This window comes from Aulonocara stuartgranti (assembly GCF_965226115.1).
Source record: "Aulonocara stuartgranti genome assembly, chromosome: 2".
Taxonomy (NCBI): Eukaryota; Metazoa; Chordata; class Actinopteri; order Cichliformes; family Cichlidae; genus Aulonocara; species Aulonocara stuartgranti.
In genome coordinates, this window is record NC_138940.1 from 18,918,517 (window position 1) to 18,990,605 (window position 72,089).

The 72,089-nt window shown below is 39.6% G+C and overlaps 1 long non-coding RNA gene across 3 annotated transcripts; it reads right to left on the reverse strand.

Moving 5' to 3' along the window:
- Nucleotides 1-12,212: 12,212 nt before the first annotated feature.
- LOC309688198 lies at nt 12,213-49,654 on the reverse strand. 3 transcript variants are annotated; one of them, XR_014270984.1, is made up of 5 exons: nt 49,314-49,654; nt 47,680-47,761; nt 19,141-19,425; nt 13,643-13,688; nt 12,213-13,052 (listed from the first exon to the last, which is right to left on the reverse strand). It is a non-coding gene; the product is annotated as an uncharacterized lncRNA (long non-coding RNA). The 3 variants fall into 3 exon arrangements; XR_014270985.1 differs by lacking the exon at nt 49,314-49,654 and adding an exon at nt 48,758-49,018; XR_014270983.1 differs by lacking the exon at nt 47,680-47,761.
- Nucleotides 49,655-72,089: the final 22,435 nt, after the last annotated feature.

The window sequence follows — 72,089 nt, forward strand, 5'->3', positions numbered from 1 at the left end:
GGACACGTCTCCGTTAAAGTTTCGGTATGCCGTCCGGACCTGGAGCTGCTAGCTGTTAGCTTGCGGCCATATTATCTACCTCGGGAGTTCAGTCATGTGATCTGTGTGTGTGTTTACATCCCTCCGAGGGCCGACGCAACAGCTGCCTGTGAGAAAATACACACAGTCACAGCAAGACTTCAGACACAAAAGCCCGAGGCTTTCATTATTATATCTGGAGACTTTAACCATGCCACACTGGACTCTACTCTGGCTGCTTTTCACCAGTTTGTGAATTGTCCCACAAGGAGCAACAGGACAATTGACCTACTGTATGCTAATGTGAGAGATGCATACAGAGCCACCCCCCTCCCCCCACTAGGGAAGTCAGACCACAACCTGGTTTACCTACAGCCACAATACACACCCCTCGTCCAAAGGCAGCCGGTCACAACGCGCTCCATCCGGAGATGGACCCCAGAAAAGGAGGATGCTCTGAGGGACTGTTATGACAACACAGACTGGGATGTGCTCCTGAGCCCACATGGTGAGGACATAGAGGGGGCGACACACTGTCTTACAGACTACCTCAACTTTTGTGTGGACACGGTCGCCCCTGCTAAGACGGTACGGTGTTATCCTAATAACAAACCGTGGGTAACACAGGAAGTCAAAGCTGTCCTCAACATGAAGAAGAAGGCTTTCAGGAGCAAAGTGAAGGAGGAGATGAAGGCAGCACAGCGGGAGGTGAAACGCTGCCTGAGGGAAGCAAAGGACACCTACAGGAGGAAGGTGGAGCAGAAGTTGGAGAGGAACAATATGAGGGAGGTCTGGAATGGTGTGAAAACCATCACAGGCCACAACACCAAGAAAAGCACAGTGGGGGGGACTGTGGAGAAGGCAAACGAACTTAACAACTTCTTCAACAGGTTTGACCAGCCCACAACCCCCCCACCCTCACCTTCACTACAGAGTCCAATCCCCACTCTCCTACCTCCCTCGCTTCCCCCCCCTGCCTGACACCATGACACCCCCCTCCTCCAATCCCTCTCTCAGCAGCAAGACATCTCCCCCACAGGGAACTGTGCTGTCCCCCCTCTTCTCTTCACCCTGTACACCTCTGACTTCTGCTACAACTCTGAATTATGCCACATTCAGAAGTTTGCAGACGACACAGCCATCATGGGGTGTATCTGGGATGATCAGGAAGAGGAGTACAGAAGTCTGGTGAGGAACTTTGTCGCATGGAGTCACACAAACCACCTGCAACTCAACACCTCAAAGACTAAGGAACTGGTTGTGGACTTCGGGAGGTCTAGAGCAGGTCCACTGCCGGTTCAGATAGAGGGGGAGGAGGTGGAGGTGGTCAACAAGTACAAGTACCTCGGGCTGTGGGTGGACAATAAACTGGACTGGTCATGCAACACAGAGCACCTGTATAAAAAAGCCCAAAGCCGACTGTACTTCCTCAGGAGGCTGAGGTCTTTTAACATCTGCAGGAAGCTCCTGAGGATGTTTTACCAGTCGGTGGTTGCTGGAGTACTTTTCTATGCTGTGGTGTGCTGGGGGAGCAGCACAGCAAAGAAGGACTCATCCAGGCTGGAGAAACTGATCAGGAGGGCTAGCTCTGTGGTCGGCATGAAGCTGGACACTCTGGTGACAGTGGCAGAGAAAAGGACATTAAAGAAACTGATGGACATTATGGACAATGCCAGACATCCTCTGCACACGGCCATTAACAACCAGAAGAGTCTGTTCAGTGACAGGTTGCTTCTCCCAAAGACAAGAACTAACAGACTTAAAAACTCCTTTGTCCCACACGCCATCAGACTGTTTAACTCCTCCCTGGAGGGGAGAGGGAGGGGAAACAGGAGGACAAAGGAGGGGGGAACAACTAAGCTGTAGTGCCTCTTCACCTCACTGTGCAATACCTTTTGTGCAATACTTTTGTAAATAGTCAACGGTGCAATAGACTCAATACTTGAAATGTGCAATTCACTTGTATTTTTATTTTTATTCCTATTTATTCTATTTATCCCCTTCGTATATTTTATTGTGTGGATGCCCTCAATGGGCATCCACACTATTGAGTTCCTGTTTCTCTTTATTCTTTATTATTCCGGGTGTTTCCGTACACTTTTCGCCGTGGATCTACTTCCACAATTTTTGTGCTATTTTCACCGTTCAAACTCTAAACTGTTCTGCTCTTTCTGCTAATGCCGGCTATGACTTTTGGTGTTTATTACTATTATACTTTTTAAAATATTACACTTTTTTCCTTTAATTTGTCCCATTGAAATGAATGGGAAACTTCTACAATTCTGCTAAAACTTTCTTGTCTTTGAAACTTAACTACTGCCTCATACTTTCACCTAGAAACTCCATTCAAACTTTAAAATGTTCTCAAATGATTTGGCTATTCCTGTATGATTCAGCTTTTTCAGATCTTCTACCGTTTTAATCTTATCCCTGTTTGAGTTTTCAGTTGCAAAATTGTGATTTTTCAGAAAATACATGCGTTGCTATGGTTGCTATGCAATTAACTCAGAGGGGACAGTGAAACTGTTTGAATTTTCTCTTCATGTCCAAACACCTTCTTGCTACTCGCTCAATTTCCACTCAAGCCCCACAAATTATACATCAAAACGTAGGTATTTTTGCTGGCTTTCAGAAAATGTCCCTATCATTGTTGTGGGACTTTGCAAATCTCCTCAGAGTAACACAAAGTCAGAAAACTCTCCATATAAACTCAATGGAGAGTTTGTTCAAAATCACCGCTGGATTTCTCTAATGAGAGGCATTTTCAAATTGTCATATCTCCTTAACGAAGCAAAGTTAAGACATGAGGCTTGTCCCCGTATATGTTCAGACACTCCTGACGCTCACAATTCAAGAATTTCTTTCTCACCTATTACCGTTCTGAAATGAGTTGGACTTGTTTGAGGGTAGGAAATTTGTCCCTCGCTCAGATTTCATCAGATTTCAAACACTGGAAATGAGGCACTTTTTTCTCTCGTCATATCTTTTTGATGGATTTCCACAGAGCCCTGAAAATTTCCATAACTGTTCACCAAAGCCTGCTGTTTCTTATGGTGAAAGAATGATTTTGATGCTCCATATAGATTTAGAGTTACCAAAGGTTGTTTGAGCGCAAGTCAAGGCAGTTTTTGCTTCACCTCTACTCAGTTACAGTGTATTACAAGTCATATATCTTTAATAATTTATGTTTTATCTCTGAATTATGAAGACCTGAAGATTCCCCCATCTCTTCTGAATAAAACGATGCCTGAATGACCGTTCTAGCCTCTACGGTTAGGAAATTATGGCCATTTGTTCGAGTGGAATCCTGAATGTCAGAAATACACTGAAGAAAACACACCTCTCTCTGTGTCTGTGTCTGTGTGTGTAAGGGCTGACTACAGCAGGTGCAGCTAATTTAACTGACCTACATATACCAAGCCCAGACTCTCCACAGCTCCTCTTCCCTTTACTGTCTGTGTATGTGTGTCTGTGTATCAATATTTCTCCTATGTTTAAGTATTACTCCTCAATCATAGTATTTCTGCTAAAACAAAGTACTTCTGCTACATCTCAGTACTTCTGCTAAATCATAGTATTTTTGCTAAATCATAGTATATTTGCAGAATCATGGTATTTGTGCAAAATCATGGTTTTGAGGCCAAATCATAATATTTCTGTTATTTTATAATATATGTGCTGAATATATTATATGTGCCAAATCATAGTATTTATCCCAAATTATAGTATTTATGCCAAATTACAGTATTTCTGCTAAAAAGCAGAAATAGTCCTTTTTAGCAGGAATTTCTGCCAAAAGACAGTATTTATGTTAAAACATAGTATTTCTGCTAAATCAGAGTATTCCTGCCAAATCATAGTATTTGTACTGAAACATAGTACTTCTGCCCAATCATAGTATTTGTACTGAATGATAGTACTTGTGCCAAATCATAGTATTTGTTCCAAAGCATTGTATTTGTATGGAGTCATAGTATTCCTTCTAAATCATAGTATTTCAATTAAATCTCAGTAGTTTTGTTAAAATGCAGTATTATTGCCAAATCATAGTATTTGTACCCAATCATAGTATTTTTGCCAAATCGTGGTATTTGTGCCCAATTAATAATTCTGTTATGTTATAGTATTACTACTAAGTCGTAGAATATCTGTTATGTTATAGTGTATCTGCGAAATATAGTATGTGTGCCAAATCATAGTATTTATACCAAATTACAGTATCTGTGCTAAAACATAGTATTTCTGCCATATTGTGGTATTTGTGCAAGAACATTGAACTGTTATGTTATAGTATTACTACTAAGTCATAGTATTTCTGCGTTGTTATAGTATTTGTGCTAAAACGTAGTATCTCTGCCAAGTCATAGAATTACTGCAATTTCATAGTTTTTTTAGGAAATCTGTTATGTTATAGTATTACTACTAAGTCATAGTATTTCTGCCAAATCATAGTATTTGTGCCAAAGCATCGTATTTGTATGGAGTCATAGTATTTCAATCAAATCTCAGTAGTTGTTGTTAAAACGCAGTATTATTGCCAAATCATAGTATTTGTACCCAATCTTAGTATTTCTGCTAAATCATAGCATTTGTTCCAAATCATGGTATTTGTGCAAAAACATAGTATGTCTGCAAAACCATAGTATATCTCTTATGTTATAGTATTACTACTAAGGCATAGTATTTCTGCCAAATCATAGTATTTGTACTAAATCATAGTACTTGTGCCCAATCATAGTATTTGTTGCACATCATAGTATTGGAACCAAAACATAGTATTTCTCCCAAAGCATCGTATTTGTATGGAGTAATAGTATTTCTTCTAAATCATAGTATTTCAATCAAATCTCAGTAGTTGTGTTAAAATGCAGTATTATTGCCAAATCATAGTATTTGTACCCAATCATAGTATTTTTGCCAAATCGTGGTATTTGTGCCCAATTAATAATTCTGTTATGTTATAGTATTACTACTAAGTCGTAGAATATCTGTTATGTTATAGTGTATCTGCGGAATATAGTATGTGTGCCAAATCATAGTATTTGTGCTAAAACATAGTATTTCTGCCATATTGTGGTATTTGTGCAAGAACATTGAACTGTTATGTTATAGTATTACTACTAAGTCATAGTATTTCTGCGTTGTTATAGTATTTGTGCTAAAACGTAGTATCTCTGCCAAGTCATAGAATTACTGCAATTTCATAGTTTTTTTTAGGAAATCTGTTATGTTATAGTATTACTACTAAGTCATAGTATTTCTGCCAAATCATAGTATTTGTGCCAAAGCATCGTATTTGTATGGAGTCATAGTATTTCTTCTAAATCATAGTATTTCAATCAAATCTCAGTAGTTGTTGTTAAAACGCAGTATTATTGCCAAATCATAGTATTTGAACCCAATCATAGTATTTCTGCTAAATCACAGCATTTGTGCCAAATCATGGTATTTGTGCAAAAACATAGTATGTCTGCAAAACCATAGTATATCTCTTATGTTATAGTATTACTACTAAGGCATAGTATTTATGCCAAATCATAGTATTTATGCCAAATTACAGTATTTCTGCTAAAACGCAGAAATACTACCTTTTAGCAGGAATTTCTACCAAAAGATAGTACGTCTGCTAAATCAGAGTATTTCTGCCAAATCATAGTATTTGTACTAAATCATAGTACTTGTGCCAAATCATAGTATTTGTACCCAATCATAGTATTTTTGCCATGTCATCATATTTGTGCTGAATCATGGCATTTTTGCCAAATCGTGGTATTTGTGCCCAAATAATAATTCTGTTATGTTATAGTATTACTACTAAGTTTTAGAATATCTGTTATGTTATAGTGTATCTGCGGAATATAGTATGTGTGCCAAATCATAGTATTTATACCAAATCACAGTATTTGTGCTAAAACATAGTATTTCTGCCATATTGTGGTATTTGTGCAAGAACATTGAACTGTTATGTTATAGTATTACTACTAAGTCATAGTATTTCTGCGTTGTTATAGTATTTGTGCTAAAACGTAGTATCTCTGCCAAGTCATAGAATTACTGCAATTTCATAGTTTTTTTAGGAAATCTGTTATGTTATAGTATTACTACTCAGTCATAGTATTTCTGCCAAATCATAGTATTTGTGTGAATTTGAATACTGTATTATCACTGTATTATGTAGTGGCTAAGTAGGGGCTGTTTACTAAGTGCATCAGTGTAAATAGGTCATCTCTTGTGTTGGAGTGCCCTCTTGTGGCGCCTTTTGGGTAGTGCCTTAGTAAACGGGAACCCTGTAAAAAGTGGTATCAGACTGATTTGTAGTGGAGGAATTTGTTGCCAGTTTTCTTAATCTTTAATCTGTATGCATGTTGTAATGCATACCCTGTTCTTAATCATAGAAACCACACCATATCACCTCTCCACATCCTCCTACTGTATGCCATACCTCCCTGTACCATCCATCTGACCGCAATAAACTCCACCTGTGGTAATCTAATCCCTGGATGTCAGCCTCTCCTTCTGACCGAGGATAGTTACTATTGCAGCACCACCCAGCATTAAACTGACGTACACCATTCTGTACAATAGTATTTGTGCTAAAAAGTAGTATTTCTGCCAAATCATAGTATTACTGCTATTTCATACTATTTAAGCGAAATTACAGTGTTTCTGCAAAAACACTGCATTTCTGCTAAATCATAGTATTTCTGTAAACTTATAGTACTTGTACTCAATTATAGTATTTGTGACAAAGTGTAGTATTTGTTCCAAAACATAGTATTACTGGTAAATCATAGTATTTGAGCCAAATCATAGTATTTGTGTCAAAGCATAGTATTTCTTCCAAATCATAGTATAACTGCACAATAAAGGTTCTTGAGCCACATCAGTGTTTGTGCCAAATCTTAGTATTTCTTCTAAATCCTAGTAATTCTGCTCAATGATAGAATTTCTGCTATGCTGTAGTACTTTTTTCCTAGATTGTAGTACTTCTGCTAAGTCAAAGTATTTCATGTAAATCATAGTATTTCTACCAAGTCCCAGTGTTTCTACTAAATCATAAATAATGTTTTAGCACAAATTGTAGGATTTGGCAGAATATTCTGTGTTCCAGCACAAATGCTATGATTTGGCAGGAAAAAAAATATTATTTAGTTTAAATGCTAAGTTTTAGCAGAAATACTATGTTTAAACTTTAAAATATTCTGCTATTTCTGCTGATGTTTGTTATGACTTTTGACCATTGAAATGAATGGAACACATTATCAATGGCCTCACTGATTTTGCATGCTGGACTGAGTTGTGTTTTAGCTCAGTGAGATAAGCGTCCGTTCTCAGACTGGGAGGCCTGGGTTCAAATCCCGCTTATGGCAACATTTCTTTCAGTCAACAGTTAAACTTTGTTAACTCTTTTCAACACAAATTTAAGCTTTTTCACCCCTTTTCAACACAATTTTCGTTTTTTTCACCACTTTTCAGCACAAATACCAGCTTTTTCAGCTGTTTTCAGCAAAAACCTCTTTTCAGCACAAATTCTGCTCATTCAACTCTTTTCAGCAAAATTTTCAGTTTTTTCTGCTGTTTTCAGAAAAAAACTCTTTTCAGCAAAATTCTTCTGATTGAACTCTTTTCAGAAGAAATTCTGCTGATTGAACTCTTTTCAGCAAAATTTTCAGAGTTTTCACCTCTTTTCTGCCCAAATTCTGCTTATTCACCTCTTCTGAAACATTTTCAGCCTTTCCACCTCTTATCAGCACAATTCTCAGCAGCTTCTGCTCATTTCAGCACAATTGTCAATCTCTCCACCTCTTCTTTGTGAGAATGACTTTGGCTCAGTGAGCTAAATAGCTGCCCTTAGACCAGGAGGGCCAGGTTTGAATCCTGCTCAGGGCAACCTTTTTTTTCAACTTTTTCAGCTTTTTTCTGCAGACATCTTCAGCGTTAAGGCATCCACACAGCATTTTCGCAGGAAATGCAAATTTTTCTAGTTTATATTGTCTCTGTATTTATATATATATATGTGTGTGTGTGTGTGTATTATATATATATATATATATATATATATATATATATATATATATAATATTCTGTAACTCTGTAACTTCTGTCGGTGCTGTGCTTTTTTGGAAATCGAATTTCCCAGAGGAACCCACCCGAGGGATTAATAAAGTTCTATCTAATCTAATCTAATCTAATCTAATGTGCGGGTGTCTCACAGCAGTCCTTTGGTCAGTTGTTAACAGCACACACCAGCTTGTTGTTGCACTATTGCCTCTGGAAATAAATGACACGCTGAACCAGTAACAGTTTTGTTAGAGGTTATGTATTGGCATTTCAGGAGCAGGACCACGCCTCCAAACACGCTCCTTCCGGCTGTCATCTATAAAGGTTCATCCGGTTCTGCAAGCTTCTCGTTTATGTGCTCCTCCCTCCCTCCTTCTTCTCCATTCTTCAACTTCTTCACTTCTATTTAGTACACGGGGATCAGCCAGGGAGCCGTCGCCAGTCCCCTTCGAGGCCTTCTACAATTGAGTTAACGATAAAAACCCTGAAAACCATCAATTTCACACCTGAGCCACAACTCTCGCGGCCCACTACCAAACGACTCACGGACCGGTCCGTGAGCCAGGGGTTGGGGACCACTGTTGTAGGGTGTTAGGCAGTAGGGATTAGAGTTAGGTACTTACCCTAACTACCTAGTGGACAAACTATCTAAGGTAAATATAATCTCTGAATATAAGTGATTGTGAGCTGTCTACCCTCCTTTTTGTCACTTTCGATCTCTGAACAGACCCAACAGAAAGCGCTGCCAGTCTCTTTGTATTTCTGCTCTTCTACAGTCTTTGTAAAGCACGTTTGTTTCCTCTCCTCAGAGTTCTGTTCATTTTCATTTCCTCACCTAACTTGTCCTTTTCGCTTCCTTGTCAGTGACTCTTTGATTTCCCTGTGTGGCACAGCCTTCGTCTCCTATCTGACAAAATGATTGACAAAACTGTGTTTTCCTGTGTTCTTGCTTCTTGTCATGTTTTGATCCCTGATCTTGCATCATATAGGCTACGTGCCTGGATGTTTATGTTTACGTACCATAATGTTTGAGCGTGATCTCGACCTCGCTGCGTTAGGTTAAAAAGACTTCAAAGCTTTGTCAGTTAACAAGATGCGAGTTCAGGGTGGGGGAAGTATGTTGAAAGACATTTTCCCACCTCATTACAGACACATTTGCTCCATACCTCCCCTCAAACTCTCTCTCTCACACACACAGAGAAGCCCATGCACCGAGATCATGAACGTCATTCCTTTGCACACATATATAAGACACATAAAGAGAAACTGAAAAAGGCTTGATTGAAGTATTAAAGCTTTGGAAAGGAGTGAACCCTGCACAGTGAACCCATGAGGGACTCACTCTATTAAAAATGCAGTTACAGGTTCATAACAAACCTCCCATATCCCTGAACTATAATGAATGATGAGGGTGGCACAGTCCAGTATCAGAATGATTGTGTATAAGCAGAAAGTATGTCAGTAGAGCAAATAATTATTTAATCCCTGGCTAAATTTGTAAATTTGCTCACTTAAAAAGAAATGAACACTCCCTAATTATTTATCATGGCTTCATTTTAATGGAGAGAGACAGAATATCAACCAACAATCCTGAAAATAAAAAAACATGTTACATAGATTTTTTTTATACCCACCAACCCAGTTTTTCCATGTAGGACACAGATTACAATCAATCAGCCCATTATTCAGTTAATTACAGATACTCCTGATCACGGTTCATTATGTGTATAAAGCACATGCGTCCACAGATTTCCTCCATGTCAACCTCTCCACCAAGACCAAGACCAGAGCTGTCCAAGGACGTCAGGGGCACGATGGTAGATCGGCACAAGGCTGGAATCATCTACAGGACAACAAGTAAGATGTTTGGTGAGAAGGTGAAAACTGTTGGTGTGATTTTTGAGGAATGAAATAAATGAATCAAAGTGACCATCAATCATCATGCTCTGAAGATCCAAGGATGATCTTACCTCGTGGAGTAGGGATGATCGTGACATAAATTCTACACAGGAGCTTGTTATTGGTCTGGAGGGACTTCAGTCACTAAGAACACAACCTTTAACAGAATACACCTAAGGTCCCCTGCTGAAGAAGGCACTTGTTGAGGAGGCCACATACTGGACAAGAACCCCCTCAGACAGCAAACTGAGATGTGTCACGGATGGATGTTCCAGCATGATAATGACCCAACATGTGCCTCCAACTGAGGCGGGAGCTGAAGCTTTGCCAAGCAGCAGCCATGAAACCTACTGGGTAGAGAGAGGTGTGCCAGAGTCTCTGAGGTGTGTAAACAGGAGACCAACTACAAGAAACATCTTACTGCTGTATTCCCAACACAGGTTTTTCTAGCAAGTGCAAAATCGTGTGGGTTTTTTTTTTCAGGGTTTTTAGCTGATATTCTGTTTCTCTACATTAAAATTAATCCATTATAAAAAAAATAATAATGACTCTTCATTTATTTTTAAGTGAGCAAACTTAGCAATTCAGATGGGGATCAAATTATTTCCTCCACTTTAGTTCTTTGAGCTTCTGCATTAAACTTTGCATATTTAGTGTGCATTTTACCAGTGAAGTCTTATATTTATTAGATGAATTAATATTTGTTATTCATATACATTTATACACAAATGAGGAGCATATAGACACAGAGCATGTCTCCTCATCTCTGCTGTGTATGTGGAATATCAGGGCAGTAAATATGAGTTTATTTTCCTGAATCACTGCAGCGCAACACAACAGATAACACGGCTAATGGTGGAAGATGACAACCTGTGTGAAATCAATGTGCAGCTGAGTCAGCCTGTCTTTGCACAAACGAGTAATTGATTCATCTCTTGGTGATGAGCCCGCTCGCCTGCGAGGACCTAACAACAGAATGTTTCGGTGGTTTGATCATTGCGTCCCCGTTGCCACAAGATTGATTCATGACTGCAGGCACAAGGGCAATAATTTGTGCTCTCTTTGTTTTCAACTGTAAGACATTTTGTAGCTTCACAATGCTTCAAATGGTTCAGTTTGGTGTGAGTGGTTAAGGTATGTCACAAGACGAAAGAAAGAAAAAAAAACACTCGCAGATTAATTTTTATACTTTCAGCTGACAAATCACATTCCAGGTTTATTTATTTAAATTTTAACGTTAAAACAGCCTTAATTGCTGATATTTGTAGGTGTTTTATCTAACAGTGTCTTAACCAATACATCCACACCTTCCTGGTGTTGCAAACAACACCCATCTATTATCCTGCTCTTCTGATCATCTGAGCTGGGGAGATTTTATTTTCAGCAGTTCCATTAGTGAGATTTACCGATCGAGAATTGCTGTCAGAATGTGGCAGGAACAATAGCACTTTAATAAAACTGATTATAGTGTGTACAAAGATGCAGTTTTACAGAGACAATGGAAATGGAGATGGCCCATCTCTGTCTGCGTGTCCGAGGATTGTTATATACATAAAAAGAGATCTCACCAGATTGTCTCGCACTCTCTAGATTGTTGCTAAACTAGAGGTTTGATTGCATCCTTTCCCGCAGCTAAATTAGTTTTGGAATTTTTTTTTTACAGAAATTACATAAACAGATACAATAACAGCTAAAGCTGTGAAGATTCTGTATTTCCATTTTTTTTTAATAATGGATTTCAGCTAGCTACAAAATTAGCTTTTCAAGGCTTCTCTTTCTCTAACATGTTCATGTGGGAGCAGACCTGAGTGATCTAACCTTGGCTACAGGTGTGGCAGAGTTTGTAGAAATCACCACTTTATATGTTATATTATCTAAATTGAAAGCATGAAATGATCTTGTATCCCCTGTAGCTCCTGTAGCCTTGGAATACACTTAGGTTTTGTCAGAAACGTGTCACAGCTACCGGCTCGTGTGACAAAACATTTTACCACAGCCGCAACAGCTTTTTATTCATAATAGTTTAAATATTAGCTCCAGTGCACCTTTGTGGGTTTAACCATCAAAATAAACTGATGTTGGCCCTGTAGCTGAGCACTGATGACTAAGATGACAACAAATGCCATAATAATAATAAAAATAAACATTAGATGCATTTAGTTGGCATCTTCTCAAAATTCATAGTGACATCATGGTCACAAACCAGCAGCAAGGTCACTCACTTTAAAGTGGATGTTGTTTGAAGTGACTGCAGTTACTGTTCAGTAAAACATTGCTGATACAAAGCTACAGAATGACACATTGAATTAATAATAATATAATATAACAAACTAAATAACATGGTGAATCTTTACCACTGATCTAATGTCAGTCACTTTTTTGTTCCATTTTTAGTTCAGTGGTTATCCAGCTAGCATCGCGGATGATGACATCAGCAGAGCACCTTAGTCTGTGGTTTCTGTTTCACATGATGAGGAACGTCTAAGCAATTCCCTCTGATTCCTGTGCACGTGCCGAGATACACAACGACCTGACAGCAGGTTATTTTAAACGTATTTCTCATTTCTTACATTGCACAGCCAGCGAGTGTGAAATTTTAAGAGGCTTTAGTGGACAGAAATTGAGCACCAAGTTATTTTGCCAGCACATATTCAGTAAATGTGTTTTCCTCACTGTTTTTCATTAAGTGAAATAAAAAATATTTCCACATCAGCAGACCATTAAGATTTTTTTAGTCTTAACTGTAAAATTAACATTCTTCGATTCTTGTCAAAGACACTTGGATTGTCATATTTATGAACAGATGTTGTTTTCAAAGCAAAGTCGTGAGACAGCAGCTCGGTTCCTGCATGCAATCGAGGAACCGTTGATCCCTTTGAAATGAAGAACTTGTTAAGAGCCATCACTTTGACTTTCAGGAGTCAGCCACTATTACCTTTTCATTAGGTGTTTGTGTTGCTCAGTCTGCTAATGCCCACACGCTGCTCTCAAGACTCCTCTTCTGATTGGAATGTGGATGAAGACCTGCTGTGGTCGCTTTTTTCTCTGCTCATTTCCCCCTCTCTCCACTCCAGCTGTCATAATAACCAACATAAAAACCACTTGAGTAGGTGGAATGGCACTCTAGCTTAGAAGAAACAAAGCATCTTGACAGATTTATGCTTCATGAGCTGGGACATAATAGCACAGTGTGGACTAGCCCACATCATTAATACTCAATTACAGATCTTTGTGAAGTAGACTCACCACTAATGCAAACAGGCGACGCCAACAAGGCAGCAAAAACACTCCAGGACAGATTTTGCTCCAGTATATTTTAACTTATTTGAAATAAACCAGCAGTCAAAAAACATACATTTACACTTAAATCTGTACATCTCAGAGCAAGTCAAGCAAACTGAATATGGAGATAACTGCAGGAAATCATTCCATGTAAATATGAAATAATCCAATTTTCTCCTCTAAACAGATCAAGTGAACCCAACTGAACACAAGAATATTGGGCTTTGTGATTTCTTTATTGCTACAACAATACAACGTTGGCTATCGATCCAATATTACATCTATGAGGGAAAAAAGTAAAGACCATGGATCAGAGTTTGATCCTCACAAAATGACTGAGGACTTAAATCATGCTGCAAACAAATGAGAGTTCTGAGGTTACCAAATCATCTCTGGGGAGTGTGAACTCCAATCTGCATTCAGGACGACTGTAAAAAACAAAGACAAATTAAAGTCATTACAAGAGGTTCTCTAGTTATTTGGTCGTTTGACTCACTGAACTGAACCTTTTGCTAATGTTTGTGATTTTGGAGGCTTTTTAATAGAATTAACTATTATGACCTCTGGGGGTGCAGACCATCAAAACGTGTGTGCTTCAGTTTTGTTAAGTGAAATTCTACTATTGCAGTATTCTGTTAGCTACAGCTAGAAAGTATGCTCTCTGGAAAGAAGTAATGGGCCAACCACACGTTATGGAAACCCATGGCATGAAGCCTCCACTGTACTGTTTTTGATGTTAATGTCAGTGGAAGTTTGAAACTCTGGAGTTCCAACACTATCATGCTGGAGCTGAGGGATCCGTGCTTTCACACATGTTTGTAAAGGCAGAGTGCATGGCTACATGCTTGATTTGACAGACCTGTGGAAACGGGACAGAAAAACCTGAATTCAAATATCAACAGGTGTACTTACACTACTGTGCAAAAGTCTTGAATTACCCCTAATTGAAAGGTACCAGACCTTCTTGTAAGTCTTAAAGTAGTCCTGAGCAATAGTTCTCCAGGGTTTCTGAATTTTCAGTTTTTGTTTGGACATCAGCTGATGCTCTTTATAAGCATCTTTGTTTGCTCATTCAGCCACTTCAAACTGACTTACGAATCATTCAAGCACAAAAGTGTTATCAGACATCTGTAAAGCACAGTAGAGGCTCTTTCATAGTTTGGGGCTGCATGTCAGGTGTTGGACTTGGGGGTCTTTTCTAAACTGAATGTAGACATATGACTAAATACAGAAAAGTGCCATAAGATTTTGTTCTGTTATGCAGTACCATTGGGAACGTGTCTGATTGCAATCATCTCCATTATTCAGCATGACAATGATATCCAGTGTTGGTCAAGTTACTTGAAAAAAGTAATCAGTAGCTAATTACTGATTACTTCCCCAAAAAAGTAATCCTGTTACTTTACTGATTACTTGTTTTCAAAAGTAATTCATTACTTAGTTACTTTTTAAAAACACGATTTACAACCTGAATAGGTGATAAAGCGATAGATCTTTCAGCCTAATTCTACTTTTTTTACAATCCATCATACAAAATGTAATCAAATGGAAAAGTCCCTTTTTAAAACTTGTTTTATTAGTTTCAATCTTTTAACTTTATGCATCAAGCAAAAATTTTATTATATGCAACATTCTCTGACTGGAAGAAATTTGTTTAACATTTAAACCTATTTTCTGCACATTCCAGCACATAATATATATATATATTTTTGTGTGTTTACACTCAGTCTTTCAAATAGATGCAAGTAAAACACAGCAGAAAATAAATAAAGTCAAAGACTAGCGGTCCTTTTGCTCTATTTTCACCTGTAAAGCAGGACTGCGGTAGGCAGAGGTTTACCTTGGTGCAGGTGTGCCGCAGCGGTCAGTGGAAGAATCCACGAGTTTCTCTGGGAATTTCCCATTACGTCGTAGCGCACTCGGTGCTTGCTCGGAAGTTTAGGGGTTTTTTTCGCTGTAAAAAGAAGTTTTCTTCCCACGCACAACAGACGCTAATGTTTTTGTCACTTTTTATGGAATCAAACTTAAAGTAAGGTCAGTACTTCCACGCTTTAAACGCTGCATGCTCATACTCTCTCCTGCACTCGATATATTATCCATTGTTGATCTGCACACAGCTGTTGTCACGAATGTCACACTTGCTTACGTCACTGTCATGAGACACTCTCGCAAAAAAATCACGGTTTTAGTAACGCAGTAACGCAGCATTCCTATGGGAAAGTAACGGTAATCTAATTACCGTTTTTGTAATAGTAATCCCTTACTTTACTCGTTACTTGAAAAAAGTAATCGGATTACTGCCCATCTCTGATGATATCATACGCATTGCAAATGCAGTAAAAACACATCTATATCAAAAACATACTATGGAACACTATCAATCACAGACTGCCTCCCCCGAGCCCAAAGCTCAGCTTTACTGAAGCAGTGTATTAACAGAGAACCAAAGAAGAGCAGCCGACATCCAAAGGATCGTTTTGGAGTTCCCTCCAAAAAGCCTAGAAAATTATTCCTGATAATAATTGAATAGCTCAGGCTGTGTGGGGGAAAAGTTGGTCATAACAAATATTGACTTTCAACTCAATTGTAAAAACCTCTTTTTCCCCTTTTGCACAGTACTGTAATCTTTTGTCCATAAAGTGCATCTGTGTCTCTGTAATCATCAACTGCACAGGTGTAACACACAGCTAGTATTAGCTGATAAGTCACCACTTCACCCTTTGATCAAATATGGTTACTTTTGGCTCCAAACAGCAACATAGTTGCAGCCAAAGCGGCACAATCACTCTATCACACAGGACCATGTAGGTTTGGATTGTTTTACCTGAATAATAAACACCTTCATGTAGAAACTGCATTTTGTGTTTACTTGTGTTATCTTTGTCTTTGTCTAATATTTCAACTTGTTTGATGATCTGAAACATTTAAGTGTGACATACACGTTTGTACACCAACATATATTCTTATTAACCAAGTGATAAAACCGCGACTAAGAATTCACATCATATAAAACTAAGACATACAGTGACTATGAAAAAATGGCTGTGAATAAGCAGACTTGCACACAGACCAAACTGGGTATTGCAGAGTTAACAACTTATAGTTTGGTTATACAAACTAACTCCACAAGGTTTATACTGACAAGGATAAAGACATACGGACAGAAAGGAGATGAATAAGCCCAACAACAAAGAATGTCTCACACACCAGAAAAGAAAAGCAGGAGCTCAAGGATTACAACTTTATCCCCTCCCATGATGCAATAGCTGAGCCCAAAGTCAAAACCTTAATTTTTATGGTTCCACTGAGATGCAGCTGTGTCTATAACAGTTCTCACTAACATTGCCAGATTCCCCCTGCAGTGTCCATTTGGGGTAATTGTCTAATTAACAGCCAACTAATGTCATAGCCTATTTCCCTTCTCTCTCTTTTTCTTCTTCACTTTAAACACACACTCACACACACACACGCACGCACACACACACACACACACACACACACACACACACACACACACACACGCACACACACACACACACACACACACACACAGAGAATATTAGGTGCTATTATACATTTCTGCGAGGTAAAAGACTTGACAGTAAAAGAGCAAAACCACTAATTGGTCTTAAAGTTGAAATCATTTATCGCTGTTTCTGCGGCAGAGGCAGGGAGAAAGCCTCGGTTAAAAATTCAAAGGTGGCTACCTGTGCACTTTAGCAACGGCTGCAGACAGAGCTGTCCATCGCCCTGCACTGCTGCTGTTGTTGAGCTGTCACAGCACAGGATTTTGTGGCGATGGAGCTACACTGAGATCTGCTTGAGTGACAGGAGGGAGTCTCAGCAGCATATGACAGAAACCCAGGAGAAATCTTCATGGTTTTTACATTCAGAACACAGTGACAGGAAGTAGACATAGAGACATAGACGTAATCGCATTGAAAATAGATGTTCTGTGGACTTCAGAGAAAGCTGAAAGCTAATAGTTAAAAATAGAAAAAAAATCCTCATTTCTGCTCGCTCCATTCAGTAACAACAAAAAAGGCCATCTGCCTTAAAGTAGAACGATTCTGTTCAGCTCCAGTTTTGTGTTTTTATTCTTGGAGTCGTCTGCAGTAGTTATGCAGGACTTGCAGATCATGATCTCCTTTTTTGTTACCGGGCCTTGGTGCAGCCCCTCAGTTCCTCTGTTGTACATCTTGTCCCTTCTCTGCTCTCTGAGATCCAGCTCTCTTCTCACTGCTTGTCCTCTGATTTCACAACAGTACCAGTTGGAAACTTGATAGTGTGGTTAAACTTTCTGAGTAAGAAGAAGAGACAGGGACACACTCCAAACGCTCCGTACAGATGAACAAAATCAACTTTCTGAGAGAAATGTATTGATGGATTACACACTGTGTGTGTGTGTTGACGGAAAGAAGCACTGAAGCACTGAGGTTGCCAGGTTATGTTCAAGTCATTGGTAGACTTAAAGCTTTCATGTTAAGATTGTGGTCAGATTGTAGTTGTGGAAAGTCTAAAACATCAGAGTAATAAAATTATTTATGATGTTAGTTGTAAAAAAATCCTGAAACTAGCAGGACACCTTTAACAAGAATGAGTGTCAGCATTTCACCCCAGCTTCACCTCTTACACTCAATGAGTGCTTTACAAACACCAGGCCTGAAAGATCAGGATGGCCTTACAAAAGACTTTCTCCAGTATTGCTTGTTAAATGATTTCAAAGGAAAAGACACAGTTTTCCATCAACACCCTTAAAGCTGCTTCTGATGAGCTATTTCTCAACATGGAGCCCTACTGGGGCTGACTGATCATCACCACTCTTCCTAACCAAGATTCAGCAACTCTTTCCCATATCTGTATGGTATGTGTCATCATCTGTATCCTTCTTGGGCTTAATAAAGCCTAATTGTTGGTTTGTCTTGACACATCCAGGGAAGGTAATCCCAAAAAATTGATTCTGTAATGAAAGGAAGTTTTGATCTGATAGTTGCACTAGACTAACCTTCAAATTTCATCAAATACTTTAGGATTTGTCAATCAATAAGCTCTTTAAAAAACCTGGTGCTACTTAAACATCTGACTTTTTTCAATTCAGTAAAATATGAATAAATAAGACTCTGCTCCACAACACTAGCTTTGGTCTGCATGAACATCCCAGCACCATGTGCACAAAATTTTAACCAGAAGAGTATTTCCAGGGGGGGATCAGGCCTTCCTTTATTTCTCTCTTTTAGCTTCTCTCTGCCCTCTCCCCCCACAGAAGCAGACACATTTATTCACACAGTGTTATTCACTGCTCTCAGGCTAGAAACCTCTCTCCTCACTATTAAAGAGATACACAGAGGTACTGAGATAACAGGGAGCTCAGGGGGTAGGGGAATACCTGGTTGTGTGTGTGTGTGTGTGTTGTATGGAAAGGGAAAGTGAATTAGCTTTTATGCATGGAACTTTACCCAGACCATCTATATAATATAATCACATGCTTGAAGCTACATGTCTGCATGTCGAGCACTCACTGTGTTTACAATCGTACAGATGAAGAAAGTTATTCTTTCACAAACTGTGACATGTTTTGCTATGTGGCAGAAATGTCTGAAACTACTATTGTATAAATTACTACTGAATTTTTTCATTCATGGTTCTGGGAGACGTGTTCCTTCCCATCACACTGACCCCTGCTCTCACCACCAGCTGGAGATGAATTCTAATAGCTTTGGTAGTCTCTGCCTTCCTTTTATCTAAATATGAAAGTTGTTATTTGACTGAGTTTTTTGGCTTGTAGGCAAATCCCTGAAATGCTAACAGGGCTCTGCTCATTAGTTGATCATTTCAGAGCTTTGGATTTATTCACTACTATTGGATAACGATACTCCTTACCATGGCGGATAGTTTCCCAGTGATCCCAGGGGCTATGTTGTTGCCAGCGTTTGTTCCTGGTAAGGTCTCCCAAGGCAAACTGGTCCTGGGTGAGAGGGGAGAACAAAGGGTGATGTGCATTAATCTTATGAAGCAACAATCAAAGCACCAGTTTAACCTGCTCATGACCGGATCACGGTGGCCTCATCGTGGAGCCGGGCCTGGAGAGGAACTTGTTGGAGAGCTCCTGGAGGCCAGGCCTTAGCCAAGAGGCAACATGGGTCCACCCTTTTCTTGGCTCATCATCTGCAGGAGGAGTAAGTAAAAAGTAAGTAAAATTTTATTTATATAGCACATTTCTAGATAGAAATCACAAAGTGATTTACAAGATATAACAGATTATAAAAAAACAAACAAAAAACAAACAAGATACAAACAAAGTTAGCAAAAAGCAATTTTAAAAAGATGTGTTTTTAGCTGTTTTTTAAAAGTAATCAATGAATCAGCGGATCGTAAGTCCTGAGGAAGGGAATTCCACAGTCTGGCGGCCACAGTAGCAAAAGCTCTATCACCCCTAGTTTTCAGTCTCGTATACTGAATGACAAGTAGGCCCTGACTACTCGACCTCAGAGACCTACTAGGGGCATAGGGCTGTAAAAGTTCAATAACATATGGTGGTGCTTGTTGTTGAAGAGCCTTAAAAGTTAAAACCAAAATCTTAAAATGGACTCTAAATTCGACAGGAAGCCAATGTAACTGCATAAGCAACGGTGTTATATGTGAATATTTAGAAGCTTTCGTCAAAAGTCTTGCTGCAGCATTCTGAACGATCTGCAGACGCTCCAAAGAACCTTTGTTTAAACAAGTAAACAGGGAATTGCAATAGTCCAGTCGCGATGAGATAAAAGCATGAATAACAATCTCCAGTTCGGTATAGGATATTATAGAGCTCAATTTAGAAATATTTCTTAGATGATAAAAGCAAGACCGAACAAGAGATTTAACATGACTATCTAACGTAAGATCAGGATCAAGGATAATCCCTAAGTTCCTGACAGATGGTTTTACAAACGTTGAAAGAGGACCAAGAGCATTTATTATACTGGGTATATGTCTATCTGGGGCACATAAGAGGACTTCGGTTTTATTTTCATTTAGTTGGAGGAAGTTTTCAGCCATCCAGCCTTTAATGGTTTCCAAGCACACATTTAAAAGCCGCAGCTTAGAAGCCTCTTCCGGTTTAAAAGATATATAGAGTTGGATATCATCCGCATAACAATGGTAACAAATATCCTCAAAAGGGCTCAAAATGTGCTGGAGAGGGAGTAAATAAACTAGAAACAATAAAGGCCCCAGCACAGAGCCTTGTGGCACGCCAAAAGACAGGGACGCAGAAGATGATCTATACTTAGAAACTGCCACAGAAGAATATCGTTCAGAGAGATACGAGGAGAACCATTTCAATGCAGTCCCAGAGACACCGACCCAGTATTTCAGCCTGTTAAGTAAAATATAGTGGTCAACAGTATCAAAGGCCGACGTAAGATCCAACATTAAGAGAACAGAACATTTACCTGCATCGCTTTGTAACAAAATGTCATTAGAAACTCTAAGAAGGGCTGTTTCAGTGGAATGAACTTTACGAAAGCCAGATTGAAATTTGTCAAAAATACTATATTTATCTAAAACTGCTGTAAGATCTTCTCTAGAATCTTAGCAATTAACGGAATTTTTGAGATCGGTCTATAATTGCTAGTGAGAGATGGGTCCAGCATAGGCTTTTTTAACAAGGGATGTATAACAGCAGTTTTAAAATAGGCAGGGACTATGCCCGAGGCCAAGGAGGTATTAATTATAGTAAGAATATAGGGACCAGTAGAGTAAAAGACATTTTTGAATAATGATGCAGGTAAGAAATCAAGAGAGCAAGAGGATAATTTTGTTGCACTAACTATTTTTCCCAGCTCTGGTAGTGAAACAAGTGAAAAACCTTCTAAAACAACAGGCCGAGCTGGCGTGGGAACTGACAGCGCAGACGCTGAAAAAGACAAGTTTTTCCTTATGTTGCTAATTTTTTCTAAAAAGAAAGCAAGAAAAGTTTCACAATCTTCAACAGAAGAAATAATGGCAGCAGGTGGAGCAGGAGTAATAATATTAGTAATAGTATCAAATAAAACTTTAGGATTACCTCTGCTCTTTGCAACCAACTGAGAAAAGTAAGCAGCCCTCGCAACTCTAATAGCATTGTTAAAGGAGGCTAACAGATCCTTTAAATAAAGGAGATGAACATTTAAGCGGGTTTTCCTCCATAACTTGAGGCTGTGGACAGCTACAGGTACCTTGGTGTTCATCTGAACAACAGACTGGACTGGACTCATAACTCAGACGCCCTCTACAGGAAAGGGCAGAGCAGGCTGTACCTGCTGCGGAGACTCAGGTCGTTTGGGGTGGAGGGCCCACTCCTGAAGACCTTCTATGACTCTGTGGTGGCTTCTGCTATCTTTTATGGTGTGGTCTGCTGGGGCGGCAGCATCTCTGCTGGGGACAGGAAGAGACTGAACAGGGTGATCCGAAGGGCCAGCTCTGTTCTAGGATGCCCTCTGGACCCAGTGGAGGTGGTGAGTGACAGGAGAATGGCGGCTAAGCTGTCATCCCTGTTGGACAACGTCTCCCACCCCATGCAGCAGACTGTGACAGCACTGAGCAGCTCCTTCAGTGGGAGACTGCGGCACCCACGGTGTGGGACGGAGAGATTTCGCAGGTCTTTCCTCCCCACTGCTGTCAGACTCCACAACAAAGACTTTAACTGAACAGACACACACATCCACACATGTGCAATAACACTAAGTGCAATAATCTTTTCTGGCATCGTTGTATTTTTACTCAGTTGTATATAGCATTCGTATTCTATTTTTATCTTATTGTATATTTTTATTCTATTTTATTCTACTGTATATAGTATATTATTTTATTCTATTCTGTACAGCGGTGTACTGTATTTATTCTTATTGTATTCTAATTTTTGCGTCATAACTTTTGCACTGTCCACTTCCTGCTGTGACAAAACAAATTTCCCACGTGTGGGACTAATAAAGGTTATCTTATCTTATCTTATAACCGCTCAGTTTTATGACAATTACGTTTTATAAGACGAGTGTTGCCATATAAGACAATGATAATTGAATAGGTCTATAGAAAAATCAACATCGTTTTGTGGGGATAATGTTAAATTAAAAGCATCAGAGAACTTCTGTGCTGAGGAGGAGTTTAAAGTGCGGGAAATAACTGTCCGATGAACAGGAGACATGGGCTCATAAAAAGACATATTAAAAAAGAGACAATAATGGTCAGAAATAAAAATGTCCTTAGAACAAATATAATCAATATTCAGACCCAAAGAAAAAACAAGGTCCAGTGTATGGCCTTTGTTATGTGTGGGGCCAGATACATGTTGGATAAAATGAAAAGAGTCCATGATGCTGGTAAAACCCCTAGCAAAGAGGTCAGACTGATCATCAACATGTATATTAAAATCTCCCACAAGAAGCAATTTAGACAACCTCATAGTAGAGGACAGAAAATCACTAAACTCAGCTAAAAACGAGCTGTTTGGGCCAGGAGGGCGATAAACCAACGCACAGTAAAAAGGATCCTTCTTTCCGATTTTGATAAGCTGCAGTTCAAAAGACAGAAAGTGTCCAACTTTCACTGAACGGCAGTTAAAACGGCTCCGAAATGCCACCGCGAGGCCTCCTCCACGACCAGATCCTCGAGGCTGGCAAATGACAGAGAAGCCATTTGGGCACATTTCAATAGTAGACGAATAATCCGAACCCCGTTGCCAGGTCTCAGTCAAGAACAGGAAGTCCAGATTTTTAGAAACAATAAAATCGTTAAGCACAAACGATTTATTCGTCAAAGATCGGGCATTATAGAGCGCCATAGACAGCGGGGTGAAAACTTTGTTGTTGGAAGAAGCTCGAGTTTCTCAAATTAAAGGGCGTAAATTCTCGGGATCAGAGCCTTCACGTTCATATATTCCACTCACCGAGGGGATGAAAGGCCAGTCGGCAGGAGAGTCTGGATGAACCCTTCTGAGACAACACGGCCTCGGAGAGCCGGGCCCCCTATATCCAAGTAGGGCCTTGGGAGACAGATTTCTCTCCATATAGCTGTCATGTGCGTAGGCAACAGAAAACGCCCGACATCGCTTTCCAATCAGCCCCCGCCGCCAGAGGAGCCTAAACTTCACCTGGATGCCCGATCTCTTTCCTCTTCTTCTCCGTAGTCTACAGGGAACGCTGAAAGCGCTGGCCGAAGATCCAGTCACAGGCAGAGGGTGGAAGGTACCAAAGGAGTGCGGGGGAAAGTGTGGAGAATGGAAAGTCCCACAAAAGGAAGAAGAAAAAACATCTTTGGCCGTCATTGACGAACGGATGGATAACAGCGTCAGACGATCGTAGACCAAGGCAGCCAGTACATCATTAAAACAGTTAAAAAACAGCAGAGTAGAAAGAAAAAACACAACAATAGAGCGAGACCAACTACACCTGGCAGCGGCGAAGCCAAACACAGGCGCCATCATGCCGGAAACTTAAAGGAGCTGTACGGGTCAGATGCAGTATGGGCTGGGTGAATGGCAGAGACCCTGTCAGTCTGATCTTCTGATGCTGAGAGAAGTTCTTAGGAGTGTCACCTCTCTAATGGGGAAGGAGCCTGAGAGGTCGAGAGATGCTGGCTAAATATAATCAGGCTCACTTTGTGTTACTGGGCTTCAGTGCCAATCACAGTTTTTCCAAAACTAACACCAAACTTAAATATCAGGGTGTTGATAAAGATGACTGCATGTGGAAGAAGGACATCCTAGGTACGCAGCGACATGGTCCCGCCACACTAAGCTCCTGCCGTATTCTCCCTTGCTTTGACGGTTATAGCGCAGCTAGTGTTTTTACATCGAGGTTTTTGCAAGAAGTCTTCTCAGACATGCCGAACAAAAACGAAACATGGACAGGTCTCAAATTCTCAAGGTCTCAAGTTCAAATGTTTGGAGGACACCTAAGGCCTCAGATGACACAGCTTAAAGGGTATTTGGAGACTGTGGAATGAAGTTGCTAACGAATTTACTTTGTACTCTGCATGCCAAAAAATGTCTTAAAGAATAGACTATATTTTCACTTCTGCTAAACTGGTTCAGTGAGTTCAATCAGCTATTGTCCTCCCAAGAAGCCTTTTGGACCATAATCCAATTATTAGTCTGTTTGACGTTTTCCCTGCCCAATGTAAACCAAACAAATGAAGATTTAATGTAACACTTTCAAAGAACAAAGACTTTTTTGACGAGTTAAGACCTCGACGGGAGAAATTCATCAATATTAATGTTGTTAGTGTTTGTATGCACTGCCATTGAGGGTTTCTTGAGAAACAATTCTATTTGGTTTTGGTCTTTTTACAAAAACAAAATTATGAAGAAAATAAAGAATTCAAAATAGAGCAATCAGAGTCAGGATGCCAAATATTAGAGAACAAATAAAATTTTGGGTACTACCAAGGGAAAGGGGAATTCCTAATACATGTAACTAAACACAAATATTACTCAGGTGGCAATCCAAGCAGACTGCTAACCCTCATTAATGGTCATAAGCTTAAACTTACATAGCTAAGGCAAAGCTAAAATACTTTGCCATATGACAAGTAATTTACCAAAATAATTCAATCCACAGTCCATCATTTCTTTAACACTACTTTAACACTATCCAAGAATTCCATAAATCAGGACAAAGCACTTTTCCACTCCTGATGAAATTCCAGGAATCTGTGTTTTTGCTGTTGTACAGTAGTTCCACCTAAAGGACTCAAACGTTGATACGTTGTGATTCTGTTCACCTTCTCAATTGGATTTGAATGAAGAAGCTAATGAGTCCAGTGGGTCAAATCAGGACAGTCAACAGTGACAAACAAAACGGAGATGAGGGAATCGACGGAGCTGACACTGACACTTGTCATCCAAATCACAGATGTGCCAAACAGATAGTGGGGCGATGTTTGCAGAGAGGCAGGGCATCCAGGTGGCAACCTGTGGACAGTTTAACGTTTAAACAGAGAAACATCACAGCAGGTCTCGCTCTAAAAATGAATTTGTTCAAAACAAGAAACTTTTAAGTGATTGTTTTTAAATGAACGTATGAATGCTACTTCATTCAACAACAATATGTAAGAGTGTAGCTATATGAAAAATTTGTCATCACTCAGGAAAAAAAAATTTTCTATACAAGTGAGCAACATTCAAGTGCTAATAAAAAAAAAAACAAAGAATAAAATGGTAACTTGAAAATATTTCTGTGGCGGGGAAAGCATTAACTCCATTGAGTTAATCAATCTTGGACAGTGAAAGATGCCAGATGCAGATATGTGCTTGGAGAAAAAGTAGAGATGATCAGAAAGAGTCACACTGTGCATTTGTGGGTATAGAGAAAGCATGCAGGTCCACAATTCACAGGAGAGGAATTGTGGCTGTCAGGAGTGATTGGTGCAGGACATGTATAAGGAAAGCGAGACAGGCGGGTTTAAAGTGGAAGTAGGATTACATCAGAGACCACCTCCTTTTTGTTTACATTGGTAACAGACATCCTGACAAATGAAGTCAGGCAGGAATCTCTGTGGACATCTGTACTAAGAGTAGGGAGCAGGTGGATTACCTGGAAACGTGGAGGTATGCTCTGAAGAAAGGAGGAATGCAAGTCAATGAAGCAAGGATATGTACATGTATCAGTTTAAATAAAGTTTAAATTCCTGGGGTCAAATATCCAAAAGCAACAGACTGCACACAACAGAGATGAAGACGACAGCACAGGTAATGTGGAGAAGGTGGAGACAAGTATCAGAGATGATCTGTGACAGAATCATCGCAGCACGGGTAAAAGATGGCAGTGAGACCTGCTGTGGCGACACTGAAAAAGGCTGAGCTGGCAAAATGACCACAACTGAGTACATCACAGGGACAGCTCAGGTTGAGTTAGAGAGGTAAGCCTGTGATGGTTTGTTCACACAAAGGACAATAAATAGATGGGACGAAGGATGCTGAACATATGGAACTAACAGGCAGGAAGGAAAGGACGAAGATGGCTCATGGATGAGACGACGGGTATGACACAGGATGATGCTCGGTATAGCTGGGTATTTAAAAACACTGTACAAGACTTGGATTTCATAGTTTTAATATCAAAGTCAGTAAGAGCTCTCGCTGTTGCTGTGTTGTTTTTTTAATATGCATTTCTTCACTACTCACCAAGATTGGAGTTCAGTACCAGCAAAACCAATTTCTACTGTTAAGACATTGTTGGGGTTTGAATATATAATCTGAATGCATATTTGCTGATTATATTGTTTTAATACAAGAGAGGCCTAACTCTGAGCACAGTCTCTGCCAAAAAGTACTGACATGAAACTTCATGCTTTTGCAGCCAGAAAGTGAAACTAAACACACACACACACACACACACACACACACACACACACACACACACACACACACACACACACACACACACACAGACAGGAAAGATTAAAAAACCCTGTGAAAATCTACTGTTTGCACTTAAGGGAGTAAAGCTGTCACTGTTGTGTCAAATAATAAAGATGTGGAAAGAGAATATAATCCTTGTGGCACAGATTGTATGTGACAAAACAGAAACAAAAAAACAAGTAAGAGAAGTCACAGTGTTACAATAGATTGTGACATAAAGTACATAAAACTTCCTGATATAACTTAAAATATCAATATTAGTCCTGTTTCTATTCACTGCAGAAACTGTTTTGTCACAGTCTGGAAGAAATATTTAGAATTAATTCACGGAGACTTTTGTAAATGGGAGGTTTTCCCAGCCAATAAAAACTCTGCTCATCATCCTGTGTGTCATCTGTTTAATTTTCCATCACTTCATTCCCCATCTGACTCTCCCCTCGATCACGCACGGCATCTCAAGACCCCTAAAGATGCAATTTGGCTCCAAATAGAAGTGAAAATAATATGTCAACGCAGATGAATACAGTAATACCAAGAAATTAAATAATCATGTCAGTATGGGTGATTGTGGAGAAAAAAAGCAGTGATAGCTTTTCAGCAGAGCAATCTCAGTAGATTCTGAAAACAGGAACTCTTTCTAAAGTCACCATGGTTACCGCTGCTGATTAGAATTAGTGGAGTAACAAAACTAATAATAGCAATGATAATTTTATAAGTTACAAAGTGCTTCACATTTTGGATAAAACCACACATGTGCATATATACATACAAACATCCAATCTTACGGTTAATTCCTGTGCACATTAGAAGAACATATGAGACATACAGTTTTATCTTTGTTACATGCATAAATTAGAAAAGCAACATCCAGAAATAAAAGGCAAAAGAAAAGTCCTTTAAAACAAACCACCAACCAGCCTCACTCACTGTTCTTCCAAAGTTTAGAAACAGTGGAAACTGTAGTCCCCTCTGGATTTACGAGCGTGAAAGCCAGCCGCTTTTATAAAGTCTCGGTAACTCTCTTATATAAGTTTGAACCTGGTAATGTCAGGTTGTATATGCTATTAATAAAATATTTTAATTCATTTTGAATTTCACCAGAAGTCAGTGATGGGCAACAACAGAACAGGTGATGCATGAGTGCTGGCTACATTTGGTAAAGAACCCAGGCTAGGAAGGTGGCATCATAGTGAGTTACAGTAATTGAGATTGGAGAAAGTAAAGTGTGTACTTTAGTCAGTAGAGATTAGCAGTGGTAGAAGATGCCTTTGAAGCTGTTTAGATGACCCACAGGTAACATATATAAAGAATACATCGCTGGACCAAGGACTGAGCCCTGAGGAACTCCAAATATGGAGTGGGCAGATGAGGACATGCAGTTGTTAATAGGAATTCTGAAATATCTATCAGATAAGTATGAGAGCCATTTGAGCAAGGTGAACAAGATCTTCTTTTCCAAACACCTCTGAACTGTCCATCCATAAACCCACAGAGTCCCTGTATTTGGACTTAGCAGTGCACAGTGCTCTGTTCCCTGCAACAACATTTTAAGTGGATGGAATCAAAGTAACATTCCCATGAATGCATGGGCTCAGTGTTTCCTAGCCTTCTGTCCCATGTTTACCAAACTCTTATAGCTCAGGTTTGGATTGACACTACCAGTGAAGGCAGGCATATTGGTGCAGCGGTTAATACTGACACCTCACAGCAAGAAACACCTGGGTTTGAGCCTGTGTACCAGGTGGGGTCTTTCTGTGAGGACTTTCTATATTCTCCTTCTTCCTTTCACATGCATGCCCAAATATGTGCGTTATTTGTTGATTCTTAAACTAATTGTAGGTTTGGATGTTAGAATGTGTGATTTGAGGGCCATAAATGCTCTTCGGACCTATGGAACTGGGATAAGATCCAAACTGTTACTTAAAAATGTCGCAGAGCTTGACGTTTCTTCCAGCCTAAGTAACTGTTTGCTCAGTGTTGTGGGTTAATCTTCTTCCCTCATTTCCCTGAGATGGCATTACACAAACTGGAATTATCCATTAATAGTAGAATCTATTACACTATCAAGGATATCATACATTAGCTGAAGAACAGGCATTTCTGCCTGTGTTATGTATTTACTGTCACCCTCTCTTTTTTAGCTTATTTAAGATATTAAATTGATATTTATATATTCATGAGGCCGCCCTGAATATGTTAACACTGAAGTTTGTTTTTCTTTGAGAAGTGATAAAAAAGATCTGAGTGGACTAAATGGGGGTAACCTCTATTTCCTTTTCTTAAATCAGCATAAATGTCAGTTTGAGAGCCGTCACCACAAGGCTACGCAGCTGCGTAAAGTTAAACAAGATTTCCACTGAGGATTGCTGGAACATCTTTCTCACTTTTCAAGTTTTTAAAAGGTTGAAATGTTGTTGTGCTCATTGCTGGTTCATGTAATTACGACCATGTTAATAAAACATAAAGTCCTGCAAAAACAATTATGTATAGTCTCAGTGTCAAAGAATTAAGAGGACTAGTCACCACAAGGTGCCAATAATCAAATGCCCATCATCTACTCACAAACGTGACCACCTCTAAAAGCAGTCTTTTGAGGTAAAAGCCGACATTTTACCTCAAGGTCAGACCATGCAAATGTCAGACAATACCAGAGAGCTACATCTGAAAAATGTGTTGCATTTGTCCAAAGGCCAGATGTTAACCTAACTACAATGCTAAGCTGTTCATCAATAAATGGCCACAGTCCTCTAAGAAATGAAGCAATGTCACAGAGTAGAGAGGCCCAAAAATCCTCCACAGTGATGAAGTCACACAAAAACTGGTTGCATCAAGTTATCGCTGCTAAAGGAGGCTCGAGCTTATTTTTCACTACATATGAAAACTTTCTTTTTTGCAGGACTCTAAGCTATATAAGCAGTAATTAGTATTGTACTCATATGGTAGCAGTTTCTTAATCTCCAATGTGCATTTAGTGTATACACACAAAATGCACATTTTTACTGTACATAAAAACTATGATGACTGACGCTCACTGCTCTTTCCACCTTGGGCTATACTCCCAGGATAATCCAAAAGGCATACAATGATCCATTTCAGTGTTTCATTTCAGTGCAAAGTACCCAAAAGTCCTTAATCTTAAACTTTCTTGTGATTCCCGGCAGACTAATTAAAGTTAATCAGTTAATTAAATCCCTGCAGCCATCTGAAGGCACAAGGACAGATATGTGATAAATCTGGAAGTTAAAGTGCTCTACTGCTAAGAGTTTTCATGCATCATGACCCACTATGTTTATAATAAATCATGTGTGACAGCCATCAGACAGTCTTGCACATGTCTGCACATATCAAGGTTCTCAGTAAAGGCTTATTCTGCCAATGCATGACTATAATACATCAACTCTTTTGTGGAAGTTCCCTGATGATGGCAGCATCCCATTCAATATTCGGTGGAAGGTGATAGCTTGAAATTTGAGAGTGTGGCAGGACTATTCAATCCACATGCAGTTTATTTTAATGTTTGCCAGATATGCCACTCAGACGAGCACAGGCAGCAATATCAGTTAGCTAACATGCCATTAAAACATTTAACAGTGAATGGAGCCAAATTGATCTGGTTTCTGAAAGCTAAGCTGTTTGTGTCACGGCATTAGCTGTTAGGTGATCAGCGTATCTGTGATCCCAATGTCAGCGTTATTTGCTAATCAGTGGGAGCACTTTTTAGCATGTGACAGCAGTTGCATAATGAGGTTTTTTTTCTTTGTCAAGTCTTAGATAATTACTCGTCTGCAGATTAAGTTTAATATTCTGAAACATACTTTACACATACTTTATGTTGTTCTCAGGGACAGAATGGAATGCAAAACATACTCAATAGAAGCTCTTTACTGAGTTTATTTTCATGTATTGCTGTAACACAATAATTTCCCAATTTAAAAAAAACCCTTAACAACAACAACAACAACAACAACAACAACAATAATAATAATAATAATAACAACAACAATAATAATAACAATAATAACAACAACAACAATAATAATAATAATAATAATAATAATAATAATAATAATAATAATAATAATAATAATAATAATGGTCAATAAACAGGTTTATGGACCATCTTCAGCTTAAATAAGCAGAGTCAGATTTAAAGTGCTGAGTTCAGGAGTTTGGCAGTAGCACCCTTGGTTAGCATTTGTATTGAAAAGTTCTTTGAAGTGTTTATTTCTCAGAAACAGCTGAAGTGTTTAAAAGTGTTGGCTACAGCAAGAAACCTAACAGGTGAAAGGAGTCATGTGTCTCTTCACAAACTCCATAGAATTTGATAACCTCTAAACTTACTTACTTGCCACTGACAGGTAAAGATTTCCACTGGCCCAATGCTGCAGCCAAATACCTGCCTGCCTCATTACAAAGCCATTGTTTTCACACAGGGCTGCTGTGTCTCCCACAAACATCTAGATGTTTAGTCAAGGTTGGAAAAGTCAGGCTCCACCAAGAAAGAACAGCATGCCCCTCACGGGCAGCTCAGACTCACAACTGCTCATTTAACTAACTGACTCCACACTCCGCCCCTTAGAGTAGACTACAAGAACAAATGTTTTTTGGTTTCCTGAACTCTTTGACCACAGTTCTTTTTCATCTAGTTTTATTTTAAAATGTACTTTTAATGAATTGGAAATTTAATTGTATCCTTCCTTTCACACTAGAGTGAATAAATAAGACAATTCAGCTGAATAAAGGCCACTGGTTGAGTGTTACAAGCATCAGCAACCACCAATAAAAAGCCTCTGACTCACAATTGTTTACTTATTATGAATCTAATAGGCTGCACAGAGAGTTCAGAACTCACTCTCTTATTTGAATGTCATTCTTGTTTATTTACTCATAAACTACTTGGGCTGACATTCTCATCTCCTCTCTTCTAACTGGTCCTAAGTGTCTCCATGCAACAGACTATACTGACATGATGCACTTCATCGTAGTGTGTGTACACAATGTCTAAATCCAAGCCATGTGTGCTCATATTTAGCAGGACATACACACACGTAGCTAATTACAAAGAGAGAAACACTTGTCTGCAGCACCAGACTCCAGGAACAATCTGCCCTAATGATTTCCGATGTGATTGGATTTCTCTTCATGGCCGGTGGCCTGTGTGCCCAATTGTGCCTGCTGCTGATTTGGTTTCCAATGAAGACCCAGTAACAATGTACAGGCTGTGAAGCTCTATGGGTTGCAGATTCTTAGCCCTGACCTTCCAGCCTAATCTACATCACTCCCCTGTTGCTTTGCTCTCTTTGGCATCGTCCTCCACTTTCCCTGACACTGTCTTCTGAATTAGGCTGTGATTACGATCCAAATTTCCTGAAGACTGTTAATTTGAGACGTGCAGGTTCTGTCATCATTATGATGTTAATATATGCACCAGGTCAGCAGCAGCCTCTCTAAGATTAGGGTTGGATTTTGGTTTTTCCAACAGACTAAACAGGCAAATGTTCAGAAACTAGTAGGTGTCACATTAGAAACAAGTTCCCTTACCCATCCATCCATTCTCTACTGCTTATCCAGTTCAAGCTGGTGACCTGTGCAGGGTGTACCTCAAGTCTCGTAGCTGGGATGGATCCAGCGCCCATGACTTCTAATATTTTTACCTAAAAACTTCTGTTTAGATTTGTCCACCCAAATGTCCTTTTCTCAGACATCCCAGGATATCTGTAAAGAATTTTTGCACATGTCCTAAATGGGTCAGAGCGTTTCTAATAGTACAAACAAGACATACACACAACTGATTTGGTGACTTTAACGCATTTTTTAGATGATCTTTCCATCATGATCTGGTTTTCATATGTCCAAACTTACAAAATCAAAGTATTATGCCTTCACCGTGAATACATTTGGAGTGCAAGAACCTGACTAACGAGGTGGTTAATGTTATTATTAATGTGCATGCAATATAAAGCTTTATGACTTTTATTCTTGTCTTTATTACATTTTTTGTGAAAGAGTCTGTGAAATGTTTTGTTGCTCTGCAACTGCACAAAGGCTGTACCAGTGTTATCTGTTGTGCATGACAAGGAGAGTGAATTATTTGACCACTGTACAAAGCAAGACAGAATTAAAGCCACTATATCGCCACATAAACTTGACAACAATGTGAGTCTTGGACAGGTTATGTCTACCTCGGGGCCTTGCTTCCATCAGTGTGTGAGTTTTTCATGAAAATCACGTTGTTGCATATTTTACTAATTTGTTTTATTTTTTTATTACTGTGGTTGAGTTTTGCGATGACCACAAGGCACGCCTGAGAATGAGAGCCTCTATATGAGCAGTGAAACAAGCTTCACATCTCCAAGAAAATAAATAGTTCAATAAGGCCAACACAAACACACTCCAATCTTATTTTATTTTTCACATCTAGTTTGGTAGAAAATTGTGCTTTGGTGCTTGGATATGCAGTGAAGCTTATTATATTTAATTAAGTCTGTGGCTGTCTCCTTGGCTTGCATGGATACAGGTGTCCGGTCAGTTCCATTTTCATTTATTCACATTTATTTCCTTTTACAATAGACTTTGACATGTAGTGTTATCACGTTGCAGGGTTATCAATGTCCTTAAAGACGTACATTTGGCATGCTCACAGGATCTCAAACAAGAAGCTGTGGAACACACGCAAGACTCAGAAAGGATGCAGAGTGACTGAAATCCAATCAGATGGCAAATGTGAATCCTTTCCAAAAGTCTCTATCCCTGCACATCCAGACTAAAACTGTGTCAACTATAGTTTTAAAAACCTGAAATGTAGGCATCCTAGACATGTTGGAGAAGTGTGGATGTTAGGCGTAAGAGTAGCAATTATTATGTGTTTTATGCGGAAGTAGCGTTTGTTAGTAAATGCTTCTTAGTCAGAGCACGTAACAAATGCTACTTTTGCTTTTATATTTTTATGGTTAAAGCCTTGCAATTAAGAGCAGGAAAAAAATACAAAATTTAAACCTCTGACCTCCAATTAATTCATGAATACACTGCTACCTTGTTTCTGAAACTTGGACATGATGTAATGCAAAGTAAACACACTGTTATCAGTCTAAGGAGCTTGCAAAGAAAAGCGTCTGGACTTCTTTGAGTTGCTTGAAGACGTTTCATCTCTCATCCAATAAGCTTCTTCAGTTCTAAGGGTCAAATGGTGGAGAGTCCCAGATTTCAACCCAGTGGGAGTTTCGCCCCCAGAGAGGGACAAAGGACCCCCTGATGATCCTCTACCTAATCACATGAGCCAAGGTGTGAAAACGGGTGTAAGTCACAATCAGCCAGGGTTTCGGGTGAGCTCATTGTGAAACCTGGCCCCACCTTATCATGTGATTTCCTGAGGTCAGATGGCCCAGGATGTGAGTGGGCGTTAAGGCGTCTGGGAAGGATCTCAAAACTGGATTATAGATGGCAGAGAGTTGGTGTCGTAAAGCACCGTCTCTGTTCAAAGATGGTCGCTCACAGTGGACATAGATGGCTTCTTTCACCCCTCTTTCATAGCATCTGTCCTCTCTGTCCAAAATGTGAACATTGGCATCCTTGAAAGAGTGACCTTTGACCCTTTATATATATATATATATATATATATATATATATATATAGAGAGAGAGAGAGAGAGAGAGAGAGAGAGAGAGAGAGAGAGAGAGATGTAGACAAACATGAGAAGACGATGATGTGATCGATGTAGCAGTTCCGAATGACAGCAACATCAGGAAGAAGGAGCACGAGAAGCTGGAGAAATACCAAGGGCTCAGAGAAGAGCTCGAGAAGATGTGGAGGGTGAAGGTGACAGTGGTCCCAGTGCTAATCGGAGCACTAGGTGCAGTGACTCCCAGGTCACCGCACGTAGTGCTAGGCGAGTGGCTCCAGCAGATCATCCCGGGAACAACAGCGGAGATCTCTGTCCAGAAGAGCGCAGTCCTACGAACAGCTAAGATACTGCGCAGGACCCTCAAGCTCCCAGGCCTCTGGTAGAGGACCCGAGCTTGAAGGATTGACCGCCCACAGGGGCGAGTGGGGAATTTTTTATTATTTTTTTATATTAATGCTGTTACATGTGTTTTCAAAGAGCAATGATCACTGAGTTCTAAAAATATTAAGTCAATATAGAATTCCCTAATATGAGTCTACATCCATAACAAGTGAAGCCCAGGAGTAATTCTGCAGGCATCGGGAGCTGAGGAGGCTGGAGCTTTCAAATTGGATTTATGACCATAAAAACTGCATCTGGGGCTCTATAAACCCCAGAAATATGTCTGATAGTGAGAGGTGTTGGATGAAGCTGAGATGTTTAGCATAGAGGCTATGGAGGAGAGAAAGACAGGAAAAGTTTGCTCAAGTTTTCTTTTCTTTCATTGTTTTTCATTTCCATATCCATCTCCCCACTGTCTCTGTCTTTATAAAACCAAGAAGTTTGGACCATTTGTTGCTACAAATTGTTATGCGGCTTTTTTTGGCTGTGTTGGATGATGCTTCCTAAATGAATCCTAACAGCATTATGGAGGCTCTGCTGGGAGCGCACTAAAACGCCCCCAGCACAGTAGGCATATTTCATTCAGCTGAGTGAAAAGCAAACACTGAACCAGACATCATTCAGGAATAGCTGGCATGCAGAACAAGTGCGTACAGAGTAGCAGGAAATGGCTGGAGAGAGTTTGCAGAAATAGGAGTCGGGTGTTTGAGTGTCATGGTCGGTTGGTGCTTCTTAGATTACACTCTTGAGGTTTTCTTTATTTTCTGTTAAAAACATTGTTTTTTGTGTGTGTCGTTCTTTGTGCTTATTGTTTCTAACTGCTTTTCCAAATTTGAAGACTCCATATTTAGTCCTTAGTTCCTGGTACTTTTATACACTTGCTTGTAGCAAGCTGCCACATTGTCTCCATCTCTGTGTCTCTGACAAGAAGTAACAAAATGTCCATTTTTGCTACTTCTTGTCATATGTTGGTCTTGTCTCTGTCTGTTGTGCCATGCTAATAAATCAAGCTTATAGCTCAGATATAGATCTAGCCTCAAATTAGCCCAGAGGGATTCAGCTGGCTTACATATTTTTCATTTACGGTTAGCTTGCCATGCTAAAGCATTGCATTGGTCACAGTCTTTCCCTCTTTTCACTTTTGCCACTTCTGGCAGGCTGATAACTGCCAAAAAGTGAAGGAGATATAAAACAAAGAAAGATAAAGAATTAAAGAATAGTCAACCCGTGCAGAGCCGAGATTGGCCTTGTTATTCCATGTATTTCATGGAATACTGATCTATAATGTATAAACTATATGTACATTATATTGCCATATGAACTAGTGACATCCCAATCCAAACACACCACTAATATGATGCCAGTCCACCTTTTACAGCAGAAATGGCTTCAACTCTTCTGGGAAGGTTTTCCACGAGATTTAGGTGTTTATGGGAATTTTTGAGCGTTCTTCCAGAAGTGCATTTCTGAGGTGTTCTATGTTAGATGAGAAGACCTGTCTCACAGTCTAATTGTTTCCAAAGGTGTGCTATCAGGTTGAGGTCAGGACTCTGCGTGGGCCAGACAAGTTCTTCCAAACCAGACTTGCTCATCCTTGTTTTTATGGAGCTTGCTTTGTGCACTGGTCCACAGTCATGCTGAAACAGGAAAGAGGCCATCCCCAACTGTTCCCACGCATGTACAGGAGGTGAAATAAGTAGGGATGGGTACCGGTGTCCGGTGCCATGATGGCACCGGTTCTGACATAAACGGTAGTAACCAGACCGAAAAGCAGCGCACATTTCGGTGCTTTATTTCGGTGCTTTTTTTTCCTGAGCTGTGATACACTTCTAGCCAATCATTTTACGTTTCCGAGGATAGTAGGCGGGGCCAGGTACGTACGTTCTTTTATGCAGAGCTACAGATTAAAAATGCCCAAGGCGAAGCGGTCAAAAGTCTGGCTGTACTTCACAGCAAAAGATGCAAACTCAGCAGCCTGCAACAAGTGCTTTAAGCTGATACTGTCAAAGGAGGTAACTCCTCAAATCCAATGAAACACCTGGCGACGCATAGCGTTTTTTTTTCTCCAAAAACCAAGAAATGCGCTGTATTTGATAGCTTGCTGCGAGACCTCACACTGAGCGCATCTACTGCGGTGTGGTGCCTGTTATCGGACCCGGAGTTAGCAACATACCCAAAAACACGAAGAGGAGAGTCCTGGCCCCTAGCCCTGCCAGTGTAGCAGAAATGATGACGGATGATGATGGCAGCAGCAGCAGCCGTTCTTCTCTGCGTGAGTAATTTACGTTGAGTAGGCTAACCACGTTATTAAATTAATGCATGTAAGGTGAACTAGCAAACATCATCATATCTACATGCGGCTGTCTTCTTGTTTGATGGCAGATACTCCCTTCACCCTGGCCAAAAAGGCTAAAATGACCAAAGAAAAAGAGGGAAACAGCTGAACATGAGCGGTTTTTGGACAAAGTTTGTGTTTTTTCCATTGATTAAGCACTGCTTCCAGCCAAGAGTGATACCATATATGCCCTATAGCTGCAGAAAAGGCTAACATTGTTATCTTTTTACAAAAACCAAATCAAATCAAATCACTTTTATTGTCACATCACATGTGCAGGTACATTGGTACAGCACATGTGAGTGAAATTCTTGTGTGCGAGCTTCACAAGCAACAGAGTTGTGCAAAATACAATAATGTAAACAAGCAAAATACAAGAATGGCTACATCTGAAACTAATAAATATATGTACAATATATAATAGTATATGCACTTCTGGATGTGTATAGTAAATATTTTCCTACGTGTGTGTGTGTGTGTGTGTGTGTGTGTGTGTACACATATTTTACAAATTAAATAGAGTAAACAATAAATAAAATATATAAAATATACAGAGTTGAGACATGTGCAAAACAGTGGCATTACTGTACAGTATGGAGTGCATAATGTTAAAGTTACAGTAGTGAAGCTGAGGTGTCTATGACGTGTTCAGCAGTCTGATGGCCTGGTGAACCAGCTGAACATGAGAGGTTTTTGGACCAATTTTGTGTTCTCCATTCTTTAAGCACCGGTTCGAGCACCGTTTAAGCACCGGCACCGTTTCAAAAGTACCGATTTGGCACCGGTATCGGATAAAACCTAAACGATACCCATCCCTAGAAATAAGTATAAGTATATATCTAAAGGAGCTACTGACATTAAATTCTCAGCAAATGCTGGTAACAACCCATCCAATCAAAATCAAACCACAGATGTCCAAATGAAGGCATGTGAAAGAATAAGAAATGAAACCGGGAGAAAGTATTGAACACAAATCCTTAAATGTATTCAATGCTTGGTACAGAAGCCTTTGTTGGTGGTGACAGCTTCAACGTGCCTCCTGTATGGAGAAACTATTCAAATGCATTGCTCAGGTGTGTGTTACACACAGTGTTGGGGAGTAACACAATTCATGTACTGGTGTTACGTATTTAAAATATAAAATATGAGTAACTGTACTCTGTTGCAGTTAGCATTTAAAAAGATGAGAATTAGAATCCAGCTACTTTGTTGAAATAAATGGATTACAGTCTTTTCCTCTTTCATATGTTAGGCTGCCCCCTCTCTAATTTTGGTAATTCCATGAAACTCAAACACATAAGAGGCTCTAATGTAAGCATCCTGTTAATGTTGGTGGTGTCAGTTACATGATGGGCCTGGAGCCTTTCTTACTTGGAAATTCCGACACCACTTCATATTTAAAGAAGAACGGGATGAAATCTGACCATTCAATGCAAACTCCATTTGCCGGCAACCAAGAATTCCTTAATGGACATGCAATTACATGCTGTAATTGGACTTATGTTTCAATTACAGCACTGAAGAAATTAACTTTCTGGACATAAAAGTAACAAAATTATTCTAAACCCACTGATCGGAATACATCATGCTGCAAGTTTCCATCCAAACCACGTCAAAAAGAGCCTCCCTGTAAGTCAACTGATTAGAATGAAATGGATCTGTGAAATTCTGGATGAATAGAATGAGAGCAAAGAAGAGATGTTGAACAAATTTAAAGAAAGAAAGTACAAAGAGGACTGGTTATGGTCTGCAGAAGAGAAGGTGAATTCAGTAAGCAGGGATTTTTATTTAGCAACAAAGAAATCTCCAAAACTTAAACCTAACCTTGTCTTTTGTACAACCTTTACACCAAAAACCAGGAACAATGATAACCTACAGGAGAGGAAGGAAAATTAAAGGCTTATTAGAGCTTCCCAGGACCCTGATACTCCAGATAAAACCCTGCAATAACCTAAGGTAATTGCAAATGTGGGACATGCATAAATTGTCAATACACCAAAAATGTTAAATCATTCAAAGATCCTTTGATAAAACCATTGCCATAAAGGGCTTTATCACATGCAGAACTACAAATGTAATCTGCATGATACAGTGCCCATGCAATAAAAAATATATAGGAGAAACATCCCGCCCTCTGAAAGATCGAATTAATGAACACAGAAGCTCGATCAAGAGGAACGATCTAACCAGCCCTGTTGCAAGACACTTCAATGATAAACATCCAAATTCACCCTCATTCTTTCTCGACATTGAAGCCATGAAACTAATCCAAACAGGTGGTCAAAAGAGAAGCATTTTGGATATTCTGTTTTAACAGTCTGGCCCCTGTTTTATGTTTTTATTCTTTTTCACCAGTTACTTTGCTCTGTCAATTATTATCGCATGGCTATTGTTTATTTATTTATTTATTTTTATTTATTTTCTCAGCAAAAGAAGGAGTAGCATTTGAGACATCTCATTTTAAGTCTACATTTTAGAGATTTTACATTGTAGAAACATAAATGAGGACCTTTCCACACGTGTGTTTCCATGTTATGATGTCTTCTTGTTTTTTAATCTAACTGCTGCACTGACTTCTTTCTTAATGAAACACTTTCCTTTGTAATCATTTACATTTTTTTTTTTGTATATTTGTAATATTCTTCTTATGTATTTCATGCATGTATTATTTTAAGACGTGGCGATTATGTCTCCCCCGTCTTCATCATTAATAATCTAGTCCAGTATTTACTTGGGCGTGACTTAGCCAATTAACCAATACCAACCTGTTATATGTCAGCTGGTTTATCTATGAAGATGTGATTGGTTAATTTGAATTTTTTTTCTGTTTCCTGTCTTTTATTTAAGCACACTTCTACTATGTGACCCTGATGAAGGCCACAAGCTGAAGTTGGTCAGTCAGTAAAGTTGTTCCTTTTCTCTTTAAGTGTTGCTGGAGTTCCTGCGTTGTTGCTTGGAGATTTGGACACCATATTTAAAGAAGAAAGAGATGAAATCTGACCATTCAGTGCAAACTCTGCTTGCAAGCAACCAAACTGCTCTCAGCGTCAAAAGACTCCAACCTAAAGAAACATCTGGAAAGTTCTTTTTAAAAAATTACCATTAGCCTGCTGCAACTACCTTGTTTAGCTACCTGGGTTATGTGCCACTTCAGTATCTTCGATGTACTATTGCTGTGTGATTCATTACTGTTACTGAAGGCTCCTCACCACCGAGCTAACATTGTTAGCTGGCATTGAGTAACTTAACAGAACATGTTACAAACTACATTTCTGGGCATGTATTCTGTAATCTGTGGTGGAATACATTTTGAAAGTAACCTTCCCAACACTGGTTGTGCATAACGTCATTTGTGGACGGGTTGTTACCAACATCATGTTAGCAGCAGCTTTAGAAAATATATTTACTTAGAAAATTAGTGATGTAATCAATACTTACTTTACCCATTGCATGTCTCAGCTATATATAGCAGGGAGAGGAGCACTCTTTGCTCCTGTAGCTTTAACATGTCATGTATTTTTGTCTGAACTGTCTCATTCGTTATCATTCTGCAGTGTTGGCTGGCTGGTTCACTCTGTCATTACTTTGTAATTTCTAGTTTCCTATTTTATCAAAGCTCAGAGTTCTTTTTGATTTAAAAGGCCGAACTATAACGCTAACTTCTAAACCTTTCAAGACAACTGAAAGACTGAAAAACTCTTTGCCATCATCACACTTTCTACTTTTCATATTCTTTTTTTCTTTTTCTTTCACTTGGTAGCTTTTAGCACTGACATTGCCTCAGTGACCTTTGTGGAATCCTGTTCTTACTATTCTAATACCTTCATAGCACGACATGCTTATTTTTAATAAGATTAAATCTGCAAAGCCTATCCTTTAGCTTTTAAGTAAATGTTTTATTCAAATTACCTTGATTTCTCCACATTGAAATAATATTCACTAATTATGAACCGACTGTTTACAACAACCACAACTGACAATGTGCACACACACATCCAAGGATAAACTCAAAGTAGGAGACACACTCAGAATGTCTTCTCCGCTTGAATACTGCGGCAGGAATTTTACATTTTCTGAGTTACTGTGCAGTTAAAACAAATCCTTGAAGATGAAGCCAGCTATTTCATTAGAGGCTTCACATAAGCATCCTCTAAAAGCTCCTTCCTGAATATTGCCTCTGTGCTATCAGCTGTAAAGTGCTCATAGTGGCTGCAGCTACTACTTTTGGCACAAACCGATGCAGGTATGCCGGCTATGACTGCATCAACAAGGAGAGAGATGCAGCTCTATAAAAAAACAAACCAACCATATCTAGGACAGGGGTGTTTGAATTAGCTGACTCAAGAAAAGCATACCCATTACAGTTTGCCATATGCCTCAGCTGGTGTGAGCCTGGGCTTTTACTGTTTATTAGTGACTGCACTCACTCGACTGCTGGTCTGGCATTTGTGTTTTATGTTTACTGTAAGTGTAATATGTACAAAGGCCCGAAACCTGGTGTTGTGTTACAGAACTGCCTGTGAAACGTACTTTAGGATGAAACAGTGGAAGCTGGATACAGACCCAGTTAGAAACAGTCGGATGGAAAAAAGCCAAAAGCAGCAAAAATAAAGTAGAAGACTGAGGAAGGCAATGATCAGGTAAGTACGGTGTACATTTTAGGACATCGTCAGGTCTCAGGAAAAAAGTTGTCAGGTATCAGTCTCACACGAAAAAATGTTAGGTCTCAGACTCACATGAAAAAATGTCAGGTCTTAGACTCACATGAAAAAATGTCAGGTCTCAGTCTCACATGAAAAAATGTCAGGTCTCAGACTCACATGAAAAAATGTCAGGTCTCAGTCTCACATGAAAAAATGTCAGGTCTCAGACTCACATGAAAAAATGTCAGGTCTCAGTCTCACATGAAAAAATGCCAGGTCTCAGACTCACATAAGATAAGATAAGATAAGATAACCTTTATTAGTCCCACACGTGGGAAATTTGTTTTGTCACAGCAGGAAGTGGACAGTGCAAAAGTTATGACGCAAAAATTAGAATACAATAAGAATAAATACAGTACACAGCTGTACAGAATAGAATAAAATAATATACTATATACAGTAGAATAAAATAGAATAAAAATATACAATAAGATAAAAATAGAATACGAATGCTATATACAACTGAGTAAAAATACAACGATGCCAGAAAGGATTATTGCACTTAGTGTTATTGCACATGTGTGGATGTGTGTGTTTGTTCAGTTAAAGTCTTTGTTGTGGAGTCTGACAGCAGTGGGGAGGAAAGACCTGCGAAATCTCTCCGTCCCACACCGTGGGTGCCGCAGTCTCCCACTGAAGGAGCTGCTCAGTGCTGTCACAGTCTGCTGCATGGGGTGGGAGACGTTGTCCAACAGGGATGACAGCTTAGCCGCCATTCTCCTGTCACTCACCACCTCCACTGGGTCCAGAGGGCATCCTAGAACAGAGCTGGCCCTTCGGATCACCCTGTTCAGTCTCTTCCTGTCCCCAGCAGAGATGCTGCCGCCCCAGCAGACCACACCATAAAAGATAGCAGAAGCATGAAAAAATGTCAGGTCTCAGTCTCACACGAAAAAATGTCAGGTCTCAGTCTCACATGAAAAAATGTCAGGTCTCAGTCTCACATGAAAAAATGTCAGGTCTCAGTCTCACATGAAAAAATGCCAGGTCTCAGACTCACATGAAAAAATGCCAGGTCTCAGACTCACATGAAAAAATGTCAGGTCTCAGTCTCACATGAAAAAATGCCAGGTCTCAGACTCACATGAAAAAATGTCAGGTCTCAGTCTCACATGAAAAAATGTCAGGTCTCAGTCTCACACGAAAAAATGTCAGGTCTCAGTCTCACATGAAAAAATGTCAGGTCTCAGACTCACATGAAAAAATGTCAGGTCTCAGACTCACATGAAAAAATGTCAGGTCTCAGACTCAGATGGAGGCTGCCATCTTGCAAATTTGGAGTAGTGACTTGAGGTGGAGCGACTGTGTAACGCTCCCGCCCACACACCCGCTGGTGACCGCAAACACGCCCCCCTACACTTTTTATGTAGCCCGGCTGCTCGAGTTTTTTTGCTGGTTTACCATGACTGACGACTCGTTTAATTAAGGTAAATACAACCATGTCACTGTTATAAAAAAAAGACACACAGTTTATCATCTTATAGTTCTAAAATCGCTCTGTTGTTATTTCGTTTGCTAGATTAGCCGCTAGCATACGCACTGTGTTGGAGGCTTGTTGCTAGCTAGTTAGCAATGCTACACACCTGCTACTCTAATAGTCTGTGTTATTGAAACATTCCTTAGGTTTTGTTATCCATTTTTAGACAGCGATGAGATCAGCTGCACACTCTACAGACGCCCAGAGTTACTGTTAATATCAAAAATATAATGCTGTCCTTTGAGATTTTAACATAAGACTGTGAGTGTAATGGATCTAAAACTGTTTAAATCTTCAGAGCCCTCTATATCCTGGTAACATGGAGACTTTAAAAACATCAGCAGAACGTCTCAGTAATGTAGTCTAATTTGTTCTTTTCATTTAATAATAGAGTCCATATTATATCAACAGCTACATTCACCCTGGAGAGAAACTAGTGAGGGAGACCATCAGGACCAAGCTGGGTTTCCTGGGTCCAGAGGTTTGGAGAAACTTCTTCCCTTTCTTTCATCACAGCTGTCCTGTGCCAGAAGTTCTGTTGACCCACTCAAAAAGGCATCATTTAAGAAACATCAGGAAGACTGAAGCTCATGGCATTGACCAAGCAGGACTCATGATCTTCACCAGCAGCTCCCTCACAGGGAAATCTTCAGCACTCCTCTGTAGGCCTGCCCCAGGAGATGGATAAACCCAGCATTTCATGAACACTGTGATGGAGACCTTTGCTTTGTGTAATGTTATAAATACTCGGCTACTCCCCAAAGGCTCCAGACTTTTATATAAATATATGATATTCAGTCCTGTAGAAAGTTATATATTTAAGAATATATGATCCTCTCTGGTTACTCTGGTATGAATAACTCTGAATCACTTTATAGTAAATAACACACTATCTGCAAAAAACTGTGAAAGAATTCCAGATGACAAGTTTGTAGTTCAACATACAAGTGATGAAATTTGACCGTCATCAGGTTTTATTTAATTGTGTTAGACAAAATCTCATATGCTCTTCATGCAGCTGAGTACATCAACTGTTTAAAACGGAAGGTGTGCAGGTCTGAGATACAAACTGAGGTCCTGTTAATATAGTGACACGGTTACATGAGTGATTAATCCTTTTGACTTTTTGTCTTTGACTTTATTAATAAAACAGCTGCAGCTTTCACTACAGCACATGTGGTACTTTAACCTTTGTACTGTTTTCATCAGTTCATTTTGCAGTTAACATGTGAACATGTTGGATGATCTGTCTGCTGTCACTCGATGGGGCTGAGGTCGGAATCTGAGGGCAGCTCCTGTAATCACAAAGAGAACAGAACCATCAAACTCAGATATAAATTTTATCCCTCAAAATTGAAATAAAGCTAATTTTTCTGTCCTCACACACTCAGGATCTAAAGGATGGAGGTGGACCCCTGCCTGGTGGCTTGGATCTCCGACTACCTCACCGACAGACCACAGTACGTCAGGCTGAAGGACATCACGTCTGACACAGTGGTCAGCAGCACAGGAGCACCACAGGGAACTGTGCTGTCCCCTCTTCTCTTCACCCTGTACACCTCTGACTTCTGCTACAACTCTGAATTATGCCACATTCAGAAGTTTGCAGACGACACAGCCATCATGGGGTGTATCTGGGATGATCAGGAAGAGGAGTACAGAAGTCTGGTGAGGAACTTTGTCGCATGGAGTCACACAAACCACCTGCAACTCAACACCTCAAAGACTAAGGAACTGGTTGTGGACTTCGGGAGGTCTAGAGCAGGTCCACTGCCGGTTCAGATAGAGGGGGAGGAGGTGGAGGTGGTCAACAAGTACAAGTACCTCGGGCTGTGGGTGGACAATAAACTGGACTGGTCATGCAACACAGAGCACCTGTATAAAAAAGCCCAAAGCCGACTGTACTTCCTCAGGAGGCTGAGGTCTTTTAACATCTGCAGGAAGCTCCTGAGGATGTTTTACCAGTCGGTGGTTGCTGGAGTACTTTTCTATGCTGTGGTATGCTGGGGGAGCAGCACAGCAAAGAAGGACTCATCCAGGCTGGAGAAACTGATCAGGAGGGCTAGCTCTGTGGTCGGCATGAAGCTGGACACTCTGGTGACAGTGGCAGAGAAAAGGACATTAAAGAAACTGATGGACATTATGGACAATGCCAGACATCCTCTGCACACGGCCATAAACAACCAGAAGAGTCTGTTCAGTGACAGGTTGCTTCTCCCAAAGACAAGAACTAACAGACTTAAAAACTCCTTTGTCCCACACGCCATCAGACTGTTTAACTCCTCCCTGGAGGGGAGAGGGAGGGGAAACAGGAGGACAAAGGAGGGGGGAACAACTAAGCTGTAGTGCCTCTTCACCTCACTGTGCAATACCTTTTGTGCAATACTTTTGTAAATAGTCAACGGTGCAATAGACTCAATACTTGAAATGTGCAATTCACTTGTATTTTTATTTTTATTCCTATTTATTCTATTTATCCCCTTCGTATATTTTATTTATATTGTCTCTGTGTGTGTATGTATATATATATATATATATATATATATATATAAATATTCTGTAACTTCTGTCGGTGCTGTGCTTTTTTGGAAATCGAATTTCCCAGAGGAACCCACCCGAGGGATTAATAAAGTTCTATCTAATCTAATCTAATCTAATCTAAAGTTCTTCTCTTACATTTTTTTTCAGTATTACAGTACACTATCCGGTTGTTCAGTCTGACGTCACTAGCCGTGTCTGGACCTAAACTCCGCTGCAGGTCCATATATCAAACGATCACTATGGCATTACTGAGAGTTGAAAAACTGTCTAAAGTCTTTCATCTTTAATAAAATGATCAGCGTTCTGCTCTACCAGGTGTAACAATTGAGTTTAACATCCAGGCATCCATGAAAACTGAATTTGTGACATTTAACAGAGTTAGAAGTTAGCAGGGAGTTAGCTCGCTAGCTTCTGTCTAAATACAATATAGCATGTCCTGACTGCAGGGTTTTGGAAACAAATTAAAACGTACTTCCAGCATAAATGAAGACAGAAAACTAAAAAGCAGTGACGTTTGTAGGGTTAATGAAGTTGGGCTAGCTGGTATATAATGATGTGTTACGTGACCGCTAGCGACACAGCTATGTTAGCATAATATAAACAAGCTAACTTTTTTTTCCACTTGATAAAAGTTAACGTGAGTGTTCTCGGTGGTCAGGAACAAATGTAATCGCATGGCAGGATGCTGTAAAAGGACCAAACTTCAGCCAGGAGAACAACTGAGATAATCCATCCACAATAGGTTAGTCATTCATATACTGCTGCATGGGCTGGGCTGTAGTTACATCCTAAGGTTTTAAAAACTGAGCTTAAATAAATGATTAGCGGTAATAAAAGCCGAGGGAGGCCAACAGTGATCACTGACTGTTTTAGGAGCTTTTGGAGATCAAATAGAAGAAAATACATAACATTAAACATGTTAACAACACAAAAGCCATATTAAACGCAGACTACTTTAGGCCCGGAAGTAGGATTCGTCGTGTCATCACTGAACAACCGGATAGTACTTTAATCCATAGTTCCTTATTAATGAAGAGTTACTGAAGTACAAGCTTTTAAAAAAAAACGTTACTGTCCTTACAGATGTGGCCAGAGACTGAAAACATGCTGTTGTTTGCACCAGAGGCGGAGCCAGACATTTGAAACACCCGGGGCTTAGCCCTAAAGGGTAGTATGCATGTGTTTTTTTTTTTTTTTTTTTGGGGGGGGGGGTGGGGGTGGGGGGGGTGTAGAAATGACTGAAAGATTAATAAGCTCTGTTTTGAGTTTTGTTCAAAAAAGAATGACTTCATATAGGAAAAAAATATATCACATATGCAAGACACCTTAAACTAGTTTTTTTAATTAAGCAGCAAGGCAGAACAAAATCAGGGCTGTATCAAGACACAGGGACTAAACCCCAATTCAACCAGACCCAGAACTGATCCAGAATTAAAACAGGACTACAAGGGTTCAAAATCAGGACTACTGAGGACTTAACCAAGACAGAACCAGAATCAGAACTAGATGATAGAAGCACTAAAAATCATCATAGACCTGCACTACACTTATTTTTTAATTCTACCAAAGTACACTATTTAGATTCAGAAAAGTTTATATAATTATTTAGCCTTGTTGTGCAAACAAGCCTGCATAACTTAATAAATATAGAATTTGAAAAATAACAAACCTAAAAAGAAACACTAGGTACGACCCATATGGAAACGATATATATAAATCTTATAAAGTTTGTATCTGTTTTGTGTGAAACTTGTATGAAAAGCATACAAGAGTGAAAACAGATATAAGATCCCTTGAAGAATTATATAATGAAACTTGTATGTTTTGGATACTTATATGAAAGTAATGAGAAAGTGGCCACTTTCATGAGTAAATCATATAAGTTTTTACTATTTCTTTTCCATATGGGGAGATACATGAGTACCTATGATACGGTGATACTTTTGGTAAACAACCATTTGACTAACATGTGTGTCTCACCTGCTCTTGATCATCTCATCATCATTGTTCTGTCCTCATTCTCCTCTCTCTCCCTCTCTGTTCCTCTCTCTCCCTCTTTGTGCTGACAATCATCAAATATACAGTTGAAACCAGATATTTACATACTCTTCAGATAAAAACACTTTTTTCATTGTAACCTCAAATCAGACTAAATGTTAATTTTTTTTAGATTGATAAATATAAAAAACATATTTGTTAACTTTAAGAGTAAAGAGAGAAATTGTCTGTATTTCTTAATTGCAAATGGCACCAAATTGTATTCAAATTGAGCCACACTTATGGAGCTCCACAATTCTTTTCCAGGTGATTTGGTTGACATCTCTTGATTTTCCCATTTTAAAGAAACAGGCTCTGTGTTTTGCCTTATATGCATCCACAGGTGTGCCACCAATTTACTCACATGGACTCTACTAACCTATCAGAAGCTTCTTCAGCTCAGAATGGAATCATTTGGAGTTTCTTATTAATTAACAATAAACTTAGTGTATATGTACTCCTAAATTTGATGAAAGTGATGAAAAATAGACAGCTCTGTCTCTCTTTATTCTGACATTTAACTAATTCAAAAGATATTTTAATATTTATTTAACCAAAACAAAACAAGTTTACTCTAAATTGATGTTGTACAGTGAAAAAATGTTCTTGTGTTTTCCATAAAGTGTATGTAAATATCTGGTTTCAACTGTGAATATACTGCTGTATATTGAAATTCCTCTTGTTTTGCATAGAAATATACTGAACAACATACAAAGCATAATATATAAAATACTACCAGAGTTTTTTCTTTGAAAGAAGTCCCTTATGTCCATTCTTGTATATCAGTGCATTACTGAAACCGATTTATTTAGCCGTGGAGAGTAACAACTGAATATATGAAATAAACACACATGTAAGCTAAGACTCTCTAAAGAAACAGCACTGTTGTTGTTCGGCTTTTCATTTCGCCATTTGTTGATTCACTCGAAGAGCAAGTAATGTAATATGAGTCAAGTGATCAGTTTGATATCAATCTTTCGTGATATACCGTCAGTACAGTACGAATGATTTGCTGTGGTACCTGGTCGAACTTGAGTTCTCCTCTGTCTGCCTGGCTGCGTTTCTCTAACAGCGCAGGCAGTAGCTGCCCCCGCCCCCTTAGTGTCATAGCTCGGATCATACCAATATTAGGGGGGATTTATGCACAGTGTGCACTATGTGCTTCGAATAATGTTTGTAGTTTTTGTTTTATACAGTGTCAGCCAGGCATCTAACTATGAAAAAATTACACTCCAAAAGACCCCGGGCTTCTGAAAAAAACAACCCGGGCTTAAGCCCAGTAAGCCACCCCCCCCCCCCCCCCGCTCCGCCACTGGTTTGCACATCTTTAATATTCAGCTCTGCACAGGAGCTGAAGCAGGATGCAGCCTGTTGCTTTTACGATATAATACTTGTAATAAAAGTACAGTAACAGTAATTAGTGACTGAGTAGCCCGGGGCGTTTCTCTTGATTTCTTTAGTAAATACATTCACCTGCACAGATTAGCTAAACGAACCCTGACATCTTAGCTAGCTAGGTCCTGAGACCTAGCTAAGGACGGTAGTTACGGAGTAGCTTGCAAACACATTTAACTTACCGAAACAGTGCAGCGGGGCCTCGGGTCCTTCTGTCGGGTAGTCCAGTTTACTGAAGAACACCTCAGGCTGTCAGGTTAAAACACTCGGTCGTGTTTTCGAAGCGTAAACGCTGGCCCTCCTCTCAGAGCCTACGCTCTATCTACTATTCCCGAACAGAGATACGCAAGTTTCTCCGTGACTGCAGCTGTCACTACAGTCATTGGTGGGACGTGACAACACCGCCACCTGCAGGAAGATTTTCTCTCTGTCTGATAGCTCGTTTCCTGAGACCTGACATTTTTTCGTGTGAGTCTGAGACCTGACATTTTTTCATGTGAGACTGAAACCTGACATTTTTTCACGTGAGACTGAAACCTGACATTTTTTCATGTGAGTCTGAGACCTGACATTTTTTCATGTGAGTCTGAGACCTGAAATTTTTTCGTGTGAGACTGAGACCTGACATTTTTTCGTGTGAGATTGATACCTGACCAGGGCCGTGCAGAGAGGTTTAAAGGGGCGGGTGCTCAAAGTTAAAAAGGGGAACATTGAACCAGGCTGAATAACAACAACACACATTCATTAAGAATCTAATATGGGAAGGGCAGGGCTGTGTTGATCTGAGACTGTAGACATTAAAAGGTCCATAGGAGAGATGGTAGCTGATTAAACAAGTGTCATGAGATAATAACAAAATGCAAAGATTGGTGACAGCGCTTGGAACCATAAGGCAACAAAAAACTGTGAGAAATAATTTAGGCTCTGCCTTTGAATCACTCTTTGCTTCTCTTCTTCCTTCCATCCCATCATTTCATATATCACTCTCCACTTAATATGTGAGAACAAGGCACAACTTGCTATTGCAATAAACTATAATCTAATTATCCACACCTAACAACTCTTGCACTTAATCTATAATAAAATGATGACAGAAAAATGTTATAGCACTGCCTTTAGTAGCCTCACACAGCTCCTACTGTTTCCTCCTCATGTCCTTACCAGGCATGTCTGGACAATGTTATATCATGAGTAATATTTTTTTTAAAAATCCATCTAAATAAAACACACACATGCACGCACACACAGTGACATTTTAGAACTTCTTCAGAATACTGTACTATGGGCATCATGGTGCTGATCCAGAATCCTTACATTATTATTTATTACTAGAGCTACAATAATAAAGCAATGAGGAGGGGGAAGTAATAAATATGAAATAATGTCATTATGATGATTCCATTTGTTTCACTATCCACTCTGTGCAGGGCAAAGCTTATTACATTTTTAAACTGTAGAGATACAATAATTTTACTGCTTTAAAACAAATGCAATGCAAAATGTTGTTCGCTGGATTTACATCCGCAAAGAAGACTATTACAAAGCAATGGTTCTGTCCTGACATTTGTATGGAATCATTCTGGAGACGATGTCTTATCCGTGTTATTGGTTTTGAACATACCACAGCAAAATTAAATAAAGCTCGACCCACGACTGTTGACGCTTGGAAAATCTTCTCATCCAGAGTTATCTCCTGGAAGAGGCAATAATTGGTTTTAACTTTGTGTTTTTGTGTCTTTTCTTTGCTGTCCCTATGCCTTGTTTGCTAATGTTTGCTTTGCTACTGCAGTTTACAGTTGTGCTGTATATGTCTGTACCCCCCCCCCCCAAAATGTTGATCACAAAAAAAAAATAATTTTACTGCTGTAAAATCCAAATTTTGTCTTATTTAAAATATAAATCTAATATAATCTGCTTCTTAATGTATGTTCTTTAAAATACAGCGTGTTTTTTAATATATTATAATTATAATAATTATTATGTGGACATGCATATTAGATCGTTTTTTAGTGAAATATAATCCCTCCAGAAAGGCAGGAAAAGCCCGGAAACTTACTTTAAAACTAAATATGTTCCCTAAAACGGTGACAGAGCTACAGACCCATGACAGCCAGGTAGCCAGCAGCTATGACCATGCACTACATGTGCAGTTAATAAAAGGACAGGTAATGTTTGTCGCGCTGTTGCACACACAGCACGCTCGTTTGTTTCAGTTCGTCAGTTGCAACAAGACAACTTACCAACGTGTACGTAATAAGCTAATACTCCTGTGTGCTATACACTACAGTGTACGCTGTACACCTACTTACTGGTTTTGTCGCATCAGTCTGTGTCTCTGAGTTAACTTGTGTTTCTCCTACAGCTCCGGACTGCTAAAAATGCGCGTGCTCTTTGTGAGCTCGTTCCTGGCTCGTAACCAGCGCGTTCTGCCGTCAAGGGCGATCATTGGTTAAATGTGATCATATGACTGATGCAAGCCAGATCCTTTTATTTAGCAAAACTGTGATTAATAGTTACAGTGGGGCAAAAAAGTATTTAGTCAGCCACCGATTGTGCAAGTTCCCCCACTTAAAATGATGACAGAGGTCAGTAATTTGCACCAGAGGTACACTTCAACTGTGAGAGACAGAATGTGAAAAAAAAATCCATGAATTCACATGGTAGGATTTGTAAAGAATTTATTCGTAAATTAGGGTGGAAAATAAGTATTTGGTCACCTCAAACAAGGAAAATCTCTGGCTCTCACAGACCTGTAACGTCTTCTGTAAGAAGCTTTTCTGTCCCCCACTCGTTACCTGTATGAATGGCACCTGTTTGAACTCATCATCTGTATAAAAGACACCTGTCCACAGCCTCAAACAGTCAGATTCCAAACTCCGCCATGGCCAAGACCAAAGAGCTTTGGAAGGACACCAGGAAAAGTATTGTAGACCTGCACCAGACTGGGAAGAGTGAATCTACAATAGGCAAGCAGCTTGGTGTGAAAAAATCAACTGTGGGAGCAATCATCAGAAAATGGAAGACATACAAGACCACTGATAATCTCCCTCGATCTGGGGCTCCACGCAAGATCTCATCCCGTGGGGTCAAAATGATCATGAGAACGGTGAGCAAAGATCCCAGAACCACACGGGGGGACCTGGTGAATGACCTGCAGAGAGCTGGGACCAAAGTAACAAAGGTCACCATCAGTAACACACTACAACGGCAGGGAATCAAATCCCGCAGTGCCAGACGTGTTCCGCTGCTGAAGCCAGTGCATGTCCAGGCCCGTCTGAAGTTTGCCAGAGAGCACATGGATGATACAGCAGAGGATTGGGAGAATGTCATGTGGTCAGATGAAACCAAAGTAGAACCTTTTGGTATAAACTCAACTCGTCGTGTTTGGAGGAAGAAGAATACTGAGTTGCATCCCAAGAACACCATACCTACTGTGAAGCATGGGGGTGGAAACATCATGCTATGGGGCTGTTTTTCTGCCAAGGGGACAGGACGACTGATCCGTGTTAAGGACAGAATGAATGGGGCCATGTATGGTGAAATTTTGAGCCAAAACCTCCTTCCATCAGTGAGAACTTTGAAGATGAAACGAGGCTGGGTCTTCCAACATGACAATGATCCAAAACACACCGCCCGGGCAACAAAGGAGTGGCTCCGTAAGAAGCATTTGAAAGTCCTGGAGTGGCCTAGCCAGTCTCCAGACCTCAACCCCATAGAAAATCTGTGGCGGGAGTTGAAAGTCCGTGTTGCTCGGCGACAGCCCCAAAACATCACTGCTCTCGAGAAGATCTGCATGGAGGAATGGGCCAAAATACCAGCTACTGTGTGTGCAAACCTGGTAAAGACCTATAGTAAACGTTTGACCTCTGTTATTGCCAACAAAGGTTATGTTACAAAGTATTGAGTTGTATTTTTGTTATTGACCAAATACTTATTTTCCACCCTGATTTACGAATAAATTCTTTACAAATCCTACCATGTGGATTCATGCATTTTTTTTTCACATTCTGTCTCTCACAGTTGAAGTGTACCTCTGGTGCAAATTACTGACCTCTGTCATCATTTTAAGTGGGGGAACTTGCACAATCGGTGGCTGACTAAATACTTTTTTGCCCCACTGTAAATATTATTGTTGAGGGGCACAGACAGGACTCCGCACGCACGCGCACACACATAAAAAAAAATAATAATTTTTTTTTAAAAAGTTGCCTCAACAAAAGGGCACTTTGGGCACCCATCAGGAAAGGGGCGGGTGCTCAAGCCCCTCTAGCCCCCCCCTCTGCACGTGCCTGTACCTGACAACTTTTTTCCCGAGACCTGACGATGTCCTAAAATGTACACCGTAGGTAAGTAAGTACTCAGTGCAGAACAACAAAAACTCATCATGAGCTCATTTTTATTCATTCATTACTTTAAATGTTAAATGTATTACTGTTGTTGGTTGATGTGGAGTTCATTAGAAAAATATTGTGACTCAAATTATCCTTTTGGCTTGTAAAACATTTTAAAATGGTGCAAAATTCTGTCACAACTGTTCAAAACAATTATGGAAATACTTTTTCTTTCACAATTTTCTGTCGTTATTGCCTGAAACACATACTTGAAATGTTGAAAACTCATTTTGGCTCCATTTGAAAGAATGGGTAATAACATCAGCATTGTAGGCTTCTATATTTTTTGTGAGTTATTTATTTTTTAAGAGTTACAATTTAGAATTATCTTAATTAATTGGCAATCTGTACTCGGAAGTCGTTGATTGGTGTTGCAGCAAACAAGACTGAAACAGAAATTTGCTGAATGGAGTGACACTGCATCAAAAAAATGCCTGTTCACATGAAATCTAACTTTGTGAGGCAGGCTTTCAATAATTTTGCACCTGAAAAACAAGAGAGTCACAAATACCACAGACAGTGGACATCAGTTCTTGGATAAGTCTGCAATCAAAGGAAACTTACATTGATGGGTTTGGCACCTAGTAGCCTTGGGCGATATTGGAAAGCCTGTTCTGGCAATCCAACTACAGTTAGGGTAGGGTTTGGGGTTCCTGTTTATTTCTATTTAAATGATTCTTGATTGAGACAAGTTATGCAGTGTACAGCAAAAAGGTGCAAGGAAAAAATAAATTTCTCTGAATGACCTTCTGCCCAAAAACTGATAAGATGAAATAAGAAACCCCACATTTGGTCAATTGTTTTATTGTAATAATTGTAGTATGATTATTGCAGAAGTAGTACCAACAATAATAAAATTAAGAATAATAAAAATATATATGGATATTATAATTGTTCATAAACAAAGCAACAGTGTGAAGAGGTAGGTTAGATATTGCTACTTTAAGTGACTCCTCAACAAAATGGTTTAGATGCTTCTTGACTTGACAGCACTTAGAAGAAATCCTAGAAAGTAGGAGTAACTTTTAAAAAAAAGATTATACTGTAGAGTTTTGGAGGGGAAAATGAAGCCAAGATAAAGTTGTCACATAGGAAAAGTGGTGTGCCAGTTCAGTGACAGGATATGGACCTGCTGACAACACACTGGGGATCAAAGAGTAGAAATGATAGAAAGTATGAGGTAGAGTTTGACAGCAGGAAGTGAGAGACGGTTAATGGTGACTGCCTTGTTGAGTCCTCCCACTCAATAGTGGAACCCCACTGAATACATCACACAGAAGGTGGGAAGAGTGAGGCAAGTGACTGACATTTTGTTTTCCTTCGCAGTAATCCCGTGGACTGCATTTATCTTTACTGCGTTGCAACATATCATTACTGACAAATGAAAGAGGTAATTCAATAAACCATTCAAGACATTTTTCCTTGATTGCTGATACTGCTGTGATACTTGGACATATCTAACAATGCAGAATATTGGCAATAATGAGGAGCAGCATTCAAATAAAGTTGGATGAGTGTGTAAAACTGACGACAGATCAACTAACATGAGAACTGTTCCATCATATATCTTAATGCATTCTCAATCATCCAGGTAATTGGACGTAGCTAGCCCACTGAATGAACAATGGGCTGTGAGGTCAGTTCCTTGATCATTAATATGTCATGACAATTTGCACCGCACGGTGGTTAGCACTATTGCCGCACAGCAAGAAGGTCCTGAGTTCAATTCCACCATCAGGCCGGGGTCTTTCTGTGTGGAGTTTGCATGTTCTCCCCGTGTTTGCGTGGGTTCCCTCCGGGTACTCCGGCTTCCTCCCACCGTCCAAAGACATGCAGCTTGTGGGGATAGGTTAATTGGATAATCCAAATTGCCACTAGGTGTGAATGTGCAAGTGAATATGAGTATGAATGGTTGTCTGTCCTTGTGTGTTAGCCCTGTGACAGACTGGCGACCTGTCCAGGGTGTACCCCGCCTCTCGCCCTATGACAGCTGGGATAGGCTCCAGCACCCCCCGCGACCCTGAAAGGGATAAGCGGTAGCGAATGGATGGATGGATGGAATTTGCATTTGCAGTGGTGCTACTTTCAGTCATTATGCAAATGTTCTGTTTATAAGATTGGAAACCTGCAGTCAGCTGAGACTGAAGACGTCACCTGGATGATGATGAAACGTTTCTCCCACTGAAAACATCCAAATGAACAGAATCAACCTTCCATCATATACTACATGTAATGTTGTAATGAACCTTCTTAGTGGGGGCAGCAAAATGCACAATGTAAAATGCCTAGTTGTAGATTTTTGGTCAAGTACTGACCAGTAATAATAATCTTACCCCTGACAGATAATGAGCAAAGGAAAGTTATTGCTTCTAGTCACAAAACCAAAAGTCTCCTCACAGTCAAAAACGTCATTATGCCCAAAATAATTACTTAGTGTCAGTGTAAGTTTTTACCAAACATATTTTTCCCAATAGTTACTTATTCGAATAAATAAACGTTTGATTTTATATATTTTCGTTGCAGTTTAGTCAACATTATTCTACGATTTCTTTTTTTTTTTTTTTTTTTTTTGAGTAGCAGGGTTCAAAATTTTTGAAAAAAAAAAATTCAACAATGAAAAATGTAAAACAAAAAACCTTTTAAAATGTGACTGAGCTTTCCTTCCATGCATCCTGGCCTGTTTGATGGAAGGATGCTCATTTTTCACCTTCTTAACCACTTAGAGTGACGAGTAGGCTAAAGCCAAACCCAGCTGTCTCTGGCTCCTCACTTTATGGATGGAAGTTGACCATGTAACAGCATATCTTAATGTCTTCTTCTGTGGATTGTTCGTAAGAGTTCTGGGATAGGAAAAGTATATTAGCCACAAGCTTCATGCTTGTAATTTCCAGCAGAATGATAACTCCCACTTGAGGAGCAGGAGATGACAGAAAGCAGCTCACAGGTACTTCAGTATTTAACACCAATGCTGGATTTGTCATTTCACTTACTGTGATACATCAGACTGGGAAGAGTGATAGCAGAGCAGGCTAATGGTGCGTTGGCTTGCTTTCTGCCTCTCCATCACTGTCAGTGGTTTTCTGAAGCATCATATTTTAATATAGCAAATAATTAAATTGTGAAACTTGTGAAACAGCCGGCACATTATAGACCACTTTCTGCAAGTCTGGTGCATCGTCGCTGCAGTCTCTCCATCCTTGCTTGAATGATTACATCTTTTTTTCACATTGGTGCAGATAATTACCTACAGAGTGGTTGATGCACAGATAGTGTTAGTGTAGCTACTGACTGTGTGTGTGTGGACGTGAATATGCACTCTTGGCAGTGAGCATTTAAAAGTATGTATAGGTAGGTTCAGAGTATTTGCATGGGTGCTCAAATCCCTCTATTTTTGCCGAGGCTCAACAGAAAATGTCAGCAAGATATTAGAGTGCTGTGCCGACCTTTCATTCATCTTTCTTTACAACTGTGTGTGTGTGCGTGTGTGTGTGTGTGATCTATGCTCTCTTAAGAGAAAATTCCTGCTGCACACATGTACAGGCTAGACAAAAGCAATTTTGTCATTAAAAGCAAAGTACACAGAGAGTACAGAGAGTTGGGCTTCTAAAAGCAGCACTGCTGAGAAATATTAGAGATTCACAGCATTTCAGCAAACACAATATGTCTTTACAGATAGCTCATTGTTTATATACAGTATATGAAATGTAACCATCACTGCGACAGCAAAGTAATAAAGTATTTGATTGGTAAATGATTTCTGGTTCTAAAAGCATTTTAATTTTATTCAACACTTAAAGATGCTATTACTTACATTTGACAGAGATTACTGATGCAATACAACTAGATTTGGTAAAATATTGTAACCTTCTGCTTTTTGGGAAATAAGCATTTACATGATAGCAGCTGATTGAATGAGTGCAAATATAACTTAGTAGTTAACATTTTTGCTTTGCTTAAATGTTTTAAATTGTTTTTATTATTTCTAGATCCTGGTTGCAGCAATCCCGAGACCCTCCTCGGCCAAATGAGATATAAATTGTACTGTAGTCTGTTTGGATCTATTGCTACCTGATCACAGCAGACAACTGCATAAGAAACTCAATCACTGTGGTGTAAAAGGCCCTCAGTCAGGTTCTGCACACCTCAGACCAGCTTTGGCCCTTCATGAGTATTATATGATCTATCGGTTTATTAAAGTAAACATCAAAGAATTTGTGTCTGTCTTTTACCTCAATGTCAAAACCATGGATGTTCACTGGTGGGATGGGTGGTGGTTTTCTCTGGAAGTCAACAACCATCTCCTTCATCGCTCTGATGTTAATGCACAGGTGAATAGGTCCACACCACTGATGAAGTTAGCAATGACCTTCCTATACTCCAGATCGTTCCCCTCGGTTACAAATCCAACAGTAGCTGCATCATTGGACAACTTCTGGAGGTGGCAAATAATGATGTGGTAGCTGAAGTCTGACGTTCAGAAGATGAACGTAGCGAGCACTGTCCCCTGAGGGGACTGCTGCTGCATTTGAAGGTGTTTACTCCCAGTCTAGCTTTTTTGTACTTCACTGGAAACTGGCCCAGTGCATTCTGAAGGCAGAGAAAGCTGGAGGTCCCCAAAGACTACACTGAGTTCCAGACACAGGCTGACGCTTGTCTGCCAAACAAACATGGTTGGCAGACAAGGAGCAGAAGACCACAGCTGTAATAGATGTGGCAATCCCAGCAGATAGGAACATCAGGGAGAAGCATGAGGACATATTATTTATAATAAAAGACAATCAAAGCCACAAATCATTCTGCCGGTCAAACAATCAAGAGAAATACCAGAAAGCTAAACACAGTTTTGACTCCAGGCAGAGCAGAAAACTCTGCTTCATTCTTTTACAAAGAAACTCGTGTTTTGCATACAAATTGCCTTTATAGCCATACTGAAGTTATCCTGACTACTTTGTATAAAAAAAAACATTGAAGTTTGTTTTTTGTGTTTTAAACAATAAAATTACATTTAGTGAAATAAATGGCAGCACGGTGGCACGGTGATTAGCACTGTTGCCGCACAGCAAGAAGGTCCTGAGTTCAATTCCACCATCAGGCCGGGGTCTTTCTGTGTGGAGTTTGCATGTTCTCCCCGTGTTTGCGTGGGTTCCCTCCGGGTACTCCGGCTTCCTCCCACCGTCCAAAGACATGCAGCTTGTGGGGATAGGTTAATTGGATAATCCAAATTGCCACTAGGTGTGAATGTGAGTGTAAGTGGTTGTCTGTCCCTGTGTGTTAGCCCTGTGACAGGCTGGCGACCTGTCCAGGGTGTACCCCTCCTCTCACCCTATGACAGTTGGGATAGGCTCCAGCGCAGGTGACTGTTAATGGTAGTATAAGTGGAACTGATTGGGAATAACAGCAACTCGTGACGTGATAGGCCACCTAAAATCACAGAGCAGGGTCAGCTGATGCTGAGGTCATCAACTCTCAGCTTTCAGTTCTTTAGATCAGTTCAAGAACGGAGAGCTTCAGAGGACGTCCATGGCCTAGCAGCTCCAAACCTTACATCACCTAGGCCACTGCAGTGGTCACCAATGGACTCAAGACAAGTAGAGATGTGTTCTCTGCAGTGACGAATTACACTTCTCCATCTGGCCATCTGATAAACAAGTGTTGGTTTGACGGTTGCCAAGCGAACGTACATATCTGACTACATTATACCAAGTGTAAAGTTTGGACTTAGACTACTGGATTTAGGCTTAGTTCCTCCCATCTTAATCCCTTCCATGTATTCAAGCTGAATGTAATTTATCTAACCTGACAAATTAATTTTGTAGGAGTATTAGGGGTGGCTGTAGCTTAGGTGGCAGAGCAGGTCAGCCACTAATCAGAAGGTCGGTGGTTCGATCCCAGGCTGCCTCCTGGCTGCATGCCAAATATCCTTGGGCAAGATACTAACCCCGTGTTTGCCTACTGGTGGTGGTCAGAGGGCCCGGTGGCGCCAGTGTCCGGCAGCCTCGCCTCTGTCAGTGCGCCCCAGGGCAGCTGTGGCTACAATGTAGCTTGCCATCCCCAGTGTGTGAATGTGTGTGTGAATGGGTGAATGACTGAATATAGTGTGAAGCGCTTTGGGGTCCTTAGGGACTAGAAAAGCGCTATACAAATGCAGGCCATTTATTTATTTTAGTTCTGAGAACGGTGCCAAAATATTAAAAGCCTTTACTAATTAAAACTTGTACTATTTTAACGGACATATTTGCACCACTTGACCAGTGACGCCATTTAGAACCAAAGTTAAGGCAGAAACACTATTATTCATGAGCCTATATCTGTACTGGGATGCACTCAAAACCAAGTTTGTTAAATGAAGAAAGCTGTCAACACAAGTGACTCTAAGACTCTAGACAAATTTCCAAATTAAAGCTAAAGTTATTTATATTGCTCCTTTCTCCACTGTTATGATGAAGAATGACAGGAGCAGTTTTCCAAACTGTAGATATTAAAATTATACATAGATTGAAAATATGAGTTATTTGCTGTGAAATAACTGCATCTGGAATGGGAATGTCAGAGATGGGAATAAGGCGAGTGTTTGTACATACAGTGTGCATGCATTCTGCATTTGCATAAATGTTTTAAGACAAGCTCTGGTTGATTTGTGGATTTGATGCATATGAGCTTGTGGCTGTTCATGCTTGATGTGAAAAGTAGGTGAGTCGCTATGAGTAAAGCAGATGTGGTTGATTTTCTTCTTGTGTGAGTGGGTGGCTGGAAGTCTGCCTATGTATATTTTCCTTTTTAATTTTCCATTTCTCTTGGGAGTAAGATGGGTAGACTTCACCTGCTGCTACAGAACAAAGGTTAAAGCAGTTCAAAATAACTTCCATTTGGGACCATATAACAGGAGGATAGTCTTAAAATAAGTAACCTTCAAACAACATGTTTCAGACAGAGAATGACCTGAGATCTCCACCAAGGCAGAGTATAAGACCCCAGTATAAGAACATATAAAACACAAGAAGCTGGAAATGAACAGCAGAGACTTTGTTTTCTAGAAATGTAATTTAACATATGTACTGTCCAGTCTACCGGTCTTTGCTGAAAGGTGGGCTGTTTGCAGAGGTGTACCAGAGGTACTGGTGTCAGTAGATAAAGAGCCACCATGCACAGGAAGTCTGCTACAAATGTTACATTCCCAATATCAAACCACTCCCGAATCACAGATAAAAAGCACAAAAAAGACTTTTGCCTAATGTTGGAATGTTTGTTACACTTTGCATTTCATTTGAAAATCAATATCTGACAGTCTGGAGAAAGAGTGGAGAGGCGCAAAATCCAGATGTTTAAAGTACAGCCTGAAGTTTATGTGGTCTGGTGATTTGGGACACCATGTCTTCTGCTGGTGTGGGTGGTTGGTCCACTCTGCTCCATCAAGTCCAAAACCTGTGGAACCAGGAGATCGAGTGCACCGTCCATCTGGTGACAACCTTCATGGAGATGCTGATTTCCTTTAGTACCTGTTTACCAAAACTACTATTAATGACTCACTGGCCATGTTAATAGTGAGCTTGATTAACCAGCCTGAACCTCATGGATAATCTATAGAGTTTGGTGGGTATTTTTAGTGCCATAAATTAGATAGAAGCCCAAAATACAGAGAAGTTCGATGCAGATGGACTAAAACTGCTCCACAAAGAGGGAGAAAAGACAATTTTGCGACTAATATAAAAACAAAAGGCTTTTGGATCCACTAGGAACCCACTAAGGTAACGTAAGAATCCAGTGAACACATCAAACACTTTCCTGAATCTTTCAGTGCTACTGTTTTGACTTCTAAGCATGTGTTGCCCGTGGAATTGAGAAGCAACAGTCCACCTCTAAATGGCAGATATATTTCAGGACATGAAGCGTCTGTGCTTTCTCAGAGCTCGATCATCTTTTTTTCTTAGGCAGGTGATAAACATAACTGTGTAAAGAAAACACGTCAGACACCTGTAATCCACTCCTAAATGTATAATATGCAGAATATGCCCACTCACTTTGCCTCACTGCTATTCTGAAACTAAATTCAATGATACCTGTGTGTGTGTGTCTGCTGTTTTCATCAGCCATCTTCATCATTTCTCTCTCAACGCAATAAAACTGGAATGTAATCAAACACATTCACCACAATCTCTTTGAAATTCCAAGCAGAACACTTTCTTTCTTTTTTTTTAATCCCTTCACCGTCACAAAGCACTTCTTGAGCTGTCGTCCTGTCACGGCCCGTTAAAGCGGCCTCACAGGGATGCTGCAGATGCCTCCTTTAATTCTGACTTGTCATCAGTTATCAGATCAGATCTCCGCTCTGATGAAGATTCAGGGCTCACTCCACATCTTGGTTAAAGGGTTTCCTTTTATTTGCATCAAAATTCAAAAGCAAAAACATGGAGCTAAGCCCAATCAGGCCCAGCAGGGCTAATTGCCTCTAAGAGAAAAGCAGTGGCAGTCTTGTTATTACTAATTTTTAGTTATGTAAAGTAGTCGGCCCTATCAATGATTTAAATTGACGCAAGACTAATGAGAATATGAGTACGAATAATGACGGGAGATTTCAAGCACTGCTGAGCAACATGTCAGAATTATCAGCCCGCAGTCACGGAGTGTAACTACATAATGCAAGAGTTGTATTTTGCTACAGTCTGGGGGGCTTTCTTTGGTGTTTCCTCCACTTCTTCACTCCTCTCATAGTTGTAGTTACTGCTTCCTTCTTCAGGCACATTTGACATATTTAAAAAAAATGTTTGTAAAGTCATTTAAAGTAAATCTTTTCTTTTTCTTTTCAACTTTTTTCACTTTAGCACATAAAATATTTCTTGCATTTTCTAATAGTACAAAAACACTTTGAAGTATTGTTTACTTTTAATGATCTCTTTTAATTGTTATAGTTAGTGTTGTAGCTGATTTTCAGCATGATTTGGTGCACCAGCCTATTGTAGGGACAACACATATAATCTAACATGCATGTGTTTGGGTCTTGTCAGGTGGTTGGAGTACCCAGAGTGCAGCGAGAACATACAGAATACACAAAGAAAGGCCAACACTAACCAGGGAGCTTAGTGCTGCAAGGCCACAGTGCTGCGAGGCAACAGTGCTGCTTGTATGTGCAGCCTGAAAGAACACATTGCATCGCTTTTTGTTTTTTACCTCCAAATTTTGCACATCTACTCTAACGGGGAAAAAATAAATCTCTTTCAGAATCTCATTCAACTTGTGAACATCTTAAATTTCTTTAATATGCAACACTTGAATGTCGTCGTAACATTGTAACAGACGCTAAAACATCTCCACCCATCTTTGAGCTCTTTAAGATCAGTGATTCATCACCGGCTCACCCTAATGGGCCCAGACACTGATTACAAGTCCCGCCTTAAAGAGAAAGCAACAACCCGTCCGACTCAATTTCCTCGCTCACGCTGTCAACTGCAAAAGGGCTCGTGCTCTTATTAGAGATGGACCGATCCGATATTACGTATCGGTATCGGTCCGATACTGACCTAAATTACTGGATCGGATATCGGAGAAAAATAAAAAATGTAATCCGATCCATTAAATATCACGAAAGCACCTCACAAAACTTGCAACACCCCGTAACTCACCTCAGAACGTTAGCACGTTGGAGCAGTATGCATCACGTGATAGAGCGGCTGTGGCATGCGGGACCTGTCGGTGGTCTGGATAGCATGTGGAGCTTCGCTAGCAACCCGGCATTTCATCTCCGATAAAGTTATCCCGAGAGAAGTAAAGCAAGTGTGTAAGTCCATCTCTGAATGTTTGTAAAGCATTCCTGCGTTAAGCTTAACAAACGACTGCCTCTTCTTGCTGCTACTTCAATCATGAAACTGCTTAACGATCAGCTGATCGGCTTTTCTGTCGCGAGTCCGTGACTCTAGTTTGCTTTTGGCCCACTTTGCACCAGAAAGAGGAAACCAGCGGCTGAACAACAGCAGCACGTTTAAGCTTGATCAGCTATTGTTAGAATGTATTTAATATTACTTTCTACTCCAGGATCTTTTTCTACGTAGCTGACGCTGGTAACTGTGCAGGGGCGGATCTAGCAAAGTTTAGCCAGGGGGGGCGATAGGGCATGAACAGGGAAAAGGGGGCACAAAGACATACTTTTCTTTCTTATTCTCATTTAAAATGTCTAGCTTTTAATAAATAATTATCTGACACCCAAAGTTTTAATTTGATGTAAAATGAATAGAAGTCAATTACTGTATATAGTAACTATTAAGTCTAATATATATACCCTAGTAAGCTATAGTACTTTTTCCTTTGGGAAGGTACCATCTGTGCAGTCTGCAATTTTGTTGAAGAAAGATGTTGAATCTATTTAATATTTCTTGAAAAATAATTGATTTCTGTGCATTTTTTTTTCACACTGCATCAAATTAAGGTTGATTACGTCGATTAAGCATCATGAGGTGGAGCGTGAGGGGTGGTTCCCTATTTTTTATTTATTTATTTTTATTGTTGCTGGGAGTTGGGAACTCTATTAGTTAGGTTGCTTAATATTTATGCTAAGTACTCTTTAAAATACCAGAATAGGGAGGATGGTGTAGGTTTAAGTTTATTAGATTGATCAGTATTGCTGAACTATGAAATATTTTTTTTTGCATACAGGTATAACAGAATAGCTTTAGTGTAGTTGTTGTTTTAAACTTGAGTATGAACTTATACAAAATGCAGCAAGATATTTAAAAAACAGTTTTGTTGATTAAAAAACACTATATCGGATTTATATCGGTATCGGCAGATATCCAAATTTATGATATCGGTATCGGTATTGGACATAAAAAAGTGGTATCGTGCCATCTCTAGCTCTTATCCAGTGAATATTTTATTTAAATATCTGATGACATATTCTACATCTCAGAAATAAAACCTGCACTCTACAACTGCTTGAATCACTAGAAAAGTGTAAGCGATGATTAAGAAATGTGGTTAAAAATGGTGTTTAGAAGTGACATAAATTTGATTTACAATCAATGAATACATCAAAGAGAGGATGTAGAGTGAGGAGCAAAGCATGATTTTTTTTAAAAAGGGTATCAGTGCAGTTATATGAAAGGTCATATCGATAGGGTATATTTGATTTTAATACAACAGGGCTGGACAAAGGACTGACAGGAGGGCAGGGAGAAGAGAATGGTCGGCTAATTCATGTGACAGCTATACTTGACTTGGAAATATGGGTTATAAACACTTCAGCTTGGCTCCTCCTCTCATCACCATCCTACAGTGTCCTCAATACCTCGATAAAGAGTTGACTGTACTTAACAGAGACATTGAGGGCACTTTTTTAGTTTCGGAGCTAAAATGAATCATATTTCATTTTAAATGTCGAGACAGACCGAGGCATGAAACAGCTGTCAGACTGAGCTGACATTTCAAGTGTGACACTTTCTCCCAGTGGGAAATGGACCATAAAGCTAACTATAGTCTGACTTAAATACTGTTACCTTAGATGGAAGACAGGATGACAGACAGATGAGCACATGTGAGTGCTTAGAATTAGGACGATAGAGGGATCTGTGCTAGACTTGGATTCTTTAGGTTGGTAATTTTCATTACATTTTTTAGTTTTTTAGTAAAATTTGATGGAACAAGTATTTTTAGGTTATATTTAAGTTTGTTTTTTTCAGCTCTAACAATGATTTAGATCATTTCATTATGAATCATAATCTTATAAACAAAGTGCATAAACAATAATAGCTAATATATGTAAATAGTTTCATTACAGAAGAAGAACATTATAAAAAGTAAAAAGAAGAACGTTCGATAACGTGGCATCAGTGTGAAAAATAACCGTGAAACAGATTGAAGAGTTAATTGGTTAAATCTTCCAATCCAACTTTATTTATAGCACTTTAAAACAACAAAGTAGACCAGAGTGCTTTTCAATAATAAAACAGATAAAAGTTTAAAACCATACACGAAGCAGACAAAGAAATAAATATAAATTTAAATTAATACATAAATGAAAATGATAAAAATAAATCAGTATATATATTAAATATTAAAACATGAGTAAGATAGACAATAAAATATGCAATAAATAACATTAACAAAATAAAAAAGATTAAGAGCAACAGCTGACTACAAACTGACTACAAACAGACTCTGGTGCTACTCCTAAAAAGCCTTTGAAAAAAAGTGCGTTTTTAAAAGTGATTTAAACATTTCAAGTGTTGGGTCAGCCTAATACGCAGGGGCAGTTTATTCCATAATTTGGGGGCCACAACAGCAAAAGCTCGATCCCTCCGGTGTTTCAGTCTCAACATGGGGACAGCAAGGAGCGACTGGTCAGTTGAGACCTTCGTGGAGTGTATCGGTGCAGAAGGTCTGACAGGTAAGAAGGAGCCATTTAAAACTTTAAAAGCAAATAATAAAATTTTGAAATGAATTCTAAATTCAGGCAACCAGTGTAAAGAGGCAAGAGCAGGGCTAACGTGCTCACGTTTGTGTGTCCCTATCAGCAGGCGAGCAGCAGCATTCTGGACCATTTGCAAGCGTCTTAAAGTTGTGAAACAGAAATTTGCAGTGAACAGAAATTATTATGTAATTGTTGCTTGACACAAACATAAGAAACACATTTGAAATAATAAATGTAAAAGTTCATCATCGTGTCCAGGACACACCTGCAGCATTGCATCCAGGATCCACACTCCAGTCTCACTTCCTCCCTTCTTGCTCAGGTCTGAAACTTATTTAAATGCTGTGCTTTGAATTTTCCTCTTTATTTACTCAGATTACTTCTCCACACTCTGGAGTTCAATCAGACACGTGCATAGGGGGGGCTAGAGGGGCTTGAGCACCCGCCCCTTTCCTGATGGGTGCCCAAAGTGCCCTTTTGTTGAGGCAACTTTTTAGAAAAAAAAAATTTTTTTTATTTTTTAATGTGTGTGTGCGTGCGGAGTCCTGTCTGTGCCCCTCAACAATAATATTTAACTATTAATCACAGTTTTGCTAAATAAAAGGATTTGGCTTGCATCAGTCACATGATCACATTTAACCAATGATCGCCCTTGACGGCAGAACGCGCTGGTTACGAGCCGGGAACGAGCTCACAAAGAGCACGCGCATTTTTTGCGTTCTGGAGCTGTAGGAGAAACACAAGTTAACTCAGAGACACAGACTTACTATATTTCTTCCATACAGACTGATGCGACAAAACCAGTAAGTAGGTGTATACCTGGTAAGGACATGAGGAGGAAACAGTAGGAGCTGTGTGAGGCTACTAAAGGCAGGGCTATAACATTTTTCTGTCATCATTTTATTATAGATTAAGTGCAAGAGTTGTTAGGTGTGGATAATTAGATTATAGTTTATTGCAATAGCAAGTTGTGCCTTGTTCTCAGATAGACAGCAAGTGGAGAGTCCATCCATTCATCCATTCGCTACCGCTTATACTTTTCAGGGTCGCGGGGGGTGCTGGAGCCAATCCCAGCTGTCATAGGGCGAGAGGCGGGGTACACCCTGGACAGTTCGCCAGTCTGTCGCAGGGCTAACACACAAGGACAGACAACCATGCAAGTGGAGAGTGATATATGAAATGATGGGATGGAAGGAAGAAGAGAAGCAAAGAGTGATTCACAGGCAGAGCCTAATTTATTTCTCACAGTGTTTTGTTGCCTTATGGTTCCAAGTGCTGTCACCAATCTTTGCATTTTGTTATTATCTCATGACACTTGTTTAATCAGCTACCATCTCTCCTATGGACTTTTTAATGTCTACAGTCTCAGATCAACACAGCCCTGCCCTCCAGCACTATCCACAGCAACCCCTCAACAGCACCCATCAGGTAAAACATCGGCTACGTTTGCTTTGCCTTGTTGCCTATTAGATTCTTGATGAATGTGTGTTGTTGTTATTCAGCCTGGTTCAATGTGTCCCTTTTTTAACTTTGAGCACCCACCCCTTTAAACCTCTCTGCACGGCCCTGAGTTCAATTCAGCTACGGCTCTCCTGCTGCTAAGAGCAGCCAGCAACTTGCCTCCACATGCTTAAAATCTCACAGCCCCACAGTAATTATGCATCTTTTGCTACAGTAACTTATATATTTATTTATTTATATATTTATTTATTTATTCATTTTTATTAATTTATTTAATTCTTATTTAATTTTTACTGCATATCTTTTTAATTTCTATGTAAACAAAATTATGCCCTTGGCGGTTCAAGTGGTACAAGAGGTCTTTTTTTTTTTACTTTGAATCACACAAAACTCAAAATTCTATATTTAATGAAAAAGCCAAATTTAAGGAAAGTCATGAAACATAATGTGATGGGTTTTGATTTAACAGAGTTACAGGGTTTGGGCCCCCTTGGAGGCTCTAGTTTATGGCAGTTCCACATCTTTCACATAGCAGCAAGCAGGGACTGCAGTGGTGGGATTATAAGGATTGTTGTAATTGAATTTAATTGAATTCAATTGAATTCAATTGAATTTAATTGAATTCAATTGAATTCAATTGAATTTAATTGAATTTAATTGAATTTAATTTAATTACTCACGGTCTCCGAAAAGATGACTAGAACATGTTCTTCAGGTGGCCAACTTAAACCAAGGTTTAATTAGCTTCTTTGAGAAAGTATATGACTAGGATAACCATTTAAATAATCTTTAAATGATGATATAATTTATTAATTTGAAAATCCCAACACCCAAATACCTGGCCTGCTTGTTTGAGACAGAAGCTGAACTTTTTGGAAGGTCTGTGTCCCGTTACATCTGGACGAAAGCCAACACAGCATTTTAGAAAAACAGCATTGGTAGTGGCAGAGGCAGTATGATGGGTGATTTTCTGCTTCAGGAGCTTCATGGCTTAAATAATGGAACCGTGATTTTTGCTCTCTGCTAGGGAATCCTGAAGGAGAATGTCCAGCCTGAAGCTCAATCACAAGGACCTTCTACAGCACTGTCAGCTCTCTTAGAATAACTGCCTGTCTCCTCTTTGCTATTGAGATGGTGCTGAAGGAGCTGGACTATAAGTGCAACCTCTGTAAGGTTCAGATATCACCTCATGCTACCAGCTGTGACTGACTCCAGCCAAACACAAAACTAGTGAAAAAAACAGTCAGCACAGATGAAGAGGAAAAAGGCCTCAGTGGCCTCCACCTATAAAACTGTTTCTGTTTTGGTGGATTGCACTTATATATTGGCCACTAACATGCACGCTATTAAAAACTTTGGGAGTGGAAATTATATTACTTCATATTAGTTGACAAAAGCCTAAAAACAATGTAAGTACGGTAAGAATAGTTTCAAATTATTTTCATGTTGCATTAATGTGTGCGTCTGTACATTACCAGTCAGCTAGTAAGCCCTTCCTGGGATCCATTGGTGGTGGCTCCATCCTTTGGTGCTCTCTCTTCATTGCATTAAATGACTGCATGAGTGAAGCAACTGGAAATTACTCTCGTGATTCTTTCTCCCCTATTTTCCGGAGTGCAACACTTACAGGCTTAAATTTAAGAGCTTCAGACTAACTCCTAATAAAAAACCCAAATTTCAGATTCACCTGACTGAACTGGCCACTGACATCATGTTGTGTCTCTGGGTCTACACAGATATAAAAGCTGAAATCTTCAAATAAGTTCAATCTGTAAACACGTCACATATCGACATCAGATAATCTTCTCAGACGATCGACCCCAGCCAAACCTCAGATCACCATTTTCCTTCCAAATGTCAGGATATAAAATGGCCTGATAATCTTATGGTGTGTCCCCAGCCTGAGAATAGATGAGCTGGCCTGTGGGTCAGTAAGACTGTTCTGTTACAGAAAGGTTTAAAGAAGTCCTCCTGCTGTGAGGACGCCTCTGCTAAAATGTGAGGATTTGAGATGTAAAGAAAGAGAAAATGTCAGTAAATCAACTCAAAAACAAACTTTGTGGAAAAGTCAACAACCTATATTACCCTATTTCCTGTTCATTTCATGGAATTGCAAAGCATTTCTGCACCAAAGCATTTCTGCACCAAAGCATTTTTGCACCAAAGCATTTTTGCACCAAAGCATTTTTGCAATGCATAGATTGAGAAATAATGATGAGACCAGGTTTGGCCTTTCACAGGAACAATTTGTCAAGAGATTCAAGTCAGCAGTACAAAAAATGTTTTTATGGTATACACTTAATATCACAGAGAAGAGATGAATATATATGATACATAAGATATCCCCACTTCTGATTTGAAGTTTTACTAATCTCACACAGTGCTTTATATTCCCTTTTATCCAATGTAAATTCACAAGATAAGGAAGCACAGCAAGTCTCTGCATTAACCCGCCACAGGAAAGAAACACGCCAGCGCACTTCTAGTGCCTGGATAAATGGGGAGGGTTGCATCAGGGCCCCCCCCTGAAGATTTTCCACTGGATGCCCCCTGCATCCAGTGGAAAATCTTCAACAAATCAAACATGTGGCAAGGCAAAGAGTAAGTGATGGAAATTCAAAAAGGAAATAGGAGGAAATATAGGAAATGATAGGGAAGGGCTACTCTCCCAGATGAGTGGGTGCTGTCCTCTGGACAAGGAGACGTGGTGGTAGAATGAGAAAGTGCGCAAAAGCATTCAAAAGAAGAGCTTTGCACAGAACAACTGGGATAGTAGGGGACTTAGTAGATGGGAGTACTGGGAACCTCGGTGTATGGAAAAGAGAAAGAGGTGGCAAAGGTAAAGGAAAAGGCTTGTAGTTGTGACCAGACAGTTTAACACGATCTTGGAGAGCGAGAGGAAGTCTAAAAAATACTGTGTTATTACACTGGGATAAAGTCCATGAGTCACACCAGCTGTGAGAAAGAGGTTTTGAAACTATGTTACAGCCAAAGCATTCAAAAAGTATTCACAGCATCCACTTGTTTCATATTTTGTCATGAATGTTAAATTTTCAACACAAAATTCTGCACACAATAGCTCATAATGACAACGTGAACAAAGTTTGCTTGAAATTCTTGAACCATTAATAAACTTAAAAAACAAAAACATAACATGTACATAAGTATTCACAGTGGTACCTGGTTTCCTCCAGACATGACACTTCAGGCCAAAGAATTCAATCTTTGATTCATCAGAGTGGAAAACTGGGCTGTCATGTGCCTTTTACTGAGGAGTGGCTTCTGTCTGACCAGTCTGCCATACAGGCCTGATGGGATGCTGCAAAAATGGTCGTCCTTTTGGAAGCTTCTCCTCTCTACACCTGTCAGAGTGACGATCGGGTTCTTGGTCAACCTCACCTGCTCAGATCGACCGTGCAGTCAGCTCCAGGAAGAGCCTTATTAAACATCTCAACTTTTGTTAATTCAAGTAATTTTCCACGCTCCATTGTGCCTGCGTTCATGGCCTTTATTCACAGTCCACACAGTCACAATATATGTCACACACTGTGACATATACTGTAGCTGAAAATGTGTAAATCTGTAGTACTCTAATGTAATTAAGTTCATATTGTTTAAAGGAGGAAAAAGTCCCGAGTACCTTACTTGTTAGCATTGTAGTGTGTTAGTCTGATCAGCAGATCTCGCCTTTACTTCTCTCTACACTTCGTTTGACGTTTGTAAATTAAGTCTCTTTATGTTTTGTTACACAGTGCGATCAATGTTATGTTGTATTCTTCCTAACATTAGCTAATGTTATAGGCTACAAAATAATTGTAATAATTTGAATAGAGAATCGGTGTGTGTATTTCTCTGTAATGTTTGGTTTGTCTTTAAAAATGTTCAGAGATGTAGGGAACAGAAAGCATGTGGCAGGGTCTGTAGTTTAAAATCACAACATTACTGCGTGTTATGTGTACAAAAACTGTGACGGTCGGGATCTTCATCAGAAAAGAAGATTGTTGAAGAGTCCCAGTTGAAGACAGTTAATCATCAGATGCTGGGTTAGCACCCAAAGACTGGGCTTGTGAGTCCCTGCATGATATTTGAGAGCAAATGTAAATTGGTGTTAATCAGAAAAACAGTCGTATTTAGTTTGAAGCTGCAGGCTGTTTAATGCTGCCCAAACACGTGATGCCCCTGCAGTGGAAGTTAAGAGAAAATGCTATAGACTAGGAGATTAGAAGCTCCCTCAAATGGCTCCTTTTTATTGCTTATTTAAACTGTCACTTTGTCTCCTCTACCCTCAACAATAGAAACAAAAAACCCACAAAATTACCTTTGAATTGTGCGTCTGCAGGCTGTAGTAGACATCTTAGGTCAAAAATTGCATCTCCTTTCAGTTGTAAAATCATTACATACTGCTTAAATCGTAACAGAAAATCCCATACAGTCATATCTTTCATGTGGCCTCATCTTCTTTTGTGAATTGCTTGGATTCAAAAATCAATAAAAGAGAAGAAAAGGACTTTTCCCTTCCAATGTGAATATTGCACTTGTACACAGTGGCTTGCTCTCTGTATTTTCTGCCATTCAGCATCACTTTGCTGTACCCTCAAGGGCAACACAACTAATAGTCACGATCATTTACTGCTTTTATTTCAATTACATTGTTTTTTATGGCTGAAGCTGTAGTTTGTCTAGACTTACACACTAAGCACACTGAAACA